Consider the following 72,089-nt stretch of genomic DNA (forward strand, 5'->3'; position numbering starts at 1 on the left):
AGAGGTCCACCCAGATCTGGAGGGAGGACACAAAGAACCTGCCTCTTAATGGAAAAGTGAGGGTTTGAATATATATTGGTGAGGTCATCTTTGAAAATTATATTCTGCAACATCTGGCCTGTCATAAATTTTCATAAAAATAAAAAATGAAATTCTTTCTAAGTTTTAAAAAAATTCTCTACTGGCTATTTGGAATATGATTATTCCATGAACATCAAATAAAATGGATTTGCCTATTCAGGAAATATCATTTGAAATATAAATATAAACATGTTTCTGATCTTAAATTTTAGAACTGGTGTCAAGGTAAAACAATGGCAAGAGATAAGAGGCAACAGGATTCCCTTTGGTTGTAGGGAGACTATAATTTATATCCTTAATATGAATGTTTATATCCTTAAGATAACTTATTTGTAGTGTGTCCCTGTTTTTCCCTACTGTCTGAAAAAAATAGTTCTTCTTGATAAGTAAAAGGAACACTAGTGAGAGCTAATAAATCTCAAGTAAATGACTCTGAATAGGTACTCACTGTAGATTTATGCCCTGACACCTGGCCATTAGTACAGTTTCTACTTATGGGGTGAATTTCATTAAGGAATTTCTATCCCCAGCAGTCAGAGGAATATGCCTAATTCTAGCAAGCCTGTAGTTACTTAACACAGTGTGTGTGCATGTACAGCTTAAATTGCATCATTACTCTCCTTACCCAAATCATGATAGCTAGAGATCAATGGTCATTGCTTAAGTAAGAATGAAGTTTTCAGGAATTAAGATCTATATATGTTCTTTCAAATAGACAAACCCTTCATCAATTCAATTGCTTCACCTCTCTAAACCTTTGCCCTTAGTCTTACTTTTCTTTTAGGGCTATAGTTTAGACTACAGATACAGAATTGAATGCCCAGATAGGTAAAATAAAGTTAATCTAGCTAGTACGAAGAGTGGATGAATTGAGGTTCAATATAAAATCAAAGCTTTACTGGAACAAGAATTTTCAAGTACTGTTTCAAACAATTTTTTGTTTTATTTTCATGCCTTGCACTTTTTAGTTCTAGAATTTCCTTTTAATACATTTTGCGTTGATTCCTATTCCCCAGTTAAATCTGGAATCTTTTTATGAATTTCTTTCTCTTTCCCTCTGTTTTCTTAATTACATTTAATTAAAGTTCTTGAGTGCTGTCTCCATTTTCTGGACCATATGTAAGTCTCGTTCTGTTGTTTGTCTATCCCCCTTTGTGGTTCTGCTTCTTGGTATACCTACAATTTCATAATTACATATTAGATATGGTATATAAAAATTGTAGAGGCTATAGATTAAGTTTTACTCCACCAGAGTGTATTTCACTTTCCTCTACTAGACAGATAGAATAATGGATAAGCACGTTATTCCAGCCAGAGGGGGAACTGAATCAAGGCAGGACTGAGGTTTGAGTGAGGTGCAGTTTACCTCTGATTCTTTCCTGTCCCTAGGGAGCAGCCTTCCAGGACTATTGACTGGCAGTCTGTACACTTATCTAGGTTTTTCTGTGTTTCCTGAACTCCACTCTGGTTTTAGTGATTTCAGACTTACTTTTTGGACTTATGCCAAAAGTAATTTCAAAATTTGGAAAATGTCATAAGGTCAAAACCAGCTACTTGATTGAGGTGCCTCAAATCTTCAAATCATCTTTCTAGCCACATAGGATCATCAGATGCCCCAGTAAAGGCCATAAACCTGGACAAAGTCCAAATATACTCTCAAACTCTTACTTTGGCAAGATCAATAAATGCCCCAAGGGAAGGTGATTCCAGACATTAGTTCACCTGTCCTCTTTCTGGAATGTTAGCTCCATTCGTTCTTAGTTTCAGCAGCTCATTGATGAATTTAAACAGATAATTTATATATTTTATCTAGTTTCTTTTTTAATATCAGCAAGAGCATCAATGCACTGCAAACAATATTGTCCTTCTGAATCTATTTTTCTTATTAATTTTCCTGGATTGGAATATACTATATTAAATTGTGTTGGAACTCTCCTTTGACTATGCTGCAATAGCAGCCTGTGGTGAAAAACTGTGATCGAGACAAAGGGGGTCCTGGGAGGAGAAACTGGGGAGAGAATTAGCAATAATTTTTAATCACTTTGGGTCACGAATGTGGGAATGGCTTGTTTGGGACATTGAGACTTGAGGAACACTCATAATATTGCAGTGAGATGACAGCTGGGGCTGGGGTCATCTTAAAGGTGTTTTGACTCATAAGGTCTAGGAAACTCAGATAGAATTCCTCAGGGATCTCTATCTCTGTGGTCTTCCCATATGGACTTAGAAGTGTGTCAACTTCAGAATAGCTGGATTTCTTCTGTGGTGGCACATAACTCCAAAAGGCACATGAATCAGGAGGAGCCATATGAAGAAACAAAGACTTCCAGGAAAGGGAACTACATGGGTATATAAAAATGCAGTATTATTTGTTCTCTGCATAAAAGTTAACTCTATTTTTGTATCTTACAAGATCTAAAATACACCAGAAATAATTTCTGTTATTGAGCATGCAAAATATAAAGAGGTAATGTGTAAGTAGAAAAATACTAAGAGGAGGAACATAAAGGAATAGGAAAAGAGATTGTATATGCTATTGAAGTTAAGTTGGTATCAATTCAGACTAGATTGTTAAAGATTTAGGATGTTAACTATAAACCCAGTGGTAACCACTGAGGAAACTTCTAAAAGTATATATACAGAAGGAAATAAGATGGGATTCAAAATGGTTCATTAAAAAAGATCACCTGTAGACAAAAGGAGGCAGCAATGGAAGAAATGAGGGTCAAAAACTATGTAAGACATACAAGAGACAAATGACAAAGTGGCTGAAGTAATCCCACCATAACAGTAATTACATTGAATGAGTAGCTATGTCAATATCAGACAAAACAGACCTAATGTTATAAATTGTTACAAGTGACAAAGAGTCCTAGGGCTCCCAAAATGTATGTCTTGGTACATTTGTTGGTGTCTCACAGGTCTCAGCATATTTCATCTTTTCCTAGTTCTTTTTTCTTTATGCTCTTCAGCTTGACTCATTTCAATGCCTTGTCTTTTGGTTCAGTGATTCCCTCTTCTGTCAGCTCCAGTCTACTGTTGAAATCCTTCTAGGAATTTTTCATTTCAATAATTGTGGTCGTCACATCTAGTAGTTCTGTTGGGTTCCTTTTTGTAAATTTATTTCTCTTTTTTTGGGATTCTCATATTGTTCATTTGTTGTTTTCCGAATATTTTTTCTGTATTTTCCTTCATTTTGAGAATATTGAAAAATCTCTCTTTTGTAATCTTTGTCAAGAGTGTCCACAGCCTGGTCTTTTTCACTGATGTTTTCTTCATCTTTATCCGCTTCCTCTGGATGGGCCATTATTTCCTGTTTATGAGTCTTGTAATGTTTTGTTGTACATTCTATATTTTAATGTTGTAAAATGTTAACTCTGGAATTTATTTCCTGAGGTGTCTGATTCTTGAATCTGTACCTAATCAGGGATTTGTCAGAGATTTTGACTATCAGAGGCTAACAAATCCAATTAACAATTTACCTTAAGCCCCGAGATATATACATACAAACCTTTCACAGTCTTTGTAAATTGGCTTTGCATAGCCTGGTGCTCTTCTTCAGAGTTCAGCCCTCCTAGCAAAAATGTCATTCCAAGTTGACTGCAACGTGAGGTCTTTACTGTATGTTCTGCACCAGGTTGTTGCCCTGGACTTTATTCCCTGGTTGCCTTAGGAGTTGCCCTGGTTGTAAAAATCTGGATGCCCCCTCTACCCCTCAGGAAACAGAGCTCCTCCCTTTCCTGGATATTCTACTGCAGATAAGCCTATGCCCCAGGTCACCTAACTCCATTGTGTCTTACTCTATTTTCATACTCAAGCTGCTTTTGTCTGGAGGGAAATTCTGGGAAGGGGGCACTCCAGCGGGGATTTCCCAGATCAGTCTTTCTCGATGGAAAAAGGCCAGGGACCCAAAGGGGAGTACCAGTCAGCCCAAATTTCCCTAGGGAGAGAATACAAAAGAGGCCAGGACTGGCATCAGGAGCTATTCCCATGGCTGCCCAAAGGCGAACTTTATTGACTTGGCAACTGCCCAGAAAATGCAGCCCTTCAACTGTCCTCCACACCTCTGAGGAAGTATACATCTTTAAGTTTCCTCCACTGCCTTTTTCCAGGGCAAGTTGGCACAATGGCCATGCTCAGAACAGGCCCCCAGTGATCTGAAGTAGTAGCTCAACAAAAGCAGTGATGTATGATCTAACCATACACTTCAAGGATCTGAGTGGAACTAGGTCCTTATGTTTCACTTTGGCACCAGCAAGCAGTGACAGTAACTAAGGCAAGATTGAAGGATGTCTGGTAACCTCTGACCAACAGGTATATTTACTATGATTTACCAACCTCTTCCTCCTGCTCTTCCCTATGTAGCCAGATTTTTTTTTTTTTTTTTTTTTTTTTTGGTTCTTGACCATGCTGCAGAAATGAATTTCAAGAACACATCTGGTGAGTTAGGCTAGTAATTTGTTCAGGCAGGGAGGGAAAAGAAATGGGAGAAAATAACAAATCAGGGGTCCCAAATAGAGAGAAAGGGGCTATAAAGTGATAAAGAGGGCTGATTTACAGGCTACAATTTCCCATTATAGGTTATAAATCCCCAGGTTTACTTGCATGGTGATCTGACTGGAGGAGAAGGCAGCCAGAGTCGGGGTCCAGAGGCAAGAAAGAGAACTCAGGCCTGGCACCACTGTTTGAAATGTTAATTATCCCACCCCTTTGCTAATGGCAGGGGAGGAGTTCCAGCTGTTCACTGTTTTGATTGCTTATTTCTCCCATCAATCTCCCAGGAGGGCCCAATGATAAAGTCCTTGGGGAATATCTGGGGCTTCTCCTGGCTTCCGGAGGAAGTCTTCTTCCAAGTGGCAGAAACTTGGGAAGGGTCTTCCAGCAGCCATCTTGGGGTTATTGATGTCCACATGGACTTCTTGCCAGGTTCCAGATCCATTTATTGATTCCCTATCTTACTAGTCTGCTTCACCTGGATCCTACACAAGTTTCTATTGCATTCAAAGTCCCAATGTAGTTGATTCAGACAGTTCCTGCCTGTTTAATAGTAATTCTGATAAAGGAACTGACTCCTGGAGCTTCCCACTCATCCATTTTTGTATAATCCTCCCTCTATATTGATTAACGTATTTGATTTTTTAGGTAAAAGTCTCCCCACAAAGAAAACTTAAGCCCCAGATGTTTCCACTGGAAAATTCTATAAAATATTTGGGGAAGAAATAGTAAAAATTCCACACAAATTCTTCTGGAAAATTGAAGAGGGAGAATAATTCCTAACACATTCTTTAATGCCAACATTACTCTGAGAATAAAATCAGAAAAAGAATAAGAAAAGGAAACTATAGACTGATCTCTCTCTGGGGCATGGATGCAAAATTCTAAACAGAAGTTTAAGAACTGGATTGTATAGGACAAAAAATGACAACACTTCATGATGAAGTATGTTTATCCCATATTGTATCATTTTAACATTCAAGAATAGATGTAACTCACCATATGTACAAATATATCAATATCCTATCTATCATCTATCTATCATCTAAATATCTCAATCAATGCAGAAAAAAATATTTGACAAAATCCAACATGCATTCCTGATAAAAAATAACTATCGGCCATGTAGAAGTAGAAGAGAATTTCCTCGGTAAAGGACATCTACAAATAAACTACAGCTAATATCATACTTAATGGCAAAAGAGTGAATATTTTCCTCATAGGCTCAGGAACAGGGTAGGGATGTGTATTATCACCAATTCCATTCAACACTGTACTTGAGATCTTATCCAGTTCAAAAGGCAAGAAAAAGAACTCAATGTCATCCAGATTAGATTGTAAGAAATTTAACTGTATTTCTTCACAGACAACTTGATTATCTATATCAGAGATTGACAAACTAAGGCCCACAGGCCAAATCCAGTCTACTGCCTGTTTCTGTAATTACAATTTTATTGAAACACAGTCATACTAATTCATTTATATATTGTCTATGGCTGCTTTCACACTGCAATAGCAGAGTTGAGTAGTTGTGACAGAGACCTTAGCCTGTAAGGTCTAGCATAGTTCTGATCTGACCCTATCAAGAAAAAGGTTGCTGATTCTTTATTTATGTATATGCAAAGGCTCTTGAATAGCCAAAACAATGTGGAAAAAGAACAAAGTTGGATATTCTATTCACAAACTATTGTGATTAGTAATTGAAGAAAATGTAGCATTGGTGTAGAGAAAGTGGCCATGGTGGCTGTTGTGGGTAGGGAGTGGGAGGAAGAAATGAGATGTGGGGGCATTTTCAGGACTTGGAGTTGTCCTGGGTGGTGCTGCAGGGACAGTTACTGGACATTGTATGTCCTCCCATGGCCCACTGGGTGGAATGTTAGAGAGTGTGGGCTATGATGTGGACCATTGACCATGAGGTGCACGGTGCTCAGAGATGTATTCACCAAATGCAATGAATGTCTCATGATGATGGAGGAGATTGCTGTTATAGGGGGAGGAGTGGGGTGAGGGGGTTGGGGGGTAGATGGGGACCTCATATTTTTTGAATGTAATATTTAAAAAATAAAGATAAAAAAAAGAACAAAGTTGGAGATGACAGTGGTACTACCAACATTAGTTTGTTGTGAGAATTAAATTTGAAGGTATGTAGAGAAGACTTTGACACATGGTTGGCATTGTGTTATTACTACTAGTTTGTGAATTAGTACCTTAGGAAATAGAAATAAAATTAATGCCAACAACATTGAGCAATGGAAATGCATCAGCCAAGAAAAGTACTTGCTGGGAACTGTGCAAGCAGCACAAGCATTTAGCTGTGTTCTAGGATGAACTCATCATGACTAGCTCAAGAGGAAAAGCAGCACAAAATATCCATATATATGGGGAAAAGGAATTAAATTTTTGGACCCTGTATAAGGGTCTTTCCTATTTTGCTGTAAAACTTACTAGAAAATGAAATTCATGTGTCCTTTTGGTTCAGTGCTGAAATTGTTTTGAGTCTTTCAGGGCACCACTTCTGAATAGGGAAAGAAAGAAAAAAAGCATCCAACAAAATTACATAGAACAAAATATGAGTAAGAGTTATTCCAAAAAAAAAAAGGGAATAATTAATGTTGCTTAAAGTCAATCAGCTCAGGAAGAAGATGGGACTTGAAATAAACAGAGTTTTATATAAATTGAATAAATTAAGTGGAAAGATTGGATAAAATATGAAAATAAAATTGAAGAATATGAATTGTTCAGAGGAAAGTGATTTGAAAGAACATGTAGTCTATTAGTTTTTGAAAAAGCAGTCAGTTAAAGGTTAGAATAATTATTCTGTATTCCGCCTTATATAAAATGGAGTGTTTTTAATGCACATTTGAGTCCATGAAACAGACTCATAGAATAAGATGGAAAAATACCCAGTGCTTATTTAGGGGATTTGTTAATATCCTGGGACTATGTTCAACTTACAAACTTTACCCTTGAAATATTTGTTGCCTGTTTGCTTGTCTCCAGAGGGCATACCCTAACTTTGGCTGAATATTGACAGTGACAGTAGTAATACAAATAATAAAATATGTAGGTCATTTTTATGAGAGTTTTGCCTAGACTGAGAGTGGAGAACATTGCAGAATATTGATATGAAGAGCAAAGTCAAATATGTATCTTGAAAAAGCAATTCTGTAAAATTAGAACTGTCAGATTAAATGAATTGCTCAACAAATGAAAAAAAGTTGTGCCCAAAACATGCATGGCAAGTAAATTTCATGAATATCTTCTACAGTTTTAATAGAGCGATCTGTTTATATTTGTGACATAATGTTCTACAAAGTAAAACAGATATGACAATATATTTGATACACAATCTGAGAGAGAAAATTCTCCTTTCTATGTAATTCATTTCTCTGGATATAATATTTATTTTAGCACTGTGGAACATTCAGATACTTTATTCATTTGGGATTTCAGATATTTACCAGTGTATTTTTATTTGCAGGTAAGTGTTGTTAGTTAACATTTTGATTGTCCAGCCTCATTCACCTTTCCTTTGCAAAGTACATCTCTTTTTCAAGAACTTGTCAAGTGGGTATTTTGGGAGGATGATAAAATTGAGTCAAAGTTGATGTGTCAGAAGAATAACTTAAACATTTTAATATACAAAATTTAATTCCAATTTTAATTGTTTCAAACCTAGGAAAATTTATATATAACCCCAGATTTTCCTCTTATATATGTTTTACTTATCAATAATGCTTCTTCTTTACTAAACTTAAAACTAAGAATATTGTCACATTAATCAAATCCTGCTCTTAGGAAATACCTGACATCAATCATTCACTTGATGTATGTTTAATATAATGCATTACTTTTCCTAGTGATATTTACACTTTGGCTCTTATTAGAAATGTAAAATTCTCTGCTAAATGAGTCAGGAGACTTAATGAAGACAGGGAGGGTAATGCTGCAAGCTTTGATACTTTGTGAAGGCAAACAAACAATTTCATGTTTCCTTATACTTTCTAACCCCTAGTCCTAGTTTCCTTTGTTGGAGCCAGGTGTTAGTCAAGAAAATATCAAGTTATCCTCTGTACAAAAGCAAAAACAATTATAGTAAAATTGCCGTTTTCTGAGATAAATTAGCTAACCTATTTATTACATGCAAGAAAATAGCTACAGCCTAAAATTACAAAGAGACAAGGAAGCCAAATTTCGAGGTAGGGTGGGGGACAATTTTCTGTGCTTTCAATCTACTTTTGATCAATCTAATCTTTAACTTTCCCTTCATATATTTCTACTATGTTTTCTCTTTGCCTATAATAAAGACAGACAAACAGAGGGAAAATATTGATTTCTACTATTATCTTCTTGGCTCTAGTTATTCCTTCCTGACTTGTGACCAATCAAAGGGTACAGCTACATCCCCCAAAATATCCTCAAGTCCTGGACATTTATATGCTCCTAGTCAATAATAAACGCCTAAATCCCATCCTGCACAAAAACCCTGAAAACTGAGCCATTCAAAGAAACTAGAGAGTCGCTGGATTAGGTTATTGTGCTGTTTGGCACCTAATTAACAGATACCTGCCGGGATTAACTGTGAAAATGAAATATCTAATTTCAGCAAAACAGAAAGGAAAGGGAGTAAAAGCAAGTTATTAACGTGGAGTCATCCCTCTGGCTTAATTTTTGTTGTTATGGGTTTTCTTTTTGATCTAAAAGTAAAAATAAAAATTAAATCATTAAAGGAATTTAAATTTTTTTATTTTTATTTTTATTTTTTTTACTTTTTTTCTTCTTGACTGAGAATGTGAGCTATCCCACACAGCCTAAAGCAGACTGGGAATAAATCAGTCATCAGAGCATACACTTAATCTCTTGGCAGCCAAACAGGCTTTAAGGGAATGCAGTGTTTTCTTGCATAGAAATGTCTTCAAATGAGCAGCAGACCAAAGCAGTTCACACTGAATGAATATAAATTTTCTTCCCCATTAGCATATGAAGCTATTTTCCCCCACCACTTATACAAACCGCAAATCACAATCAAGTTTTCAAATTTGTTCATATGATATATTGTCCAGTTTCTTTTGCCATTTAGGCCTTTGTCTAAAAACATGTATAGTGGCCCTAATAGCTTTTTCCACTTACTGTGGATATAAATTTTAAGTTTGGATATAAAACACAAAAAGTTAGAGAACCAATATTTTTTGTTATTCTAGGTATATTTGTTTGCTATAGGTATACATTTATATGTTAACTTATCAGGTTAATCATCTTTCTTTGGCTCATCAGATCTCTGATAAACCCTAAGTACCCTGTGCACATAATGTGTTGGTAGGTGAATCCATTCCACGACATAACAGTTCATTTTTTAAGCCTAAGTGCAAAACTGTTTTTGCTTCCCAAAAAATATCTTTTTGCCATATTCAGCCATTTCTTATAGATTGGAATTTTTAAAATAAAGCATTGTCTAATAAAAATAAACGTTCAGAAAATAAAGTCAGACAAATCACCAAACACAGGAAAAGGACCAACTCAAAATGAGAACAGCTAATAATTGCATGTGGTAATTATAATATTTCTTAGCTTTAAAAAAGGATAAATATATCAACTCAAATACTAACTACAGTTTGAAATAGAAGGGGCAGAAGTACTATGTGTAAGGAAACAACAACCGAGTCCAACTCTGTCACACTGGGGAGCATAAATTCCAAATAAATTCCATAAATTCCAAATTAGGACCCAATGGCAGGGTGCCAAACTCCTGAGCGATATGCCCTGCCTCTAGTGTCTGAGTGTCTCCAGAGCCCTCAGGAGCCCCGCTATTTGAGGTAATATTCACTTTGGCAGTCAGTGAGATCCTGCTGAGATGTACATAAGCGTAACCTCTGGAAGGACCTCCAGACTCACTTTGAAATCTCTTAGTCATATAAACTCATTTGTCTTTACCCTTTCCCCCTTTTGGCCAAGGTCTTTTTCCAGTTGCATTGCTGGTTGGTGCAACTGCAAGCAAGACAGTCCCATCCATCTATCCCATGAGATCTAAGCCTCTTCTCAATTTGAGGCAGAGTCAGTATCACCACCCCAGAGTCCTCAGGATTGGGGAATGAATGATGAGCTAGAGGAGACTTACTGGTATTCTACTACAGATGAATTGTGATTCCAGCAATGGAAGAACTGTTAACAGTGATGGGAGATAGTGGCCCCTGGAGGTTCTGAGGGGAGGGAGAGGGAAAAACAGGAATAATATGGGGACATGTTTAGGACATGGAATTATCCTGAAAGACCTTGCAATGACAGATACAGGTCATTGTATATCTTGCCATAACTTAAAAAAATTATGTGGGACAGAGTGTAAATGATAATTTAACAATAATCCATGCTTCCTGGCAATGTTTCAAAATGTGTTTATCAATTGTAACAAAAATGAAGGATGTTGCTAATATGGGAAAACGTTTGAGGGGGAGGGAGTGGGGCATATGGGAATCCCCCATATTTTTTATGTAACATCTATGTAATCTAAGTATCTTTTTAAAAAATAAAAAAAAATATTATTTTTAAAAAAACGGAAAGAGAGAGAAGTCTCCTGGAGCAGCCAGAAGTCAGTGGGACTCTGAAGAAAAAGAATTTGCTGCCACATATTTTGCCATGTAACAGAAAAACCAAGGAATCCCAAAGATTGCCAGCCAGAGGCTGCTGATCCTGGGATGAAGCAAGATTTCTAGCCTCTGAAACAGGGAGCCAATGAATTACTGTTGTTAAACTAACCCATTGTATGGTATTCAAACTATTTTAGTCTCCAGACTGCTAAAACACATGGCATCTTATATTTTATGTCCTTTTTTTAATTCTACATATTTATAGATATGAATCATATATTGAAAAGATAATTTATTCTTTATTTTTTAATATGCTCTTTCCATAGAAAGCAAACACATAGCCACACATTTTATTCTTACACTTTTTTCTACTTTTATAATATGAACTATTATTACTTCCATACTAAGTTCCAAGTTATGTTTTAGGAAAAATCTATCTGAACCTAAGTGTTCAGATGTGATATGGGTATATTGTCCTTTATGTCCCACCATTTCACTCAATATCTTTGTCTTTGCACAGAGTTTCACTTTGCAGATAAGAATTAGTTGAAGCGATGGACAGTAGTGATTTTCTTGTATGCACCTACATTTTATTTGCATTTACTTGCAATTTCTATAGGAACTGCTCCTGAATTTCTAAAGTTATCATTTTTATTTCCCTACCTCCAATAAAAAATTATAGCATTAAAAAGGGGGGGGATAGATTATTCACTTAGTGAATGCAATAGTTGGCTGCTAATTGGAAAAGAAATATAGCAACAGTCCTAGCTCACACAATGCATGTGATGCATTTTAGAGAGATTAAATTATATGAACACGAAGAAAATTTAAAAGATTTTTATAATCTCATAGTAGAAAAGGCCTTTCTAATCAGAAAAGATCTTCCCTCCAAGGCCAGAAACCATGAAGTTGACAGATAAGACCCCTTATAAATTCACTGTAAAGACAAAATTAACACCAAACAATAAACAGGGGTATTTGCAACATAAAGAACTCATAAGATCAATTCATTTAATATACAAAAGTGCTTACAAATGACACAGTCCATTAAAAAAAAACGAGGGTCAATAGATATTATAAATATGTGGTATATAATAATATTGCTTACTATATTGCAAAGTGTATAAAGTCACAAATGGTAGAAGATATTTAATGTATAGTAAAGATACAACTTAAAATGTTTTTTTTTCCTTTTTTTTTTATTGACTTTGTAATAATATTACATCAAAAATATATATGTGAGGTCCCATTCAACCCCGCTCCCCCACCCCCCCCTCTCCCCCCCCAACAACACTCGTTCCCATCATCATGACACATCCATTGGATTTGGTAAGTACATCTTTGGGCACCTCTGCACCTCATAGTCAATGGTCCACATCATGGCCCATAATTAAAATGTTTTAATCTATCAAATTCACAAGGTTGTATTTAATTGCTAATTCTTAACTGACAATTGATAGTATTTAACAAGGTTTATGGAAAAAGACACTCATATGTTCTGAAACATAATATGACATCACAGTAATTAGTAAAATTATCAGGATTTTAATAGTGAATGCCAGAAAAAAAAAAACGTAAAAACTCTCAAAAAGGCGTTAGTGACATAAATATCCATAAACTATAGTGATAAGGGGAGTGGATGTGGCTCAAAAAGTTGAGTGCTGGCTTTCCATATGGATGGTTCAGGGTTCGGTCCCTGGTGCCTCCTAAAAACGAAAACAAAAACAACAAGCAAGCAAGCAAACAAATGAAAGGAAAAAAACAACAACTCTGGGGAGCCAGTGTGGCTCAGGGGTTGAGCTCCGTCTTCCTGTATGAGAGGTCCCAGTTGTGGTACCTCAAAAAAAAAAAAGTGCAGTGATAAACAGCAATTGAATTATAATATAATTATATATAGGTTTAAGATGGGTTTGCATGTATTATATATACTAATGTATGGAATTAATTAGACTTTGAAGGGAGACATTATAAAATGACTATTTTTCTACAAAATTATTGCACTTAGAAAGTAGCTGATTCCATAATTTTTCTGGTCGCTTCTAGAAATTAATAGATATTGGAAATTGAGCACAGCACAATATCACAGCTTCATTCTAGCCTGCATCGTTACAACCTTTCTCCTCTCGGCTTGGCTTCAGAAGCCCACAGATTCCAGGCTGCTGTGACAAATACCACACAAAGGAGTGGCTTAAACAAAGCGAATTTACTGGCTTAAAGATTTCGAGCTAGAAGTCCAAAATCAAGGTGATGCTTTCTCCCCAAGCCTATGGCATTCTTGCGCTGGCTGCCATCAGTCCTCGGCCTGCTTTTCTGCCTGGCATCACACCGTGATATCCTGTCCTTTCTCTCCAGGGTTCTGTTGAATTCAGCTTTCAGCTTCCAGCTTCCAATGTGGCCTTCTCCGAAGTCCTGCAGTATAGGTGTACCTCGTTTTATTAAGCTTCGCTTTACTGCACTTTGCAAAGTTGTTTTTTTCCAAATTGAAAGTTTGTGGCAATGCTGCGCCAAGTTAATTCCACTAGCACCATTTTTTCAACAGCGTGTATTCACTTTGCGTCTCTGTGTCACATTTTAATTAAGGTATGTACATTGTTATTTTAGGCATAATGCTACTGCGCACTTAATAGACTACCATATATTGGCAGCAAACTCTTATATGTACTGGAAAAGTAAAAAACTCATGTATCTCGTTTTATTGCAATATCTGCTTTATTGCAGTGATCTGGAACTGAACCTGCGATCTCTCTCAGGTATGCTTGTGATAGAATTAGGATCCATCCTGATCTGGCTGGGCATGCCTCAACTAAAAATAACATCTTTAAAAGGTCGTATTTACAATGGGTTCACATTCACGGGAATGGGATTAAGATTAAGAACATGCTTTTTCTGGGGTACCTAAATCTACCTTCCCCTGAAGGCATGGAGCATATTGTGAAAACCGTAAAATGGCTTTTTTCGTGTTCAGATAAAATGCTGCCTTCCTCATGAAGCAATTTTAAGGAATCTTCAAAGTCCCTGTGCTGGAAGTCTTTCAGTTACTCTTCCTGATGCCAGAAATTCTTTTGGAGAGCTACTGAAGATTTTGCCCACCGTTGCTGTTTTCAGGTGTGCACCCCTTATACTCCTCCCCCCGCCCCCCCAAACACACCCACACACAGCATTTGGATCATGACCCACCTACAGAGAGTTATTTTCTTAGTGCTTTCCAGGATGTTCCAAGTTCAGCACCCTCTGAGGTGTCCACATGAATTTGCCTTGTGTTGGGTCAAAAAGCAATCTGCATTTCTGCCAGCCTTTATGTGCCACCTTTGTTCAGTTTCTCACTCCACCCTTCCTCAGACAGGAATTTGAAATCAGTTCTGTTTCTCTTCACCCCCAGTATCAGGTAACATAAGGCAGTTTGTTACTGGCTTGTTGACATTTCCCCCCAGGTGGCTTTGGAAATAATTGTCAACATTTCCCCTTTTACCTGGGGAGGGATGAAACCCATGTTATACCACCAATCTTCAAAGAAATTCTCATTGTGGTATCGCCTACAAAATCCTATCGTCTAGACTGAATGGAATATAATGGGGGAGGCAAGAAATTTATGATATGCCATATTACTTTCAAACATAGGGCTACTTGGACTATTTTCTTCTATATTTCAAAACCTTACTAAATATGTTTAAGAGAAATTCCTTATTGATATGACCTTAAATTTGTGTGTTTCTGCATGTGTGTGTAGTTTTGCTATATTGTGGATGAAAACACTTTCAGAACGATTTTACAAGAACATTCTTGGATTGTGAGAATTTAGGTATTTATTGTTTTTCACATATGTTAAGAGTGGTTTCCTCTATTACTTCAATTAAATAGTTATAAATTTATAAAAATGAATAATATAGTCCAATTATCTATTGCCATGTAGTAAAAAAGCTATCCTAAAAGAGTGACTGAAAACAATAATTATTTTGCTTGACTAGACTCAGCGAGGCAGTTCTCACTCATGAGGTTGAAGTCAGATGATGTTTGGGCTGGGGTCTTCTTGAAGGTTTCTTCACTCACTTTTCTAGTTCCTAGAATGGGAAGCCTCAAACAGCTGGGTGCTGAAGCCTCTGGGGCTCCATAGGTTTTTCTCTGCACCACCCCCTGTGCCTCTTACTCTACCTCCATGCTCTCTCTAAGAGTCTCTCCACATAGTACTCACCCCCCATGGTAGCCTTACAGTGGCTGAACTTTTCACATGGTGTCTGAATACTCCCAGAAAGAGTGTCCCAAGGGAGAGAGCCTGGGACAAGGTGTATAGACTTCCATAACCTAACCTTGGAAGTCTCACAGTGTCACTTCTACCACATTTGATTTGTTAAAAATAAGTCATTAACACTAACCCATATTAAGAAGGCAAGGATTAGACTCCACACCCTTGATAGTGAAATATCAGTGACTTTTTAAATGTTTTTAAAATAACACTAATACTTATTCTTTTTATAATAAACAAACAAAACAAATTGCCTTTTAGGGAAAACATGGAACTGTATAATACAACAATGAAAAATAATTTAGTTGAATATTTTAATTGTTCTTGGGAATGTGGGAGTAGGTTACTAAATAACTACATTAAGAGTCAAGGAACAGAATGATAGCCAAGATCATAGAATTATAACCAATTCTCTCAATAACTTTGATATGTCCCTTCTCATACAATTTTTAGCACATGCAGGCATGAATGAGAACCATACTCTGTTCAGTAAGGATTTTATGTTTTAACTTATGCATAAATGTAATTTATTATACAGTGATTTATCACAGAGCAAATATCAATATAAACACCACCCCAGTCAATCAATAGGACTTTGGCAGCACCCAGGCAGTTCCTGTCATGAATTTTCCATAGGTATTCACACATTTACCTCTAAATATAAATAAAAATTTTACTTTATGGTAATTATTTCCATACATTCTTTTATATTTTATCATCTATACGTGAATCCCTAAAAACTTGAGTTTAATTGTACAATTTATTTTGACATTTATATAAAAGGAATCTTGCAGTACCATATTGTTATGGTCTGGCTTCCTTTGCTCAAAATGTATTTATAAAGTTTAAACATGTTTTGTGCATATCTCTAATTCCTTCATTAATGTTGCAGTAAATTATCCCCCTGTGTGAACTACCACTAATTAAGTACCTATTCTACTCTACAATACAATGTATAGAATTGTATTTTGCATGTGCATGCACTCTGAATTACATCAATGGCATTGCTCTATAGATACTATTTTGTTTCTTTTATCACTCACACAATTTTCTATCTATACGTTATTCATTTAGTTCATTGCTCCTAAACAGCTAACATTTGCCCCCCATTTTATGAATACCTAGGGAATCTTTATCTATAATACCCTAGCAAAGAAGCACAAGAGTTTCCCCAACTCTTTCTTGCCTCAAATATTAGAATGTATCAAATGAGTCAAAGGTTTCAAATGTGGTAGCAAATAATTTTGTCTAGACTACTTTAAAATATTTTATATCTGTCTTTCCTGATAATTGGTATGGTTTGTAATTTTTTGTTGCTGTCTAGTCATCATTATATATTGATGGTTTGTTCAGTTGATTAGTTTCCCCGTCTAGACTCAGGGTTTATTTAGGTGCTTTTTTTGTGTGTGTGCGTATTAAGTCTTCTCTTTGACACTTTGTTCTTATTCTATTTCCTTGTTCTTGTCTAAGTTCCTTTGAAGGAAAATATTAGGGCCAGGGGAAGCAAAAGAGGTAAGAAAAGAAAAAGTGTAATAGTTGTATTGATAGTATTTGTTAGCAGAAAATTTATAAAAGTGTATAGTCTAACATGTAAACCATAATGTAAACCATAATGTAAACCCAAATGGAACCATGTTTGGTAGCTACGTTTCAATATCTGTACATCAGCTGCAGCAAATATAACATGAACATGTAAAAAGATCATTGCTGGGGAAGGGGGAAAAGGGTTTGATGTTGGATATATGGGAGTCCCCTATATTGTATATGTGATTTTACTGTGATCTAAAACTTTTTTGAAGACAAAATTAAAAATTAAAAAAAAAGGATATAGACACTGAGGAAGGAATGAAAGAAATTGCCTTGCCACTGTACATACAGAGCAAAACCTATTACGGTGATGAAAGGCAAACCATCAAAAACAAAGTTATATGGTATTTTTCATTTTTTAATACCCAAATTTATTTTTTTACATTATTTTAGTTTTTTAAAATTATGTATTCTATTTCTGATCTTTAAACCTATCATTACTATTTCATTTTCCTACTAATTGATTTTGGCAATATATTAGGTTTCATTTTTGAAGAAGTTTTGGACCACAGAGGGGTTCAAATATGGCAGGGGAGGAACACTGGTGTGGGGTGTTATTGATGGGGGACACATGGTTGGAAGGGAGTTCTCCAGGGCATGTATATAGGGTATATTAAATTTTTGGATATTCATTGGGTATTTTCATAGCAGTTAGAGTTACAAACTACTTGGAGTGCTGAGCTCCTAGCCAGGGAAGCTCTGTCACATTCCCCAATGGGACAACAACAATCCACCAAGTGTAAGGGTAAAGACCAGTGAAGAAGGATGGTCCAATGACAAGCCCTTGATACTGATGACTGTGCTTATGAGCCTATGTTCCTGAAATTTCAACGAGGCCTAGAGCTGCAGGATTCCTAAGAGTTACCTCCTGAGAGCCTCCATGTTGCTCAAATGTGGCCACTCTCTAAGCCAAACTCAGCTTCCCCCCAGCGTGGGACATGACTCCTGGGGATGAGCCTCCCTGGCACCTAGGGATTACTACCAATCACCAATTGGTCATGCAACTAGAAGACCTTGAATAAAAGAGGGAAATGGTAAAGACAAATGAGTTTATATGGATAAGAGACTTCAAAATGAGTTGGGAGGTCAGAGGGGTCACACTTACACATGTTTCAGCAAGATCCCAGAAATAGCCAAAGTAGATACAACTTCAAGTACTGGTGCTTCTGAGGGTTACAGAGACACACAGGTTCTATAGTCATAGCAGATGGCTCTGGGGTTCAGTGTCTTGCCAGTGGGCCCTACTTTGGAATTTGTGCTCCTTAGTGTGATGGAGTTTGGGACTCAGATGTAACCTTTCTACACATGCCTGTTCTGTCACTTTTACTGAACCTGTGGTTGGTGCTGGGGTTGGTGTATACTCAGGGGACTTGAATCTCTGGACTGGCCATGGGCCAGCTGGGCCCTGAGCCTCAGCAGACTTGCAACTTCTACTCTCTTGTTCATTGGACTTACCCAGGTCAGCTAACAGGGAAGTGAAGATGGTCAATCACCACACCAGGGAACCAAGAGTGGCTACAACTGCAAGCAGGAGAATCACATCCATCAGCTATGTGGTATTTAAGCCCCCTCTCAATTTAGAGGTAGAATGGACATCACCATCCCAGGGTCCACAGGATGGAGGAATAAAATATGGATTAGAGTGGATTTACTGGTATTCTACTGTAGAACTAGTCTGACTCTAGCAATGGAAGTAATTGTATATTGATGTGGAGACAGTGGCCACGGTAGTTGCTGAGGGCAGGGAGAGGGAAGAAGAGACATAATGTAGGGGCATTTTCTGGACTTGGAGTTGTCCTAAATGATATTGCAGGGTCAGATGCTGGACATTATATATCCTGCCATAACCCACTAAAATGGACTGGGGGAGAGTGTAAACTACAATGTAAACTATAACTAACCCATGTGGTGCAGCAGTGCTTCAAAATGTATTCCACCAAACACAATGCATGTGCCACTATGTTGAAAGAGGCTGTTGATGTGAGAGGAGTAGGTGGGGTGAGGTGTGGGGTATAGGGTAACCTAATATATTTTTTAATGTAACATTTTTTTGTGATCTATGTATCTTTTTTTAAAAAGACAAAAAATAAATGAATTTTTGTATCTACATTATATGAATTTCGGTCTACATTATATTAAATCTACTGTCTTTTGTTCTTCACCTGACTTGCTAGAACCTTCATAAATAAGAAATTTGGGCTTTAGTAGGCTTTATATTGTTGTTATGTTTCTTTACTGAAGTTATTCTGTGTAGGTGTTTTATTCATTATTGAGAGTATTGAATATTGAAGTCTCTATTAATGTAGAAATACCTATTTCTCCTAATTCTTTTGGTGTTTTCTTCGTATATTTGAGGACTTATTTCTGAGGTGTGTATATGTTTACAATTTGTTCTTCAATTACTTCATTATTCCCTTTTGTTTTTAATTGATTTTATGTAATGTATGTATGGTTTTGCTTTTCTCATTTCCTTTTTACAATTTTCAGTTATGTCCTTAGAGAAAGAACTAAACTCTGAGTATTACAAGTAACCTGTTAAACTTATAACAATATGCTTTGAGTTAATATAATCTCAGCTTTAATATTATAAAAATTCTACTCCTATACTAATCTGTCCTTTCTTATGCTGCCTTGGTCACATATCACATCTTTGTGCTTTGTGTGCCCTTTAGCATAGATTCATGATTAGAGCTTTACACATTGGCTCTAAAACATAAAATATCATACAGGAAAAAAAAAAGAGTAGTTACAAATAAGAAATACAATAATACTGTCTTTATATTTATCTCTTATTACCTTTACCAGTGTTCTTTATTTCACATTGGGCTCTGAGGTATGGTCTACCTCTTTTCATTTCCATCTCATAAACTTCCTTTAGCATTTCTTCTAGTTCATGTCTACTAGCAACTCATTCACTTAACTTTTGTTTGTGAATAGTTTCATTTCTCCTTTATTTTACGGCACAGTTCAGACATACAGAAGATTCTTTGTTGACAGTCTATTTTTTTTTAATCACTTTAAATATGTCATCCCCCTGCCTTCTAGTCTACATGGTTTCTGATGAAAAATTGGCTATAAATCTTTTTGAGGATCTCTTGAACATAGAGAGTTGCTTCTCTCTTGCTGCTTTCAAGATTCTTTGTCATTTCTTTCTACAGTTTGATTAGAATTTGTATTGGTGTCAAACCCTTTGAGTTTATTGAAGTTTATTGAAGCTTGGAGTTTGTTGAAGATTGTGGATCTGTAGATTCTCCATTTTTCCAAATGTGAAGCTTTCAGTCATTTTTTCAAAATTTTCTGCCCTATTCTCTCCCTCTCTTCTCTTCTTCTGCAACTCCCACTATACATATGTTGGTAAAGATGTAGCTATCTGATATGTCTCTTAGGCTCTGCTCATTTTTCTTTATTTACTTTTCTTTCTGCTCCTCACAATGGATAATTTCAAGTGTCCTATATTCAAGTTCATTTATTCCTTTCTTCTGCCTGCCCAAATTTTCTGTTGAAATCCTCTAGCAGAATTTTGTTTTAGATTATTGTTTTTATAGTTCCAGAATTTCTATTTAGATAGTTTTTATCATTTAATCACTACTTAAAAATTTTTATTTTTAAACAAGCTTAAAGTTACATATATATTACAAAAAATATAGGGGATTACCATATACCCTACCTCCTCCCCCTCCCCACACTTTACATTAACAATATCTTTCATTAGTGTGGTATATTTGTTAAAACTGATGAACACATATTGAAGCATTGTACTAATGAAGGACTATAGTTTACCTTGTAGTTTACACTTTGCCCTGCACAATTTTATAGGTTTTAACAAAATGAATATGACCTGTATTCATCATTGCAATGTCATACAGGACAATTCCAATGTCCCCAAAATGCCTCCATGTTGTACCTATTCTTCCCTCTCCACCCCCGACCCTCTGGTGACTACTGCTTTTATAACAACCTTTTTTTCTATATTGTTTTCTATATTATTTAGATGAGATACTTTTCCAATAAATAGAAATCAATAAGCTGTACTAACTGGTCTTAGTTTTGTGCTTAGTCTCAAGACATGAAGAAATATGCTCATTTGACTTTTACTGTTGACTGCTTATTTTTGTTCTATATATACAATAGTTCTTATATTTCTGTTTATTACATATTTCTGAGGTGTATATTCTGCTCATTAAAAATTACTGTTTTGAATTTTTTCTGAACTCTGTTCTTTTATTATAACTTGCTTGATTTATTTTTTCCTTTCTCTAATACTTGGATTTTTCAGATATTCCTGTTGTTACTTTCCTTAAATTTACATTCATCTAGGAATATATGTTGACTTGTGTGCCAGTTATTAATATATTGCCTCTCATCTCCAAATTCAATGTTTATTGCATGATTTATGAAAATGGATCTATATTCTTTAAATAATTTTCCTTGGCAAGATGACATCATGTTAAGCTTTGTCTGTATAGGGTACTGGAACCTATATAAAATATTAACCAGCCAAAATATAACAATATATTAAAAATAATATGTCACAAACAAGCTTAACACATAGAGAACCTATTGATGATATTACTAGATTGACAGATTGCATATTAAGATCTCAAAAGTTAAAAAAAATGCATTAAATAAAATTCAGCATTATTTATGGTAAAAATATTTAGTCCAATATGAATGGAAAGGGACTTCCTTATCTGATAAAACATTTTCTAACATTCTACTTAAAGGCAAGAATGAAGCAAAGATACCTGCAATCATGGCTACCATTCATCATTGTACTGAAGGTTCTAGATAATGCAAGGAGACTAGTAAAAGAAATAGATACAAGTATTGTAAAGAAGGACACTATTCATAGACAACATGACTTTTCTACTTAAAAATGCAAAACTATTTAGACAAACTATGAGGATTAATAAGTCCATCAAGTTTGACAGATATAAGACCATCATAAAAATAATATAAAAGCCAAAAAATATTTCTATTTACCCAGAATAATAACTGAGTTACTTAGCACCAATCTAATAAAGGAAAATTATAAAGATAATTCTTGAAAGGAAAGGTATAACATTACGTATATATGAATCTTATCCAATTAATTTTGAAAAATAAACCAAACGTGTAGTCAAAATCCCCAAAATATTTTTCCTATTAAATTCTACAAATATATTTTAAAATTAAAGAATAAACTAATAAAAGCCATCTAGGAATAGAACCATATATATACATGAACTTGATATATGACAGAGGTACAGAATACCTATATTATAAGTACTTGGAAAACACAGGGAAATTATTTTTTACAAACTTTTAAATAACAAATTGTGAATTGTGATGTAATAGTACGATCATTATATTCCTGTGTCAACTTGACAAGTTTATGGTGCCTGGGTGTTTGGTCAAGCAAGCACTGGTCTGGTTGTTACTGTGAGGCTATTTCATGGATTTAAGCTGTCAGCGGTTGATTACAGCTATCACTGATTACATCTACAATCAGCTGAGGAGATTGCCCTCAGCAATGAGAGAAATCTCAATCAGTTGAAGGCTTTAAAAGAGAAGTGATGATTTCAGCAGTCAGAAAAAGGAATTTCTATCTCTACTTCAGCAAGCCAGCTTCACTGGAGTTCCGGCTTGCAGCTTGCCCTTTGGAATTTGCACCTGCCCATCCCCACAGTCACACGAGACAATTTTATAAAAATTTCATCGTATGTACGGATATATCCTCTCAGTTCTGTTTTCTCTAGAGAACCTTGACTAATACACAAGGAATAAATTATCTTATTAAAACTGGACTAGCTACTTCACCTAATATTAAAAACTGATTAGGTGCAAAGAAGTAGAACTTATATAGCAAACATAAATACATATACATGTCCACACACACAAACCATGTAAAGAACGCTCTGGCAGCCCTCCTAAGAGTAACAATCTGGAAACCACGTCAACTGAATGCTCAGTTGCTATTATTCAGCAATAAGAATGAAACAATTTTAGGCAACAGCACGACTGAGTTTCCTAATCAAAATAATGATTGAAAGAAGCCAGAAGAGGAGTTCACTAACTTTAGAACGATTTGCCATTTCAAGAAAAGACAAATCTCTGTGCTGTTAAAAGTTAAGATAGCGATTAACCTTGGGTGGGAGGGCAGTAATTGGAAATGGGGATGAGGAGGATTTTGGTTATACGTTCATGTTGACTGTGTAAGGGTTCATGAAGCTGTTAAATTTTATTTCTTACAATTTTATCTTTCTCTATAATATATTTTAATAAAATATAGGAAATGATATAGACTCATGTTAAGAAAGAGCAAGGGTATGTAATGCGGACTGTTCTCCATTTGTACTGCAGCTTCCATCATCAACAGCCCCCCACATACCCACATCCCATTCCGGCTATGCCTGGCTCTGTGCCTGGAAGGTGGAGCAGCTTTGTCGTCTTCCACTTCCCAGCGGGAATCACTCGGAGGAGGAAAGTCCTGGCGGGTGATGTAAGACTGGATGAAAAGAAGTTCGAGGTGTTTATCGGTCATCCTTCCTCCATCTTTCTATGGTTCTGAAAGATCTGTGTTCTAGGATTCAGAGACGTGGCTTCTTACCGGCCGCACACTTTCTTGGTCCTCATAATGTCTCTTCACTGCTATGGGTTCACCAGTCTTCACTTTGGTAGTAGTTTTGGCGCTTCAATCCCATATCTTCTCCAGACCTTTATAAACGCCCCTGTGTTGAATTCTCCGCAGTTCCACTCTGAGTGTACTCTGTTTTCTGCAGGACCCTGCATTGTACGTGGAATAGTGATTTCTCAGCTTCTTCAGAGATTTCCCAGAAGTCATAAATCTTTTCAAGGGTGCACTAGTAACACTACAGGATTTCAATGAAGTTGACCAATAGTGATTTTTAAGTTTCCTTTGTGGGAATTCTGTCCAAATGAAATGAAGGGAGAGCTCAGGCTTAGACTTCTATTTTGAAAATATTTATTTAACAATCAGTACTTATTAATGACTATGAAGATATCTCGATGCATCTATATGCCACATGCAAGTATCAAGCTAAAAAATTAGTCAATTTGAATCTCACACTTATTTTTGGAAAGAAGGGGGAAAGGAACTGCAGGAATATTCATAAGTTTATTATGTATAATTTGAAATGCAAAACTTCCTCTTGCATAATACATAGCAATCCTTGAAAATTAAGGCATGACACATCAAACAGGAAGTTAAAACAAGGTTCCATTTTACAGTGTTCACTATTCTGGAAAGAGTGTTATGAATCTGAACAGGGCCATTTGCTGACAACGTTCACCTTTTTAAAAGCAATAATAGATATAGTTAGAACTTGGGTTCATTTCCTTTTCCATTGCTTGTCTAAATGAATCTCCTCCCTTATTTGCAGTGCAGCCAGTGCTCTATCTCACACACACGCACGTATATATACAGTTTCAGAGACAACTATTATGCTTTATGGAAAAACCACATGCTGTAAATGGTTTATAAAACAATCCTTAACCTTACTCTGAAATGTCCCATAAATATGGCACCAAAAAAAAAAAAAAAAACCTATTCAAAGAGGTTCTGAGGACACAGAAGCTTATTTGTGTCTCAAAGTTATACGATAATGATACAAGACAACTTTGATTGACTCTTACTAAATTCGAAACCCTGTACTAGATTTCTTTCTCCCTCCCAACTGCCCTCACTCTTCTCACTTTTAGACTTGGTTCTCAGAGTTAGATTAATCCTTATCTGTGGCTCCCGACCACTGTTATACTCATTAGCTGATTCATATCCCTCCCTTATTGCTTTTATTTTCCTCTGTCCCTTCATTACTCTTTCTTTCCATCCATCTTTCCTGCCTGCCTTCTTTCCTTTTTTCTACTCTATCTGCAGATTCATTTTTTAATATCAGGATCATAATTAAGCAACCACACAACCCAATAACTAATATGTTGTCAATCACTTACATTTATTTGATTATTTCTTCCCTATTATTACTTTGCTCCCTAAAGGTGACCACTGCAAGGAATTTCTAATATACTTGCCACTTTTATTATATAACGTGTGTGTATATATATATATATAAATATATAAATAAATACATATATTAGTTTTGCTTATTTTGACCTTTACAAAATGTGTATTACCCCATATGCATGATTTGGGAACATGTTTTATTCACTCTCTCAACATCTTGTTAGTAAGGGCATTTGTGTCTTTTCCTGTTTTGTTTTTCCCAGTATGAGTGATGATGCCAAACACATTCTCACATCTTTTAGCATACATGTACAAGAGTTTTTCTTGGGTACGTATTCAGGATTTTGGGCCATAGGGCATATATATGCTAGAAATAATATTTCCAACACTTAGAATTTTTTCATAAGTTTTGAGCTATATGTGTTTCCTTTCCTGTGAAATATTATTTACGTCTTTACCAATTTCTATTGCACTGTGTATTTATTTTGATTTGTGGGAATGTTTTCTATATTTTTGCCATTTTTATATTTTACAAATATCTGCCCCAAATCTCAACCTTTTTTTATTCACTATCTTTAAAGTGTCCTTGTGTGGGGAGCCACCCGCTGTGAAATCTATTTACAGCCTCCAACAACATGGCGAATCTCATAACTACTACAGCCCTACCCCGCCATTTCCTTCTTCTTCTTCCTCTTTGTTTCTTTGTTCTCCCCTTCCCGCCACAACTCTGGTGACCACAGCAAGCACGCATGCGCCAGGCGCGAAACTCTGCAGACCCGGCATGAACTTTCAACCAATCCCCTCCTTGGACGTCTGCCACCCGCAAAAGCAGCCTACCACCTATGGCTCCCTTCCCTCAGTATAAATTCCCATGTTCTACCCCCAATAAACAAGGCTTGATCAGAACCCTGTCTTGCCTCCATTCTTCTCTCGACTCCTGCCCCTACCCCTGCTTCTTCCCACAGGCCCCTAGACTCGCCCCCACCGGTTCCGGCATCCTTGAATCAAAAGAAATTCTTAATCTGAATGATGTCAACTTCATAAAAAACATTGTTTTATTATCAGTTATTGGTGTCTTACAATTGATTCCCTACTCCATAAGCAGAAAAATATTCACCTGAATTTCCTCCTAAATGTTTTAATATTTTCCAGTGGTGTGCTGGATTCAACTTTTATTGGCTTGCAAGAGTGGACTGTGCACATCACTTCCCAAATCTGCATTCAATGTCCTCACATTGGTAGCCTGAAATAGGTCATGGTAGAAGTGCTTATATCAGAGAAATTGACAAATACGCAAATTCTACAGGTACTTTTTTTTTTTCATTATTTTATTTTCAGAGAGCTGGTTTCTAAACATTTAGCAACACTATACTTGCTTTTGCCATTTAAATGCTTAATCTATTTGGAGAATCTACTTGTGCATCATGTAAGAAAAGGCTTCCATAGCCATTTTCCCATTTTGATAAACAATGTTTAAAGTTCCTCCATTTTAGTCCCTACATTTTCCCATTGATAAAGCATACCATGTATCAAAGTTAAGTATGTGCATGAGTCTGTCTCTGTGCTCTCTAGGATACTGGTCATTTTACTTATTAAGAAGTCAATACCTCCCCAACTTAATCACTAAAGCTTCCTATCCAGTATAGCATATGTACCCCAAGCGTAACTCCTCCAGCAGTGTCTTTGCTACTCCATATAAAGCTTAGAATCAAATTTCAAGACCCACAAAAATAATTCTTTGTGTGTATATATATATATAAATATATAAAATTGTATTGATATATAGATGAAGCTTATGAGTTGATTCATAAAATGTGAAATATCTATCCAATTATATCTTTTAAAAATCAATAAAATCTTATAAATTTCAATATAAAATTGGTATATATTTTAGTGAAAAGGCATTGAGTAATTTGGCTTAGTTATTGCTAGAGGAATCTCTTAAAATGCTATTTTCTTTTTATTACTGGTTTCATAGAAATTCATAGTACCTTTTTATATTGATCTTATATTTAGCTATCTGCTAAATTTTCCTAATACATTTAGCAATTGGTGTGTAGGTACTTTTTTGTCTTTATATGTAAGCAATATTATCTGTAAATAAAAGTTCAAGGTCCTTTTGAATCTTTATGAATTTAATTTGCTTTCCACTTATTATACAGGCTATGAACTCTAATACTATAATGAATGGAATCAATTAAAATGAATTTTCTTTTTCTTTTCCTAATTTTAGAGAAAGTAGCTCAACTATTTCCTTTTGCTTACTTTAGTAGATTCCCTTTATCAAATCTTTGCCTTTATTCCTTGTCTATTGAGTTTTTATTATAAATAGGTATTGAATCTTATCAAATGCCTTTCTGAATCTATTGAAATTATTTTTTTTCCTTTAAACTATAATTGTTATTTATAGATTTAGCTTTAAGAAACTATCCTTGAATTTCTTAAATAAACCCCTTTGGTCATGTTGTAGTATTTTTGTGTTCTGTTGAGCTCACTGTGCTGATTTTTATTTTATAAACATTAATACAATGACACTTGATTTTGTCTTTTTTTACTTGAAATAAAACTTATGCTAGCTTTATCAATAGAACTGCTAAATATTAACTATGAAAATGTTTTATGTTAAAATATTGGGATTATCTACTTCTTGAAAATTTGGCAGAACTCTTCTGTAAACAGTCTTGGCATAATGTTTACTTTCTGAAGTTCAATAACTATTTCAATTTATTATAGTTATAGGATTATTAAGACCTTCTAATTCATCTTGATTCACTTTAATCATATTTATTAACATAGATATAATTTTCCATTTTGTCTACATATTCACATATTTTGCCTAAGTTATACAAAAAATTCTTTTTATCATTTGAATATTTGTAATACATAGTTATATTTTTCTTCCACAGTTATCAGAGTTCAAATATTTTATTACCTTTAGTAGCTCATTTTACATTACAAAACCCAATTTCTTACTTTTTCTTCATCTTAAAAAGTAGGAAGTTTAGTCACAGAGTGGTTAGTTAGTCATCTATTAAGTGGCAAAGCTAGTGGCAGAGCTCAACAGCCTGCTTCAAGAACTCACCTACCCCTTTCTACTGCCGGACAATGTGGGGAGTTTAACTGTCATGTGCACTACAGAGTCACAGTATAGATAGGATTGACACAGATGAAAAGAAATGATTTCACTGTTCATCCAGAAATAAAAGAACCATGGGGACCATGTGCATTTCTAGGTATTTCAGCACTTTGTTTTCTCCATAAATATTTGTGTATTATTTCCTGAAGTAAATCTATGAAGCAGAACATAATTTAATAAAAGCAATAATAAAGTATTTGCATCAATTTGACAGCATCCATTAAGGCAAGGCTTACCCCATTTTATTTCTTCACACCGTTCTTTACCAATCCAATTACTTGTCTCATTTAAGTAACACCTGCTTCCTGAAGTATTTTCAATTACTTCAATCAGAATGTCTTCCTCTAAATTCCATTTGTAGTTAGCGTGAGGCAACTGAGCATTTAATCTCTCTGAAAGTCATTTATGTTTTTGAGGGTTGTATCTTCTCTTACGTCACAATTTTTTTTTTTTATAGCAGGGACATATGGTTTGTTCCCAGTTTTATATAGGTTATTTCCAAATAGGTACATGTTGAAAAATTTATAAGTCTTAATTTTGCCTATGACTTTTACCATAACTGTGAAAAATTATGAAGGTAAATTAAAATTTACTTCCTTGTAGGATGAGTTGTATTTTCAGTTCACACTAAAAGATTCTATAATACTGTCAGGTTTATATAATAATGATAATAAAGATAGACATTAAAACTAATATCACTTAAAATGTATACACACATACAAGAAGTTAACACAAGCATGTTATTTTATTTTTTTCAAATATTATGCTCTTATGTTATATCTATATCAATGTCCCCAAGACATTACATGGTTATTTTATTTGGAATTAACATTTGCTATCCATATTCTTTCTATCACTATCACCACAGGCCTCGGATGGCTTGAAGTCACAAAAGGCTACCATTTCAGATTCTTAATGATGGCATAACAAAGTAAAAATTTGTGCATTTCAATATGTCATATTGTAAAGTAGAATCAAAGAAGGGGGGTGGTGGATTAGGAGTAAAACAAGCAGCATGGCATGTGGATTTATGTCATTACTTGTATAAACGAGTGATTGGGGCATGGCTTTTTGAGAGTGTGAAAAGTCATTCCTATTCCTTTAAGAGCTACTTGGATTTGACAAAATGTGATAACTCTAGAATTATAAAGAGTTATATATGCTGGGAAAACTACGAGCAAAATCTAATATATTTATTCTTATAGCAAACATTTATATAACCTAATTCTAGCACATATTAGCCACTATTCACTATATCTTGTGAATTATTTTTAGCTTTTACATGATTTCTCTTCAGCCTTATTACCCATCATGATACAAATTAAGTCCTCCTGTTGTGATCCATTTTCTTTTCTTCCAAAATTCAACCCAACTCATAGACATTATTCATATTTACATTACTATTATCCTCCCTGTAATGATATCGAATAGAAACTTTGCCAGATTGGACACTTAATTTTATAACTACACTGTCATGGTTTATTTTATAGTTGCTTATTTTTTAAAAAGTCTATGGTCTATTTGAGGAATGGGCTTTATTATTTTAGCTGCTTCTAGCCTTAAGTATTTCAGACAAGTAGCATATTTACAATAAATTGTTGTCGGTTGCTTAATTGGTATCTCATCAAGAGCTGCAAGGTCTTACCCATTAATATTAAAGGGTATTTTAAAATTGATATTGATGATGGGAAAGTATAAACTAGTAATTTAATTATTTTGTCCTATAGGAACTATCCATAAACTTTGAAAATGAAAGATTCAATGATTCAAATTTGAAATTTTAAAAGATTTTAGAGAACTTGGAAATAGAAATATCTCCATGTTCATAACTAAAAGGGTCATTGCTAATACATAATGGGCTCAAACTGATGGATAATTTGGATGCTGTTGTCTAAGGATTTGACAAAAAATTCCCAATTTTATTTTGGTGCTTAATTTACTATTTGATTAAATTCTACTTCAGGGTACTATCAGAAGCAAATTGCTTCAGCATAAGCTCATTAAAGTAATGAAAATTCACATCCTCGCTAGCTAGCTCTACTTCTGTGACTGGGGAGGAGAGGTAATTGTCATCAATAAGTTTTGAAAAGGACTCGTGATCAGGTGGCCTCTCTCTCAGCAATAATTGGTAAATCACAATTCTGTTTTCAACTATATTTCTTCTCCTACTCTCTCAAGTTTATTTCTTTTCCTCATAGATAGCAGGCACAGCAGCAGAAAAATGCATTATAGCTGCACAATTCTGTTTGAAATAGAATAATTTTGTAACTATCACCTTGAGCTCTATTTCCCAGTGATGAAAAGTACTTTATTCCTGTGGAGATAAATACCACTCACGTACACTAAGGAAAAACAATCTGAAAATAAAAATGATTTACAAGAGTATGTGGCCCTTGGCTAATATAATTTCTTTACTGTACAATGCTTTATCAGTTCTGGTACATTTAAAAAATATAAAAATTGCCAAATATGATTTTGATCCAATCTAGAAACAGATATGTGTCTTTCGATTCTCCTTCATAAATCAAATTAATACTGAGAACCATGAAGGTCATTACAATGGTCTCTGTTTCTTTACCTCTCAATGTACACATATTGGGTTCCTCCAGGGAAAATTGATATCATAGTAAGATATCCCAAGAGAAAAAGGCTGAACATGGTTGAATTCTGTTCTTTTGTATGAATGATCAATTTAGTTCTAAATTTAGGTGCTGAGACAAAGTAAATATATCATAGTTGTAAAGAAATCTTCAACTGCTTCACCTTGTTTATAGGATTCATGTATAAAATTCTTTTCAGGATTGTTTGTCCCAATAATTACATTAAAGGATCCCAAGAGTACAAATTAAGACAAGTTTGATCGTATTCCTGAATAATCACATGTTAAAGATCAAAGGTTCTGGAGGCAGAAGACTCAGATTTAAATCACCCCAAATTTCCTGTAACCATAGATATGCTATATCACTCCTTGCTATTTCTTCTGCTGTACAATGGGTCTAGTACTATTATCTATCTCATCTTATAGGTTCTTGTAACAATTAAGCAAGATAATCCCTGTAAAACGCTTAACATGGTGTTTGATATTTACTCGGCACTAAATAAATATCAACTATTCTTTCTTCTTCAGAATGTGCTGCTATTTCAGTCATTCTTCAGATATTTACTGAACACCTACTACAGGTGATGGAGTTTTAGCAGAACAGAAGACAGGCAATAATCGTTGCCCTTGTGGAACTTCCACTTTCGGAGGGAAATAATAAACAAGATGTTATTAAATGCAGTAAGAGAGAGAGTGATTAGAATAAAACAGAAAAATAAAGCAAAGAAAAATAGAAAGTGTGGCAAAATGAAATTTTTGGTAAGGTAGGGGAAAAGTTCACATTGAGTAACAAAGAAGTGAAGGAGTGGGTTACACAGATACAGGCCAGCATTTACGCAGAGGGAAGAGTAAGAGTGGGGCCCTGGGGCCAGAGCGTGCTGGTATCTGAGGAAGTGATGGCCAGCTTGACTGGAGTAGAATACGAGAGGAGCGAAGTAGATGTTGAACTGGGGTCACTTTCAGTGAGACCATTCATGAAAGGCTTTGGTGGGCAAGAAGAATGAACTTGGGCTTGCTGGAGAGCCATTGGAGGGTAGTTTGGGGGAAATTATCAGGAGCTCTGTTCCAGACATAGGAATTTTGAGATGCTCATTATGCATCCAAGTAGATACCTGCAATGTACTTGAAATTTCAAAGACAAACCATCCAAATCATTTATCGTTTGACTAATACAATAACTTATTTTAGATTTTGGCATATTTTATTATTTACACCTAAATCTAAAACTATTTTGAAAATATATGGTTTCTTTTAATAATGTAAGAGGTGTGTGTGTCAACTATGCATATATGTTTTTATAAGTGATTGTGCACACACACAACACATATTTCTTTGTTCTGAGATTTAAGAGTTTAAGACTTATTTGCATCTGAAAAATATCTGATAGTAGTAAAGCCCAGTGGTTCATAATATTGCCTTTGAATACTACAAGAACTTGTTTGAAACCTAGACTCTTATACATACCAAGTACTTGGCTTTCCATGAGGTATCCTTTCTGAGTCCCAGCTTTATCACGTCTAAGTTGGGCAAACAGTTGGTTAAGGGTATTTTATTAGGATTATATAAGATACTTTAAGGAAAGTGCCTAGCACACAGCACTGGTGCATAGTAAATAAATGATAGCTATTATTGTATCATGATGGTTATCATTAACATTATTTTCATGTCAATTTGAACCTAATCACACCTTATACAATACTGCCTTTGTTTCTCTTCATAGCTTCATAACTGCATGCTTTTCTTGCTGACATGCTTCTATCGTCCCTCATATACACATAAGTTTCAAATGATGGAGTCAAAATTATATTTTCTATTTATTTCAAATGTGCGTCATAGTATCTGCATTGCTTTTCTGATTCAGTCTTCTCCCTTCTATTGACAAACTCTTCAGTGGAATCTTTCTTCTTTGCCTTTATTGCTGTTCTAGGCTCAGTTTTCTTATTATCCTCCATATTAGGAAATCTTCTACTACTCTTTTTTTATCTTTGGCTTTTCAGCAATTCCATTTGCAGAACCAGAGTTTAAAAGTCAGGGTTCACAAATAAACCACTTTTAAGTACAACGAGAAAACAAGAAGAATCCAAATGTAGGCTCTCTTTCTAACTGCCCTTTTGCTCTTCACCACTCACAGGCTAATTACAGAGACATGAACCATCATGTTGAACCCTTCTCAGAAACCTCTAGCATAATTCTTGGTAGAGTACATAGGAGAGATGAACTTCAAAAGTTTATGTTTCATACTGAATCACCAATTTTCTTCACGCCTGGGTTGCTAAAAGTGAAATAATGGGAAGTTTGAGGAGAATGGTAACATGTGTCATCAAACTTTAAAAGAATGACATCTGATGGTAGACTACATTACAGTTTTCAGTTCTTATATGTTGTTGTAATAAGGCCTTTCAGAAGGAACATGTGTGCCAAAAATTGTGTGTTTATAAAAGTGGCTCTTTATTTATTCTGTTATACTTTAAATGTGATAAATAAATGGAACCCTGGCCAAAATTGGAACAGTGGGTTCTCTTAAATTCTGATTTCTAGTTTTCCAGAAGTATCTCTTTCATGAGCTATTGAAAATTGCTTGCAAGGTCTACAATTTTTTTTAACCATGGAAACTGTGGAAACAAAGGCATGTTGTTTCCATAATAGCAAGTTACTTCCTGACCACTAGGTCATGCTATCCCTAGAGATACACATGCAGGTGTCTAATCTCTCAGGGAGATGTAACATTCCGGTGGAATCAGGACTTGATAGAACGGAACAACCTGGGCAACAAGATTTATGAGTATATTTGTTTCAATAACATAATAGAACATTGTGAGTTTTTGTTACTATCTTAACCATTGTGTTATTTAGAATGAGGTAATGGGGATAGTTAGCTAGAATAGTTGCTGGTTCTCACAATTGCTTGGGGTATATAAAGAAGCCCCTGAGATTAATAAACTTGTCTGATGAGCTTGAGGAATCAATGCTGTCAGATCCTCTGATCCCAATCTCTCTTTATCTTTCATTCCCGATACCCTTTGGGTCCGCAAATCCGACAGGAATCTAAGACTGATGAGAAAAATGATGTAACTATTTTGTTGATAATACAAAAAAATGCAACTATTTGGAAAAGCATAAATGAATAATAAACTGATTTAAATGGGTTTATTATTCAATAAGTGCTTCATCTTGGGGGATTTTATTCTATATGTACTTCATCTATCATGGACTAGAGTTCAGAAAGCACATCTTCCTTAACATAGTTTATTCTGCCATCCTGTTCATCGAAGAGCAATTTGCATTGTTCTCAATGCCCCCAACCACACTTGGGGGGATATTGAGCCCTAGAAAGAGGTATGTAGGTGGGCACAGAGCGCTGTTGCCACCAGTGATCTCTGCTTACAGAGTAAGCTGCAGCAGCATAGAATGAGAACATGAAAGGAGAAAGATATTACCGGAGGTTGAAGAGTAGGCAAATGTCTTTTACCCTCACTCATTCATTATTGAGACTGTTAGGTCTCACAAACGTGGGATTATATTTTATGTCATTCTGTTCTTGGCTAGGATGATACAAAGCTGCATAAACTTGGGTAGGGCATTGCCTTCCTTTCCCCAAATTCTTCGTGACCTTCCAGTCCCCCACAGAATCCTCAATCTATGGCACATTTCACAAAAATGATGAAGGGCACAAGGTTACAAATACACAACATTTCCTCAATCCTTCAGAGATCTCTGCATGAGAGGCACAGACCTGAACATTTGAGCTGGTCAGGAAATTCTTGGAAGCTGAAGAACCCTGAGCACCAAGGAAACCTTATCCTAGGTGAGGAATGCCAGAAGCCACCAGCTGGCTTCTTCCTGCCTCTGGAGTAATGTCTGCATGGTGATATCACCTGAGAATTGGTTTTCCATTGTTATTATGACAAATTACTACAAACTTAGGGAACTGAGACACCAAAATTTAACTAACTCACGGTTCTGTAGGTTAGAAGTCTGACACTGGTCTTGCTGGGCTAAAATCAAGAGGTCACCAGGGCTGAGTTCCCTTCCGGAGGCTCAGGGGGTACTTTCTTTCCTTGTCTTTCAGGCCTCTAGAGGAGGCCGCCCACATCCTTAGCTCCTGGGTCCCCTCCTGCATTTTCAAAGGCAGCAAGGGCAGTGGGAATCCTGCTGCTGCAACTCTCAGCTCCTTCTGCCTTTACCTTTCTCTCTAACCACAGCTGGGAAAGATTGTCAGCTTTTAAGATCCCGTGTGATAAGATTGGGCCCAGCTGGCTATTCCAGGATAATCTCCCCATTTCAAGATCCTTCATATTAATCACAAAAGTGACTTTTGTCAAGTAGGGAAATGTATCCCCAGGCTCCTAGAATAGGACATGAACATCTCTGGGGGTGTGGAGGGTGGGTGGCATTAGTCTGCGAGGTACAAACCTGGGAGTTTTGAAAATATGCTATTATTTGGGTTCCACACCAAGAATTTCATTTATTTGTTCAGAATGGGACCTGGTAATGCGATTTTATTCATTTTCTAGGTGATTTTAAAGGATAGCCAGAATCGTAAATCACTGTAGACCATTACTATCAGTGCTTCTCAAACTCTAACGTGCCTAAGAATTATCCCTGCGTCTTGTTAAAATGCAGATTTGAATTGCAGATATCTAGTGTGGACAAGCTTTGCTATACAAAGTGCGATCCGTGAACCGGCATCAGCTGGGAGCCTGTTAGAAATACAGAAATTCAGGCTCCCCCTCCGATGTGCTAAGTCAGGAACTGCTTTAACAAATTCCTCAGGAGATGTGTAAGAACGTTCCGATTTGGGAAGCACTCCGCTCCATGTGCGTGAGTTTCAAGTAATGCTGATAACAAGAAATATCAGAGCACAATCAACTTATGCATCATTAGATTTAAAGACACCTTATTTTTCTATTATAATGATTTATTAATTTTTAAGTAATGGTTTTTCAGAGAATATTAGAAAGTGGGTGTGATAGTTTGAAGCTGTATATACCCCAGACAAACATTTCTTAAATCTAATCCATTCCTGTGGCCGTGATCCCCTTGTAAGCAGGCCATTTTAATGAGGTTCATTTAGTTAGGGTTTGGTCCACCTTAATCGGGATAGGTCCTAAACCTATTACTGGAGTCTTTTGTAAGAGAATAAAATTCAGACAGAGAGAAAGCCATGGAAGCAAGGAGCTGAGATCAATGAAACCTGAAAGAGAAGGGTGAGACCAGGAGATGTCACCATGTGCCTTGCCATGTGCTAATGGAATCAAGGATCACTGGCAGCCAGCCTTTAGGAAGAAAACATCACCTCAATGATGCCTTGATTTGGGTATTTTTCTAGCCTCAAAATCATGAGTGAACAAATGTGGCCAGTCTCGAAGCCAAACTCAGCATGTAAATGCAATGCCTTCCCCCCAGCGTGGGACATGACACCCGGGGATGAGCCTCCCTGGCAACGAGGGACCACTATCAACTACCAACTGATGATGCAACTGGAAAATGACCTTATACGGAAGGTTCAATGCGGATCAGCAGAATATCCATGTCTACATAAAATACCATGACTTTAAAATGCTGTTTGACCTAAAGTAAGGGGGAAAGGGAAAGGAGAAATGAGTTTATATGGCTACGAGTTTCTAAAAAAGAGTCTGGAGGCTGGCAGAAGGTTTGCCCTCATGCACAACTGAGCAGAGTCAGAGAGACAGATAAAGCAGATACAACCCCCAGATATTGGTTCCTTTGAGGGCTAAAGAGACCCATGGGAGTTATGGTCATGGCCGATGGGGTTAACTACCAGGGCAGATGGCCCCTCTTTGGAAATGGTGTTTATGTGTGATGAATCTGGACTCAGATGGGATCTCCCTTCATAAGACTTTCATGCTAATGTGCTGGAGGTGCAGTTAATGTTGGGGTTTAAGATATATTTAGGGGATTTGAATCTCTGGACTGACAATGTGATAGCCAGATCCTGAGCCTCAACAGACTCCAGCACCTACAATCTGATTTATTGGACTTACCACACTCAGCTAAGATGGAGGTGAAGAAGGACAACCACCACACCATGGAGCCTAGAGTGATTACAACTGAAAATGGGAGGATTGCATCCAGCATCCAGGTGGAATCTGAGCCTCCTCTTGACATAAAGGTGCAATGGACACAACCAATCCAGTGTCCACATAGAAGAGATGGCATTGGATTGGGAAAAGTGGACATAATGGACAAAGGGTATGGGGAAAGGCAGGAAGAGATGAGAGGTGGAGGCGTCTTCGGGACATGGAGCTGCCCTGGATGGTGCTTCAGAGGTAATCACCGGACATTGTAAATCCTCACAGGGCCTACTTGATGGAATAGAGGAGAGTATGGGCCATGATGTGAACCAATGTATATGAGGTGCAGAGGTGCCCAAAGATGTACTTACCAAATCCAATGGATGTGTCATGATGATGGGAACGAGTGTTGTTGGGGGGGGGAGAGGGGGGGTGCGGGGGTGGGGTTGAATGGGACCTCACATATATATTTTTAATGTAATATTATTACAAAGTCAATAAAAAATAAAAAAATTTAAAAAAAAAAATCATGAGTGAATAAATACCCATTCCTTAAACCAAACCATTTCATGGCATTTGCTTTGAGCAACCTAGGAAGCTAAAACAGTGGGCAATCCAATATCTCTTTTTCCATTAGAAATAATCCTCACCTTTATGATGGAATTTATAAAGCATTCTGTTCTTTATAATTTGGAAAAGTAATGCCTTTCCAATCCACAAATGACCCCTAATACAAGTCTTGATGAGGAAGCCTATTTCCAGCCCAAGACATTTTTATTCTCAGATCTCTGGAAATTCCTGCATTGCCACTGAGCCCACTTCCAATTGTGACCTCCAGCCCTACCATCCTCTAGAGATAGACACAAAATGAAAATGCTTGTAATTGGTTTGGGAGAGCTTATAGTTAAGACCATAATTTTCTTCACTTCTCATTCCCTGGATGGCCTGTGTGTAATTTTGTTAAACTCTTGAGGTGGGAATCCTTGGCTAAACAATCATAAAATTTTCCAGCTATTTCCATAGGTTGATTTCCTTCCACCAGGAGAATGGATGTTCAATTACTTTTAAAGCAGAGGTTCTCAAGGGTTAGCAAGCATCAGAGAAAACTGGGGGGGGGGGGGGAGGAAGGAGGGAAGGGGCACTTGTCACTTGTTACAGCTCATATTGTACAGCAGCACCCCCCAAGCTTCTCATTCATTAGGTACAACTTTATCCTTTGGGGGATAATTTCTCTCTCTCCTTTCCACATATGTATTATTATCCAATCTTCATCTAAAGTGCTGACTCTATTATTTCCTACCACAATAATGTTATTGGTATAAAGGGAATGGGAGCATTTTAGGTTTTAGCAAGATCTCAATACTCTATATAATAAAAACTGCTGGGGAATTTTTATCAACCAGTACTGATACGATTATATGCGTATGTTGCTGTGAGACACTTTACAGTGAACATTGGTCAAATGGGATTTAAAAAACACATTATTGATCAAATCCCTCTATGTAACACCTCTGCCTGGTATTTACATCTTCTGTGACAGTGATATGGGTTCCTGCTGACACTTGCGGAGGCAGTGCTCACTTGGCCACCCTATGGCTGTATTGTCCATTACAAATATAATGAAAGCCACATATGCAATCCACATATGTGATTTCAATTATGTAGTTGTTACAGTAAATTAAGTAAAAAGAAATAGGTTAAATTAATTGTAATAATCTGATGTGACCTACATATCCAAAACCTTATCCTGTTTATATGAGATCAATAGAAAATCATTCAGATGATAATTTTTGTACTTTTTGTGATACAAACCTGGCATGCATTTTCCAGGTACAGCACTTCTCCATTTTGACAAACCCTTACAAGGAGCCACATGTAGCTCCTGGTTTCCATGTTGGACACTGTGGATCTATAAGATATTGTCAATTGTCACATGTTCTCAGTGTTCTTAAAAGGCCTTTAGAGAGCCCTAAGTAGCAAGTCAGTGAAAACCAGAATTTCATTCTTAACTAAATATTCATGGGAGGAAAAATGTCAACTGTTCCTCCTACTTCACATACTGATTCAAATTTATACTTCTTTGTGACTCTGGTACGTTGTACATTTATTAAGCCTTCTTTACACCCTGTGTATCATAAGGCCCCAGCCTGCCCCACCCCGATGATGGGAATATGAATATGGATGATCAATTAGAGTCCTTTTATTTAACTAGTTTATTTAGAAAATGATGACATCTGTCCTGTAAGTCTGCATATGAGAGGTATTGATCGTTCACATTGATATGAGCCTTTTCCACCACAAAAGATTGTGGGGCCCAAGGTCCTATTTGCCCTAAATTAAATCTTACTGATTTCCTCAATAAATGACTCCTTTTCAAGTCACTGTAGGCACTAGACCTATGACTACCTTTTTATTCTTGCTCTTTCCCTTTATTGGACCACTGGCTAGTAATTGTCTTATCAATAAAGTATTGCAATGGACAATTTATTTAACCCCCCAGGTTAAGTTTTGTCTTCTTAGACCTATGAGATTTTTATCTTAACCCAAATACAGAAATGGAGTATCTGTAATTCTGAATTCAAACATCTTTAGATGATCATATTCCATCTCAGTACATGGCAATAGAAAAATGACTCTGCAATTTAACAGAGTATCATTATTATGCAAATATGCATCAACAACAGCTTTGTGTATCAAAAGTCAATCAATATTGGGTCATTTCATTATCAGGATGTCAGGAAGACTGCTATTTCATTAGAGTAACACTTCATCTGGTCTTATGCAGCTATATATGTAAATATTGCATTAAAATGCAATTAGATTTCTTTCCCCCTCTAGTAGGAGACAAACAACAAATATGTCTGATTAAAATTAATGATGATATATTGAAAAAGTAAAGTTAATCTAATTATAACTCTAGCTTAAACAATGACTAAACTGCCTAATCAAATATTTTATACATCTTTCCTAAATGACAATTGCTCATCAATTGCTGCTTTACACACTCAGATATGATTCTGTCATTTAAAAGTTTGCTAACTGAGAGAATGAATGCTTTCATGGTGATGGAAAAAAAATGCAAGTTAAGTTCAACAGTCTGATCATTTAAACCATAAAATAGCTTACTGATTCATTTTAGCTCCATCATCCTCTCATTCCAGGTTTGGACAACAATTAAGCTGTAGTTTTATAAAATGAACTTCCTCACACAATCTTCCCCTATAGTGTAAGAATATGATTTGAGAGTACGAGGTGAAGGAGAGGTGTATAAGAAAGAAAATTTCACAGGCTTCTTTTATTCTCATTCCAAGCCTTCAAAGAATTGTAATTTTGATGAATAGAAGGAAGGCAACAGATTACTTGTGGAGGGCAGCAAAAGAATTTTGGAATGTTATCATAAACTGAGGATAGGTAAGATTGTACCCACTCACCCAAAATGGAAATTACTGGAGGACCAATTCGTACTGAATGGTTAACCAGAGTTTTATTTTATTTATTTACACTGAGAAGTACAGCTGCTGAGTGGGTTGTAATACTTGTGTTAGCTAGTCAGCATGTTCTCCACCTAATAGAAAAATCCATTTGGGAAGAGGAAATTCACATAAGATAAAAAAATAAATAAAAATAAAAAATAAATATAAAACTTGTGCTTGTGAATCATAATTTCATCTCCCTTCAACAGACATAATTAGAAAGGGCAATTAAATATAAACATCTTGTATGTTATTGATCAAAAAAGTTTTTGTGCTCACAATCTCCCTTCATTCTGCACATGTTAAAATAAAGATATTTACATTTTAAAATAATATGTGTCTGTCCTCCTATATACTAATCTAGTTTTAATTCCAATTAATTATCCTCAGCCACTTTTATGATTTACCAATTCAGTTTTGTTAATTCTTGGAAGTAATCTGCTAAGAGTTACCTTCATCCATTTTACACTTAGTTTGTTTCATTTCAGACAAGACTATCTGGTCTGTTAGACCTCCACGTTTTTAGGGAATTATTAATCTCAAAGCACCATTTCTCCTTATCCAGTATTATGGCTATGGAAAATTCAAAGACACCTTAACACGGAAAGGAAGAAAAAGCAATGTGTTTTTTTCAAAACTAAGTTGAGAATTATCTTCTAGATTTAGGTTGCTCTTTCAATCTAGGAAATATCAAAGAATAAATTTTTACTGAATTAAACTGCTTATCTGATATGAGCATCAGGTACTTCATAATTCTTCAAAAATATTCAATCAGGTTAAATTATATGTTTACCTAAATCTGCATAAGTAAATCCAGTAAACTATAGATAAGAAACTAGAACCAAGTCCCAGAGGGGTGTAAGAAGTTGGACAATTTAATGCAGCTAGCAGTGGAGGCACGATTATGATCTGTATATCCTGATTCTAAGGCAACTGCTTTTGAAATGTGGCTATTTTCTGATGACTTTTGGTTTATGTTTTAATACCTCTCATCATATAATTCAGGGTCTATGAGTAATTTGAATGGAACAACAAGAACTTTTATCAACTGGTCTATCTGCTATGAGTGAAATTCAGGCTTATTTTTGGCAAGATGACAAATAGTGGCTGACCCCCAGGTACTCCATCAGTAGGGGCACATAAAGCAGGTAGTGAAATTCTCATGTATCAAGTCCACGTGTTTCCTGATGTCTTTTGTACACATGGAAACCCATCGCATTCTTGGGCTCTGTAGGAAGTTTCTTGCAACTCAATAGAGCTTGACTTTGAAGGATTTCCTTAATTTCCAATATATGCTCCACCCAATTTTCCATACCTAATTCCTTGAGATTCCATTGCCTTCATATAACTGCATTTTGTTTTGTGATTTTGTTTCCTGTAATACACTACTTAATTAATGTTCATGTATAACTAGAAATGTACCATATAAGGTATATTAGTTTGAGTTCTTTTATAACAATAATTAATAAATATAGTGACCCTCGGGCTTTGACCAAAACAATAAAGGCCAATTGTCACGTTGCTTTTAAAGGCAAAGGGGGACTCTATTTACAATATATTTTACAAACAGTGGAGGCAGGCCTGTGGAGAGGAAAGAACAGAAGAGAACCTCCATTCCCTGATCTTATCACAGATGTCTTGTGGTATTTAAGTTTTAAATGTTTATGTTTTTCACAAAACCATAGGCTGTCAATTTTTCTTATTCTCAAGAATGTGATTCATGACAAGAACAAGAACCACGTGTCCTCATGTTTTTGCAATTAATAATTATAGATATTTATCAATACAGGCAAATCTGTGAAACATTTCCTCTCTGGAGATTTAAAGTTAAAAAGAACTCAGTGAAGGACACTAAGATTTTTGGAAAAGTTAAGTAATGCAGGAAATAATGAAATTTGAGAAGTGCTAATATTACATTTTACACTTTTTAGCAATATAACCCCTCTATGACATGGGGAATAGAATCAGGAAGTTAGAAATGCAAGGTTTTCTTTACTTCTTTAGTGGCAATAGATCAAAGATGTAATAATAGGACATCTCATCCATTTCTTATTTATTAGTATTAAGCCATAGGGATAGTTCAGCCTAATATTTACAGCACTAGAGGAGCTCAAGTAATTTATTCCATTATGAGTTCCAAGCAACGTGAAAGCTATTTAGGATATCCTAAAAATATCTCACCATCATATTCTTCTTAAATGGGTCAAATAAAGAAATGCACGATTAAGTGGAATGTAATTTGTGTGGTTCTTTATATATTACTAATTTTACTTTATTTTCATCTGTATTAGTCTGCTAAAGGGCTGCTGATGCAAAGTATTAGAAGTCTGTTGGCTTTTATAAAGGGGATTTTTTTTTTTCTTTTGGTAAAATCTTACAGTTCCAAGGCTATGAAAAGTCTAACTCAAAGCACCATAAAAGGCGCTTTCTCACCAAAGTCAGCTGTCACGTGTTGAAGTAAAATGGCGGGTGATCTCCTCTCCGCCTGGACTCTCCTTCATCTCCAGGCTTCCCCTCTCAGTTACGGTTGTTCTGCTTTTTTCTTGATTTCAGCTGCAAACTGACACAGGAGTTGTCTCTTAGGGCTTCCTAAATCAGTTTCAGCTGTTCTGCTTTCTTCCCAAATTCAGCTGTAAGCTATGAGGCAAATGGCTCATTTCTCCCCGGGGCATCAGCTGTTTGAACCTTCTCTTTTCTGTCACAGAACTTCCTATGACAGGATAAAAAATGACAGCACTCTCTCTTCTTGTGTCTGTTTGAGTGAGTGTCCATTTGTATCAGGCCCAGTAATGGGGCAGCAACCCAACCTGAGTCACCCCTCTGACATAGTCCTAAAGCAGTCTTATCAAATAATATAATCAAATGTCCCTCAACTGAATTTAATGCAATCAAAGGATATCACACCCAGAGGAACACATTAGTTTACAAAGGTAATCTTTCTCTTTTTTTGAGATTCATAAAGTAATTTCAAACTGCCACACTATTTATTCCACTTATTAAAATCAATTTCATTGTTTTCCCATTCCTTCTCTCCATTCTGATTACCCTTTTGAACAAAATAGACATGCAAAGCACCTGAAATATGAAAATGGTCCTTATTTTATTGCTACACATAATCTTCCAGGTAAATAGGTTGAGTCCATTCAATGCTAAACACATTTCTGTAAGTTGGGAAAAAGTAGTCCCCAGTTCAGATAATCAGTATAAATAATATGATGAATATTTTTTATAACATCTGATTTGTCAGTTCATAAATGGATGTTTATTGACATCAATATGCAACTCATAATGTTATAACAATCTTAATATTGTTAAGTGGATAAGAAATGGGTATGCTAAGTATGAAGAATATAAAGGAATACATAAGAAATCATTTTTTATATATTTTCTTTGAGGAAATATGAAAAGTTTTTGGGATTAGCTAACAAAAATATAATTTCATAAATAAGAAAACTAATGCCAAGAGTTTCAATGACTGATCTAAACTCTACCTAAACAGTTCTTACCTGGGCCACCAATGACCTCCATCTTGCCAAATCCATTGCCCAACTCTTGACTTTAACTTAGTCTTTTAGCAGCTTTTGATACTAAATGCAGTAAATGCAGTTAAATGTTCCTTCTTCCCTGAAACAGTTTATCCACATTCTCTCTGTCTGCTACTAAATCTTCATTTCTCTCTTTTCTCACTGGCTGTTCTTTGCAGCCTTCTCTATTGAATAATCTTCATTTTCCCCAACTTTTAATTGTTGTCACTGAGAAGTCAGCCCTCAGATCTTTCTATCTCTACTCATTTCCTGGGAGATGTGATAGTTCCCCCTAACAAAATACAATTTATACACAAGAAAGTCGAGTCTTTTATATTCTCTCAACTCTAGATGGGTATTATCCATATCTGTTTTGATGAGTAAAATATATTTACAAATCGAATGTGTCTGAAAACAAGCCTTTCGTTTTACCTCTCGTTTGTTCTCTACCTTCTCAGTAAACAGCAGCTCTATTTATTTAGTTGGTAAGACCAAAAAACTTAGAGTCATCCTAGGGTTTACTCTTTCTGTTAAATCCAATTTCAATTCATTGGTAAATTGAAATCTGTCCTAGCTTCATAATATATCCTGAATTCAATAATATCTCAAAACTTCTGATTTTACTCTGGCTCAAGCCAACATTATTCCCTATTTTAACTATTTAATAATTTTCTAATTAGTGCTCCACATCCACTATTGTTCCTCTAGACTCTGTTCTATGCAATTTGTGTTTTAAAACATCAATTACATCATAGAATCCTCAGATGGTTTCCGCTATCTCAAAGAATAAAGCCCAAAGTCTTCACCATCATCTCAGATGATCTATTGCCCTACTCCACTTCTTTGATCTCATTCCCTAAAATGTTGTATTCAGTCATTCTACTTCAGCTTCCTTGAAATCTTTGCTCTTCCTCCAACATGATGAGCAGATTCTCTCCACTCTCTCTGGACATTTCTACCTGCTGCTCTACTGTCTACTATAGTCTTCCTTCAGATAATTACATGGCTTGTTTTATTTAAGGCTCTGCAAGAATATCACTTTGTTTAAAATCTAAGATTGCTAATCTTCAACACTCTCTGATGCTTTCCCTGATAAATTTTGTTCACATTTTACACCACCTGATATTTGCATGGCAAAAGCCATAATTTATGCTAAGCTCAGGGGTACGACTCCTCCCTATGATGGTTGTGTATCTCAACAGGGCATTTCTGCAGAGCACTGAGACTGACCTGTGAAGTTTGTGCCTACCAGGTGGTCATTCATTTGAGGAATGGTAGGGTAGGTATCACCTGGGGTGCTGAGGCCCACTCAGTAAAACTCATTAGTACCCTACATCTTAAAGGCTTCTACTGCTGCTGCTCTTATCTATGGCTCTGTTGCCAAAAATATCCTGATCCTCAGAGTAATAAAGAAAAAAACCCATGGCACCCATGGCACAGACACTATGTCAAGTGGCTGAATGCTTTACTCTGGCCCCACTTAAAGGACCGAAGGACACCATCACACAGCCTTATTTGTTTCTGTGGCTCAAACTTAAATGATACAACCTTAAAACCTATTCTCTAAGAAAGTTATCACACATAAACTGAAGGACAATAAACTACCTTACCCATCAGAACAAATGCCTTGCTTCAATTCCCCATTGCCCTAAAGTATTTCATAGTGGGAATGAATGCTCTTGCCAATGATAAATACACTGGAAAAAACTTAAATCTTTGGCTCTTATAATCAGCTTGACACAATAGGATGCCATGGATCTCCCCTGCAACTAAAATAATTAATATGTCTAAATACAGATTAAAACAAGTCTTACAGAAATTAGGACCCATCATAAAAGCCCTGTGCATAATAAAAGAGCTACTACATGATAGGGCAATTGTACCTATATTTCTGTTTACTAGAACCAATTTGATCAATAATCAAACCTGATAAAAATTAATGGGCCCTAAAAATGGATGCCCACAACCTTAATGCCTTGGTTTTCCCAATTAAAACTCCTATTCCCAATATTATTGAAATTATTGACTCCATATAATTGTTGGTTGGAAAATATTTTTCTACTATTTTCTACTACTCTGTTCCAACAGCACATGTTTCAGTAGCCTCTCAGCCACAGTTTGCCTTTACCTTCAAAGGGAACCAATATGAATTTATCTGGCTCCCCAAAGGGTATCTCAACAACCCTACCATTTCAAATGATATTTGCAGGCAAGATCTTAATTGCATTCAATTATCTCAAGGGGCACAGGTGTGACATTACATTAATGACATCCTCCTCTGAGGGTATTCACTTGACACACTCATTCAAAGCTTACAAATACTTATAAACAAGTTCACAAAAAAGATATGCGCCATTATCCTCAACACAGTGCAAGGCCTGATTATCTCAGTTAAATTTCTGGGAATTATTTTGACAGTCAAGGGCTATTCTATCCCTTACCCTGTCCAGAAACAATTATTGGCCCTGTCAGAACTCACAACACTAATGCTGTCCAACATTTTTTAGGCCTTTTGGGTTCTGGAGATGACATTTTCCTTATTCAAAAATTTTATTTGTGTCCATTTATGCAGTTACTTTCAAATTGCTCTACATTGAATAGGGTGCCCTAAAACAAAGGCTTTAGAGTATGTCTGCACAGTAATACAACAGCCCTTCCCATTAGTACTTTCCAGAGACTTCACCACTTTAGAGGTTTTAGCAACCTCTTTTCCTGCTTCCTTGAGTCTCTGGATCACCCATATTGGGCTATACATTTGCCCTAAGATTTTGGTGCAAAAATGTATCTTCTGCAACCCCAGATACACTCCATCAGGACATCAACAGCAGGCTGTATGTTGAACCTTTTGGAGATTGAAGCTCACTGGTCTGAACAAGGACCCTTATGAACCTGTTTGCCCATTATAACTTGGGACATGGAGGCAGGACCCCACAGATTGAGCAGAGCCTCTGAGGCCTTCTTATTGAAATTTAGATGACACTTAAAAGATGGCATACCCACTCATAGGAACCTCTAGTATGTGCCTCCTACTGGAAGAAGTAACTTCCTCCATTTTCAGCCCCTTGATATATACAACAGTGCTAGAGTAGGTCATCTCTCTCCAGCATCAACTGGTTACCTTAGGAGCCCTTTGGGATCAGCTGAGTGGACAGAGAAAGGAGTGTCTATACTTTATTGATAGCATTTCCACCATGACCCATGCTGGAGCCTACAGGAGAGCTGCTGCTGTTCATCCTTAATCAGGACACCCATGGATGATACCCAAGGGTCAGTACAACTGGCCAAACTTCAGGCAGTCATCTTATCACTAGAAAATTTCTCAGCCAACAACTGGCACCATCTGCCCATTTTCAAAAGACTCTTGAGCCATTGCCAATGGTCCAGATGTATGGTCCAATTCATGGCAACAATCAAAAAAATCTTTACTGAAGGTTGCTCTCTTTCTGGTAAAGAACTCTGGGAATATCTTGATTTATAGAAACCCAAAATATAAATTGAGGCCAAGCATATGTTTGCATGTACTAAAGTCACAATACAAGGCCTCACCAGATACTTCTTATCCCTTTGAAATTTCTGGATATTACGGATGGTGATCAAGGCACTCATTTTACTCCTCAAAATATGCAAGGGGCAACATGGGCTCTTGAACAAGGCATTTAGTAGAACTTTCACCTGCCCTACTGCTCTCAGGCATAGGCTTCTTAAAGCATCAGAATGGCTACTTAAATGAATTCAAAAGCTATTAAATTGAACATCACACATTTCACTCAACACATGTCAGGGGTGAATTGTAATAAAGAGTCTGACTCCATTTTTGGATGTTTGACCCCATTCTTACCCTTTCTCCACTTGCTGCACACCTGAGACAGCCAATAAGAAAGCCCATATGCTCCCGCCTTGGAACTGGGGAAGTTCAAACTATGCAAAATTAGTTCCCTGTGGAGAACCCTCAGCCCATCCCCACCCTCTACCCACAATATATACCAGTCCCTTGTCCTTCGCTTAGCTCGGGCAATATTTTACCAGTGTAGGTGACTGCTTGATCTTCCCTGAAAGCTTTTTGTATCCTAGTGGTGTATGTGCTGTGTGTATGTGGAGTCATCAGTCTCAGCATTCAAACCAGTTTTGAGTTAGAGGGGTGTTAATCAGACTTCTGTGGGGAAGCACAAGACAACTTATTATTTGGCTTTCACTACTATAATATAAGCTCCAAAAGATTAGAGTTTTTGCATATTTTCTTTCACCCTGTATCTCTGGAACACAAAAATGTGCTGAATAATAGGCATTCGAAATTTTTTGTTGAATGAATGAATGAATTTCTACAAAAGCCTCCAGATACCTAGCCTAGTTACTCTTTCTTCTAAATCATAAAACCACCAGTGATTGAATGATGAACTATTACAGAAAATCAAGTAGGCTAGCAAGGATTATTTTATTCATCTCAAGAAAATATATTAGTTTCTTTTATTAATACCCATTCTTTCCAGTAACTTTAAAGGGACTGCTTTGAACTTGCAGGAAAAGATGGGAAAGAAAAGAAAGTACCAATTTATTTGGATGGTCTAAAATGTTTTCAGAGGATTTGCAATTCCTATAGGTTTTATGGTGGTTTGAAACTGCGTGTACCCCAGTAAAACATGTTCTTAGATCTAATCCACTTCTGGGGGGTAGAGGATCTTTTAATGAGGCTACTTCAGCTAAGGTATGACCCATCTCATTCAGGATTGGTCTTAATCCTATTACTGGAGTCCTTTATAAACTGAAGCAAGACAAAAAAGAGAAAGTTGCAGAACCTAGACACTGAAAGTGACAAACCTGGGAGAGAAGGGAGAGACCAGCAGACACAACCATGTGCCTTACCATGTGGCAGAGAGCCAACGATAGCCAGTAGCTGGTCTTTGGGAAGAAAGCATCACTTTTATGACATCTTGATTTGGACAATTTTCGGGGTCTCAAAAAGATAAGCTAATAAATTTCCATTATTTTAGCTAAACTATTTCATGGTATTTGCTTTAAGTAGTCTATAAAACTAAAACAGATTTTGCTACCTGGAGAATGAGATGCTGCTATGCAAATAGCAAAAATATGGAAATAGCTTTGTAATTAGTAGAGCTGGAAGAATTGTGAGTTGCTTCATAGAAAAAGCCTAGACTGTGTTGGAGAGCCTGTTGGTGGAAATGCTGAAGTTATTTCTGATGAGGTCCTAGGGAAAAAAATGATGATTGTGTTTTAAAGTGGCAGAGAACTTGGCAAAATTGAGTCTGATGTTGGATGGAAGGCAGAATTTGAAAGCAATGGACTTGGATATGTAGCTGAGGAGATTTCCAAGCTAAGTGTGGGACATGCAACCTGGTTTCTCCTTGCAGTTTATAGTAAAATGCAAAAGGAAAAGGGTAAGCTGAGACTTGAAGTCCTGGACAATGAAACCAGAAATTGATGGTTTGGAAAATACTGAGTATCTGGAGAGCGAGTCCACAGAAAATAGTGCTCCATGTGGGTTCAACTGAACATGGATCCAGTCAGGCATTTCTGTGCATATTAGGTTTGGAGGTACCGGTCTTTGGGAAGGATTTGTGGAAAGTTATTTTATCCTAGAGTTGGACCCCTGTGTACTACATGCAGCACCGAGAAGTTTTTTGCAACATCTCTATGAACAGAACCACTCCCAGCCTGGACTAAAAGGGACAGAAAAGGGACAGCTTGAAGGAAAAACCCTTTAAAGGCAGAACTATGGACACCGAGGTCTTGCCTGAAGACATCTTCTCTGGCTAAGAGAGTGCACCCACCCTAACGTGTGGAAAGGTGGAATCTGCCCCGGCACCTGAGGAGGGTGGGCCTTCCACTCTGTGGATAGGTGGTGTTACCACCCCAGTTTTCTCAGATGTCCTGGGGATTGCGGAGTGTCCGCCACCACCCCAGTGCTTGAAGAGGGTGCAACCTTCACTTCAGTGTTGGGGAGAGAATGGTCACTGGCGAGCACGTGGAAGGAGTGGGGATGCTGCACCATTAGGCCTGGAGGATGAAATGCAGATCCACAGAAGACTCTCAGATCTTGAAATCTAATGGAGCATGCCAGGGAGGGTTTCAGAATTGTTTGGGATCCTTAGCCCCTGTTTTCCTTCCAATTTCTCCCTATGAAATGGGACTGTTTATTCTGTACCAGTCCCTCCATTGTATATGGTAAGCAGATAACTTGTTCTCTAGGTTTCTCAGGTCCACAGATGGAAGGGAATTGTGCCCCTCAACCAACCACATCCCTAGCCGATTTTGAGGAGACTTTGTACTTAACATTGTTATAGAAATAACTTAAAGATTTGGGATGTTGTGATGGAATGAATGTATTTTGTATATGAAAAGAACATCTTTTGGGTCCAGAGGGTAGGGTGTGGTGATTTGGAGCTGCATGTGACCCAGAAAAACTTGTTCTTAAATCTAATCTAAATCTAAACCCACTGTAAGCAAGAATTTTTGATGAGGCTACTTCAGTTAAGGTATGACCCACCTCCTTCAGGATGGGTCTTAAATCCTTTTACTAGAGTTCTGTATAAACAGAAGAAAGACAATGAGGAGAAAGATGCAGAAGCAAGAAGCTGAGAATAATGAAACCTGGAAGAGAAGGGAGAGACCACTAGATGCCACTAAGTGCCTTGCCATGTGACAGGGCTGCTAAGGATTGTCCATAGCTGGTCTTTGGAAAGAAAGCATTGCCTTGATGATGTCTTGATTTGGACATTTTTTTGTCCTCAAAACTGTAAACTAATAAATTTCCATTCTTTAAGTGGACCCATTTCATGGTATTTGCTTTAAGAAGACTCAAAAACTAAAGCATGTATGCACATTTATTGCTTAATAAATCATGCAGAAATCTTACTTAAAGCCACCTAATCTCACAAGTCAAAATTCTAAGTTTGACTGAATAGTAAATACTGCCTGATTATGGTTGATTTAGTATAATCATATTTCTGAAATATGCAAAGTGATATAAGATGAAAACTCACTGTGGAAAGCTGTTTAAAGATGATTATTTTTAAAATCTCAACATTTCATAAACATATACAGTTACCATACCTATGCAAAATCAATTTGTACATTCAAATGATAATTCCAATTGGAAGCATGAAACAGAAATCAGTAAGAAACTGTGGTATGATTCTGCTAAGAAGAAATTTGTATGTGGATGGAATAGGGGGTTTAAATTACTTATTCACTTAGAGACATATAAAAGGCTCTTAGCTAAGGTTAAGTACTGAGAGCTAAATAGGATATGTGCTTCATGAATTTTCAGATTAATCTCCCTTACAATTTATTATATAACCCTGAAAATTCTCTGAGCTTATCAAGTTGTGTATGATTCAGACATTTTGTCATATGGCTACTTACACTGCATCATCATTTTTCCATTATGCTTCATGCTTTCAATCACTTTCCCATTATGAGACTTGAGAGGAAATGAGATGTATGTTCAGGCTATCCAGATAGGGCAAAGACTCTGAAAAAAGAAACCAAGTTAGAGAAATGTGGGTCATACCAGTTATCTATTGAGGTGTAACAAACCATGCCAAAATATAGTCCCTCATAGGCCCTTGATTCTGAGAATCAGCAATTTGGACTGGGCTTAGCTAGTCAGTTCTTCTGCATTTCTTTCATGTTCTCTCATCTTAAAGTTAAACTAGGTTTCTTTCAGTAGTTGTCCTAGAATAGTATTTTAAGAGCGCAAGACCATCACAGAAGGTTTGATCAAACTTTCACTGGTGTCACATTTGCTGATTCCCCATTTGTCCAAAGTCACATGACCATGTCCGAAGTCAGTGAAAAACAGATTATGTATGGGCATGGAAAACAAGAGGTGTGATTCAAGGGGGGCCATTAGAGTATCGGCCCCATGATCCTAGCTCTGGGCAAATAAGATAGAAGCAGAAACAAAATAAATATTAGATGTGTGATACAAAAGTGATCCAATTTGACGAAGGCATACTTCTTAAAACCTCTTCAAATCCTGATGAGTTCAATCTTATATCTTGCTTTAGGAAATATATTCTAAATTGAAGCAAAGAGATAAGTTTCTTTTGTTTGTTTATTTGCTAATAAGACAATTACAAACAAGACATACCACTACCACAGACATGGCCTAATGTGTACACTATATGTGTGTATATCAGGAATTACAACAAAAGACTAAGATAAATGTGAAAAGTTCTTCTAAAACTTGTAAAAACTGAACAAGTTGTCTAATACTTGTAGGAAATGAACACTGAGAAATGTGTTCTAGCATTCTTATCAACACTAAATGTATTTTCTTTACCCGCACATAATTCTACCTGAAAGTGAAATGTCATCAAACGATTCAGCTCATGGCATTCTTACCTTAGAGACCTTTGTAAGTAACAATATTAATTTTTGCATTCAGATGCAAAATAAGATAATTTGACAGATTTTAAAATTCTCATTTTCCTTTGCCTATTAAACTTTTAATTTATTTTATTGATTACTTCAATTCTATTGGCCTTAACCTCACTAGTATTAACTTTGGAAAAAAGTCATATTCACTTATAATTTTCTATCACTTATTCCTTTTTGAAGTGTTTTCCACTATAAGTTTTTATCCAATAGAAGGGAAAGCTAAGATATTGCTAATTATTATTATGCAAAGTTAAATTCATGCTCTCCTAAACTATGAATCAATAGGTTCTCATACATCTTAATAATTTTACCATGACAAGAATGAACAAAGATAAAAAATGCTAAGACTTAAATTTGGCTATTTTCATAATTTATTAATTGATTGGCTTTGTGGCCAATCACTGTTCCTCTTATACCTCAGTAGATCTCAAATTTAGACTGGGAAAATCCTTATGCTCTACCAGTAGAATTTTGTGGAAAATAATATAGAGTTGGAATAAGAATCCTTGTCCCTTGAGTTAAAGGTACTATCTCAATTCATGTTATCAATAAGGAGTTAGAATAAGTTTGAATTTCTTCCAAGAGCATAAGGAAAATTCACATGTATGTTAATCAGGGATCTCCAGGTTAACAGAATCAGTAAGACATACACAATATTTATATTTATATACTATATATAGATGTGATTTTATATTATGAGATTTACTATAGGAGTTGGTTCACATTGATTGTGGGGATGGGCAAGTCTAAATTCTGTAGGGCAGGCCACAAGATGGTAATGCCAAAGAAGGTTATCAATGAATTCCTCAGAAGAAGTTGGCTGGATGAAGTAGATTTGGAAATTCTTCATTTTCACTGCTGTAATCATCAGTTTTCCCTTTAAGGTCTTCAGTTGATTGGATGATACTTCTCTCGTTGTTGAAGACAAGTTCCTTAGTTAATTGTAGCAGTAATCTGCCATAGATACAATCAATTTAATGATGATTTAAATCCAGAAAATAACCTCACAGTAACAATCAGGCCAGTGCTTATTTGGTAAAACCACTGACACCATAACTTGCCCAAGTTGACACATGAACTTAGCCATCACAAAATTCACACACTCTGAGCCAGTTAGGTTTTATGAAAGATGAAGACTGAAGAAGAAAAGTCTCAATTAAACCACAAGACTGAATATATTATAGCACAAAGACCTAAATTAGGGCAAAAATAAGTGAGGATGGTACTCAGAAATATTCCAGTTCTTTATTCTTAATGGCAGGCTTATATTCATGGAGCAAAGGGCTATTTACTCTGCAAGCATGCATACACGCAACCACCATAGGAATCTCATGGCTCCTCTTGGTTATCAGCCAATTAACCCTCACTCACATGTTCACTGAATACTTGAACTGAAAATAATTGTACCAACTCTTCATCTGAGCATCAAAGAGGAGGTTCGGGCAGGCTCATGAAAGTCAGAGGAGTTGCAGCACAAATGAGGGGGTGATTTGAAATCAGAAGGGCATGCACCCATCAATTGATTTATATTAATTAGGAGTCTTCTAATGCTGATTCTTTCCACATGTTTAGCTAAATAGTTTGGTACTGTGAGTTTAAGTTTTCTAAGGAAAAAAATGTGTTTTAGAAAGTTTATTTTCAATCCAGGAAAAATTTATTTCCTTAAGTATTTGCCCTTACTATTATAGGGACTTCATCTTAATAATTCCCAAAATGGACTATCTGCCAGAGATTATTTTAGACAGGGATTTTAAAATAATTGTTATTTTTACTAGTTTATACCACATTCTGTTTGCTTTTCATAATAAATGATTGCATTATTCTATTTTATTTCCAGGAACTTTAAGATAAATACTGAAATTAATCTGATCTTGGTAGAATTTATTAGATTCTAGAGATATTTGGCTTATACACTCAATAAATTTTAAAAATGGTGTTATTTTAAATTTAAATTTTTTTATCCTTCCGATATATCATACTTCTAAATATAATTGTAACTGGAAAGTATTAAAATGCCTGAAATTGTAAAACTTTCAAAAGAACATGGCAAGTTTTCTAAGTACTCTATTGACAATATTCTAACAAATTCTTAAACTGATAAATGCTATTGCAGAGTAGTACATCTTATGTGACAAACAATCAATGACACCAAAGTCAATTATACAAGCCACAATCATTTCAGAATGTGGAATTACCCTTAAATTCAGTATTGAATGCCAACATAGTGAAACATTTAAAAAGCACAAACACTTCTATTGATTTATAGGGTTTCTCTGTAAAAGACATTTCCCAACTCTCAAACACTTAAAAATTTCTTATTGTGAAATTTGCCTATTTCATCTAAGTTTTAAAAAATTTCTTGGTATACAATTGTCAATAATATTCTTTCATAATCTGTTTTATTTCTATATGGTCAGTAGTAACGTGCCCTTTTAGTTTATGATTCTAGCAATTTGAGTCATCTCTTTTTTTCTTGGTCAATCTAGCTAAAATCTGTCAATTTTGTTATCTTTTCAAAGTACCAAATTTTGGTTTCATTGATTTTCACTATGGTTTTCCTATTCTCTATTTCATTAATTTCCAGTCTAATATTTTGTGTTTCCTCCACTCTGCTTATTTTAAGTATAATGTGCTCTTTTTCCAGTGTCTTAAGATGGAAGTTTAGATTATCAATTTCTAGTCTTTCTTTCTTTTTTTTTTTTTTGCTATAGACATTTAGAACTTAAATATCTCTCTAAACACTACTTTAGTTGCATCCCATAAGTTTTGATATTTTGGTTCTTCATTTCCATTTACCTCAATTTAAAAAATTTTTTCCTTGTCCCATGGTATAATTACAAGTATATTATTTAATTTGCACTTATTTGTGTATACCAACTTTCCCCTACTATTTCTTTTTTGTAAATTTTATTTTAAGTTGTTTTTTCTTTAATTTTAGAAGTTGTGAGTTTATAGAAAAATAATGCATAACATCCAGGTTTCCCATATACCACTCTATTATTAACACCTTGCATAGTTGTGGAACATTTCTTAAAATTGATGAAAGCACATTTTTATAATTGTACTATTTACTATATATAGTCCATGGTTTACTTAGGGTTCACTGTATAGTTTCATGGATTTTATTTTACATTTTTATTCTATTACCATTGCACTGTGCTTAGAGAGCATACTTTGAATGATTTCAATCTACTTAAATTTATTGATACTTGTTTTATGCCCTAGGACATAGCACATCATGGAGACTGTTCCATGTGCCCTTGAAAATAATGTGTATTCTGTTGTTGAGTGGACTGTTGTGTATATGCCTGTTAAGATTAGTTGGTTTACACTGTTTTTCAAAGCTTCTATTTCCTTGGCGATTTTCTCCCTAGTTTGTTCCCATCCATTTCAGAGTGTGAAGTATTGATTTCTTCAGTTATAAATGTTGAATTGTCTTTTTCTCACTTCAATTCTGTTGTTTTTTTTTCCCTTGGATTATAAAGTTATGCATTTACAATTGTTATACTGTTATATAATTCTTGATGAATTGAATCTCTTGTAATTTTAAAATGTCTTTTGTTGCCTGAAAGTCTGTTTTGTCTGGTATCAATATAGCCCCTTCAGCTTTTTGTAGTTATTGATTCCATGATGTAACTTTTTCCATTTTTTTTCTTTCAATCCGTGTGCATCTTTGAATATAAAGTGTGTTTCCAGTAGACAACATATAGTTGGATCATGTTTTTATATATTTTTATTCAAGTCTGACAATATCTGCCTCATGATTGGGTTATTTAATCCATTCATATTTAATGTTATTTTTGTTATGGTTGGACTAATGCCTACCATTTTCATTTTTGGTTTTCTATATATCTGATGACATTTTGTTCCTCTATTCCATCCTTACTGCTTTCTTTGGCATTGAGTAGGTATTTTTTTAAGTTCTTTAATAGTCTTTTTAACTATATTTTTAGACATTTTTATGGTAGCTCTCTAGTTTTTATCATATATAATTTAACATATCAGAATCAGCTTCTGATTTATACTAACTTAATTTCACAAATATGGAAACATTACTTCTATATAGCTCTACTCTCCCTCCTTTTTATGATATTTTTAATATATCTATTAATGTTAAAAACACAATGTGCATTGTTATAATTATTACTTTACCATCTGTAATCATTTCCTTATCCCAGTAGAATTTTGCTTCACCACCACCACCTTAACACCGTTATTGGAAAATATATTACACATTTGTTACCTGTTGGGGATTGAATCATGACCCTCACAAAAAGTGTATTCACTTACCAATCCCTGGTCCTATGAGTTGAAATGCATTTGTAAAAAAGACCTTCAAAGATACTATTAGTTAAGGTGGGCCCAAACTGAATGATGGTGGACCTTACTATATTATGGCTAAAGTCCTTCTAAGCAAAGGAAATTGGACAGAGGAAGAGAAGCCATGGGGAACAGCCAGAAGCTGGAAGTCAACAACACCCAGAAGAGAATGTAAAAGACTATACCATGTGAATTGCCGTGTGCTGGAAAAGCCAAGGACCACCAATTGCCTGAAGTCTTCAAGGAGAAAGCATTGCATTGCAGATGCCTGGTTTGGGGTTTCTCCTAGTCTCAGAATTGTGGGCCAATTAATTCCTGTAGTTTAAGCCAATCCCTTGTATGGTGTTTGTTTGAATAGCCGGAAAACTAATACAGGTTTTGGTAGAAGGAATGGGGTTTTTCTATGACAAATACTTAGAAATGTGGAAATGAATTTGAAACTGAGTAATGAGTAGAGGCTGGAAGAACTGGAGGTACTTGATAGAAAAACCTTAGATTGCTTTAAAGAGACAATTGGTAGAAATATGGATATTTAGGGTACTTCTGATGAGGTCTTAGAAGGAAACCTATGTTATTAGAAATTGGAAGAAAGGTGATCCTTATTATAAAGTGGCAGAAACTTGGTGAAAATATGTTCTGCTGTTCGAAAGGCAGAACTTGTGTGCAATCGACTTGGGATATTTAGCTGAGGAGATATCCAAGCTAAATGGAAGGTGCAGCGTGACTTTTCCTCATAACTTACAGAAAATATGAGAGGAAAGGGATAAACTGAGAACTAAATTCCTAAGTAAAAGGAAGTAGCAATTGAATGATTTTGAAAATTCTTATCCTATCCAGATAGTGTGACCTGAGATTGGGACCCAAAGTGGCTCTACCAGGAACTTCACTGAGCTTTGGGGAAGTAATAGTCCAGCGTTCAATGTGAGGGCTTAACTGAACAACCCTTTGCTAAAGAAAATGTGGCTGTATGTGGATCCAGTCAGCCATTCGGTGGAAGCCAAGACTGGAAATGCAGTTATCCAGGAAGGATACATGGAAAGTCCTGTTTATTGATGGTTTGGACTCATCTGTACTGTATACAAAGCTGACAAGACTTTGCAAAATTTCTATCAACAAACTGTCAAACTAGACTGAAAGGAATGAGTTTTGCAAGATGAGTGACTTCAAGGACACAACCATGAAGGCAAAGGTCTGGACCAAAATGTTCTCCTTGGGCCAAGAGAGGGAGCCCAGTCACATATGTGGAAAGAGCGGGTCCACCCCACACTTAGAGGGGGCAAGTGTGAAAACTTTCCTGCCTGAAAACTTCCAATGTTTTCCTCCTGCAATTTGAATTTTTATCCTACACATGAAAAGCAGCTAATTTGTTTCCTGGCTTTCATAGGCCCAACAGACCGAGAAATCTTGTCCCAGGATGGACCATACTCATAAGTCATTTTGATGAGACTTTGTACTTAGCATTTTTCTAAAACAGTTTAAGGCTTTTAGGATATTGTGTTGGAATGAATGTGCTTTGCATGTAGGAAGAACACAAAATTTTAGGGCCCAGGGTGGTCTGTTGGAGACTGAATCATGTCCTGCTCAAAAGATATATTCAAGTCCCAAGCCCTGGTCCTGTAGGTGTGAATCCATTTGTAAATAGGACTTATGGAGATGTGGTTAGTCAAGGAGTGCCCAAACTGAATGACAGTGAGCCTTAATACAATACGGCTGAAGTCCTTATAAACAAAGGAAATTAGACTTGGGAAGGAAAACCACTGGGAGCAGCAAGAAACTGGAGTCACTGGCCCCTGGAAGAGAAAGGAGAAGATACCACCTTGTGCATTGCCATGTGATGGAAATGCCAAAGGACCAAGAATTGCTGGTAGCCAGCCCAAGAATGATACAATCATTGGGGAGAAACCACTGCCTGCTGATGCTTGGATTTTGGCCTTCTCCTAGTCTCGATAGAGTGAGCCAATATATTTCTGTTGTTTAAACCAACCTACATATGGTATTTGTTTTAGCAGCTGGGAAACTAATCAATTACCTTTCCATATGTTATAGGCCCCAAAATACATTATACACATATTCTTTCATACATTGCTTTTAAATTATTTAAGTGAAGAAAAAGGAAAAACATGCTTTTCTATTGTCTTTTAAATTATATAATTACTACTACCAGTGATCTATGTTTTTTCTTGTAGGTTTCAATTATTAGAGTCACTTGTTTCAGTGTGAAGAACTTGCCTTAGTATTTATTGTAAGACTGATCTTCCAGCAAAAAATGCTATCAGTTTTGGATTATCTGGGAAAGTATTTTGACTTCATTTTTAAAATACAGCTTTGCTAGATATCTAGGTTGATGTTTTTTTTTTTTTTCTTGAACACTTCAAATGTTTTATCCCACCTCCTTCCAGCCTCCATTGTTTCACTGATGATTCAGCTGTTAATTTTATTGAGGTCCCTTGTAAATAATGAGCTGTTCTCTTCTTGTTGATTTCAATATTTTCCCCTAGCTGTAAACAATTAGCATTTTTACTAAGATGAGTTTGTTTGTGGATATCTTTGAATTTACTGTACTTGTGGTTCATTGAGTGCCCTGTATGTACAGCTTGTTGTTTTTCAGTAAATTTGTGAAGTTCTCAGCTATTTTGTCTTTGAGTATTTTTTTCTGTTTCTTTCACTCTTGTCTTGGTACTTCCTTATTTATTACATGTAGTTTGGTGTCCTTTATGGTATTCTGCATTTCTCTGGCACACTTTTCATTTTTCTTCAATCTTTTTATATCTCTTTCCTTCAGATTGCATGCTCTATTAATCTATTTTAAAGTTCACTTAGTATTTCTTTTGTATTTGTGGTGCTTAGGAGCTATGTAGCCCAGAAAAAAACATGTTTTTTCTTTCTTTATTTTATTAGGAAGTCCAAGGGATTGAACCCAGAACCTCGGCCATGGGAAGCAGGTGCTCAACCACTGGGCTACATCCACTCCCCCAAAACATGTTCTTAAACTTAATCCATTACTGTGGGTGTGAACCCATTTTATATAGGACCTTTTAATGGGATTACTTGAGTTAAGGCATGGCTCAATTTAATCAGGATGATTAAATTACCGGAGTCCTCTATAAGCAGAATGAAATTCAGAGAGAGAAGAAACCACAAGAAGCAAGAGCTAAAGGGGTCAGTGGAACCCAGAAGTGAAGAGAGAGCCAGGAGATGCCACCAAATGCATTGCCAATTGACAGAGCCATCCAGGATCGAGGATCTCTTGCAGCCAGCCACAAAACACCAGTCTTCAAGAAGAAATCGTCGCCCTGATGATGCCTTGAGTTGGACTTTACCCTAGTTTCAAAACTGTGAGCTAATAAATTCCCATAGTTGAAGCCACCATATTGCGTGGTATTTGTTTGAACAGCCATTGGAAACTAAAATAGTACATTTCAACTTCAGGATTTCTATTTTTTCTTTTCTATAATTTCTATTTATTGATATTCTCCATTATACAATATTGTCATCCTACCTTCCTGTATTTCTTTAATCATGGTTTCCTTTAATTCTGTTGATTTATTTAAAATGGCTATTTTTTTTTTAGCATTCTAGTTTTTTTTTTTAAGTCTTTTTTATTTTTAAATAAGCTGTAGATAACATAAATGTTACATCAAAAATGTAGGGGAAGGGAGCAGATGTAGCCCAAGCAGTTGAGTGTGAGTGCCTGCTTCCCACATACAAGGTCCAGGGTTCGATCTCCAGTACCTCCTAAAAACAAAAAAAAAATAACAAATGAAAAAACCAACTCAGGGGAGATGATGTAGCTCAGAGGTTGAATGCCAGCTTCCCACATATGAGGTCCTGGGTTCAGTCCCCAGCTTCAGTACCACAAAAAAATTTAAAATAACTGTATAGGGGATTCCCATATACCTCATCCCATCCCCTCCCACAATTTCCCCAATTAACAACACCTTTCATTAGTGTACATTTGTTATGATTGATGAGCACATATTGAAGTATTGCTATGAATCATGGTCTATAGTTTATAGACTATAAATTTGCAATGCACAATTTTATAGGTTTTGACAAAATGTATAATGGCCTGTATCTGTCATTACAGTGTCATACTGGACAATTCCAAAGTATCCAAAATGCCACATGTTACACATATTTTTTCCCTCTCTCCCTTCAGAACCTCTGGTTGCCACTGCCTTTATATCAAAGATACAAATTCTTCCATTCCTTGAATAATAGTAAGTCTATTTTAGTCCATAGTTGTATCTCCCTTATGTTTGTTCATTCCTCAATCTTAAGGATTTGGGGATGGTAATACCTACTCTGTTTCTGAGTGAGAGGGGGCTTCAATCTCATGGGGGCAGATGCCTGGAATTGTCTTGCTTGAAGTTGTAGATACTCTCTGTTTTTTTGAGATCCGTGTTGTCCATCATCTTTTGTTGTCCTGCATGAGTCCAAAGAACTGGAGACTATGTGTTGCTCCTCTGCTGAGATTCAAGGCTTAACCGACATATGAACAGACTTAAGATTTAAGCCTCTGGGACATATATTTACTAAATATAGTGCTAATTATAGGTTCAAATAAAAGGGGCAAAAGAGCCATATGTAGGGAAATTATAAAAGAGTCTAACTCTGTTACATTGGGGAGCATATATTCCAAAGTAAGGTCCATTGACTGGGTGCTGAATTCCTGAGCTTGTCTGCCCTGCCTCTAGTGTCTAAATGTCTCTAGAGTCCTCAGAAGCCCTGATGTCTGAGGCACTGTTTACTGTAGCAGTCAATGAGATTCTGCAGAGATGTGCATAAGTGTAACCTCTGGAATAACCTACCAACTCACTTTGAAATCTCTAAGCCTAAAAACTCATTTGGATTTAATATTTCCCACTTTTGGTCAAGGTCTTTTTCTAAATGCATCACTAGCTGTTGCTTGATAATAATCCCTTGGTCCAAGGAGGCTCCTTTCTGGAAGTCATGTCCCACACTGGGGGGAAGGTAGTGCATTTATATGCTAAGTTTGACTTAGAGAGATGCCACATTTGAGCAATGAGGCTTTCAGGAGGTAACTCTTGGGCAATTTATAATACTTGGCTAGATTTCAATTTCACAGCAAAAGGTTCTTAAGTACAACCAGCAGTATCAAGGGCCTGGCATAATGCTCCTCCTTCCTTAGGCACTGCCCTTGTACTTGGGGGAATCGTGCCATCCTATTGGAGAATGTAGCAGGACTTCCCAGAATGGGAATTCAATATTCTTTCCGTTATTACATGGGTCTCCACACACTGAGACAATGCCCCATGATGAGTGGAATGATTCATATGCAATAGAGGCATGCCCCAGTTGTACCCCTCCCCACACATCCCCCCAACACTGATACCCCCACCAGTGATCCATCATTGCCACAGTTGTGACACTTCTGTGATTCAAAAACCTCCCCCAAAACAAAGCTGAAGAAATCCCAAATAAAATAAATAATAATAAAATAAAATACAAAAATAAAAATAAATGGAAAATGAAAAAATAAAAATAAAACATAAAAAAATTTTTAAAACTTTTTCATGTGTCTTTCATCACTGTAAGATATGTTATCTCTTATGTACAGTGACAATTCCTCCATATGTTCCCCAAGTGTCTTATTTTTTTTCACTTTATCATCAAAGAAAACTTAGATTACAGAGAAGTCACAAAAAAATATATAGGGGATTCCCAGATACCCAGCCCCCTCCCCCCTCCTACTCTCCTATTTGTGTATGAAATATTTGTTACAGTTGATGTACAAATATTGAAGCATTGCTACTAACCATGATCAGTGGTTTACATTTTGCACCATACACTTTTATAGGTTGTGACAAAATTTAAAATAACCTGTGTCCATCATAGAAGATCATGCAGAATAATTCCAATGCCCTAAAAATGCCCCATGTTCCATCTATTACAATGGCTACTTTAAAGTATTTTCTGATAAATCCCACATCCGGCCTCTCTCACCTGTGGTCTCTTCCACTTGCCTTTTTCCACAGTAGGTAGAAACTTTCCTGTTTCTTTGTATGTCTCAGTTTTTTTGATGGAAACTGGACATTTTAGATGCTTTATAACAAGAATTTTCGTTTTGATACTACTCTCTTTCTTTCTTTCCTTTACCATACCCAACGGTTAAACTCCACTATTTGCCAGCTGATTGCTCTGTTTTCAACAATGTCCCGGTGCATAAATTACTTTTTAAACTATTCCAATCAATGTCAGGCTCTTTTGAATGAATAGTTTCTGAAATCAATGTACAGTGATTCTTGTGACCCCGGGAAGGCTTCTCCAAGCTGTTTTAGGTCCAGCTTCTCTCCTGCAAGCTAGTTTATCCTGTATCTTGAATCTCCTCCTAATTGTCATTCATTACAATCTCCACTATTCTTGAGGGCACAACTTCCTCCCTAATCTTGGAGGGGACAGGGAGGAACTGTCTTGGTTCAGATATTGGACTCTTGCCTTTTTACCTAAGTTTTAGTTGTTCTTGAATAGGTGTTTCTTCATTTGCTGTTCTCCCTTAGAACAATTTCCATAGGGGAGATATATATATATATATGTATATATGTATATTAGCAGTTTCACTGGAAGCAGGTCTGTGGAGCCCCTCCTGATGTTGTATCATAAGTTGAGTATATATCACTTCTTCCTCCCCGCCCCCTGCCACCCCCAAAATGGCACTCTTGCTTGTCTGCTCGTTGCCTGCCCATTGCGTCTGCTTGTCTTCTTTAGGAGGCACTGGGAACTGAACCCAGTGGGTGCCCAACTGCTTAGAATACATCTGCTCCCCCAGGATATCATTTATATAGTAATCCATGTGTTTTACTAACTCTATGGTATGTTTGGGAAATAGAAATTTTCAATGTTTATTAAAATTCATCCTTTATGTCTTTTATGTTTGGTACATGCTTAGAATATCCTCATCTACTAGAACATTATCTGCATAGTCATCTATATTTTCTTATATTAATTACTATGGATAGGGGTTGGCATATATCTATATACACACATGTACATATGCATACAGGTACACAGCAAGTATTAATTTAGATCTATGGTCTATTCTACTGCTACCAGGACCTATCTCTTACAAAGTTATAGGATGTAAACGCCTGGGGTAAATTAAAAGAACAAGGGAGCAGGCAGAGTTTTTTTGCCTGGAAAATCTGAAGGTATTTTATTGACCACATTGTATTTCTCCACAGAACTAGATTTAAGAACTGATTCTTCCAAAACAGACACAGAGAAAATATTTTACTAACATCTAGACATCACAAATATCATGGAAATTTCCTGTTGTTTTCTTATCAAAGTCCCTTTCTGTCACTGTAGAAAGCCACTCTACAATAATGACCAAAATATGAGATTTTTTATTCTATTTTCTTTATCCTTTGATGGTCTTAAGAGGTCTTAAAGCGATTTGTCAGAGTCCCATGTCATGTATTTTAAATCCTAAGAAAACAATAACACTATTATAATAGTTAGCTAGGACTGTACCATAACCTGAGTGGCTTATAGCAGTATCACAGTTCTGGAGACCAGAAGTCTGGACTCAGTGTGTTAGTAGGGCCATGCTTCCTCTGAAGCCTATGGGGTTTTGGTGGTGGCTTGTTGGCAGTCTAGTCTTGGCACCACTCAATCTTTGCCTCTGACACATGCCCTTCTTTTCTCTGTGACCCCTTTGTCCATTCTTATAAGGAAACCTGTTGTATTAGTCAGCCAAAGGGGTGCCAATGCAAAGTACTAGAAATCTGTTGACTTTTATAAAGGGTATATATTTGGGATAAAAACTTACATTCCCAAGGCCCTAAAGAGTCCTACTCAAGGTTGCTTTCTCATCAAAGTCAGTAGCCATGGTTGAAGCAAGATGGTGGGTGTATTAGCTAAAGGGGTGCTGATGCAAAATACCAGAAATCTGTTGGCTTTTATAGAGGGAATTTATTTGGGGGTAGAAGATTACAGTTACCAAGCCATAAAGCTTAAGTTACTTCCCTCACCAAAGACTGTTGCCACGAGTTAGAGCAAGATGGCTGCTGACGTCTATCAGGGTTCAGGCTTCCTGGGTTCCTCTCTTCCTGAGGCTTCTCTCCAGGCTCAGTGTACTTTGCATTGGCACCCCTTTGGCTGACTAATACAACAGGTTTCCTTATAAGAATGGACAAAGGGGTCACAGAGAAAAGATTTCTCCACAAGGCCAGCTGTAGACTATCAGGTGAACGGTTCTGTCTCTCTCTCCCCAGGGCTTCTGCCGTGTGTAAGAAGCCTTTTCTATTCCTCTGTGTTTATCCCCTGTGTGTTTACTTCCCAGGCTCCAATATCAAAACTCCAACCTGCTTTCTCTGCAATGTGGTTTCTTTGTGAGTCCCTGCCCACCAAGGAGTAGGGACACTACTGACGTTGCCCAATCAAAGCCTTAATCATTATTTAATCAAGTAAAAGTGAAACCTCTGAATCCAGTATGCTCTAATATGCCTGGAGGGACAGACCAGTTTATAAACATAATCCATTGTCTATTTTTGGAATTCATAAACAATATCAAACTGCCACCGAGGGCAATCTCTGCCTGGTCTCTCCTTCCTTCTTCTTAAGGTGCCATGGTCCCAGCCTCTTCTGATCTCAGGATTAGGCTGGCATGGGGCTCATTTCTTTCCAGGTTTTCTCAGCTGCTCAGCTGCTCTGTTCTCTTCAGCTGTAAACCATCAGGCAAATAGTTCATCTCTCCCAGGGGCTTTAGTTGTTTGAGCCTTCTCCTTTCTGTCACATGGCAGGATCAAAATGACAAAGTTCTCTCACCTGTATGTCTTCTCAAATGTGTTTTCATTTTATATCAGTCTCACCAAAGGGGTGGGGACTCCAGCTTAGTCATGCCCTACTGATGTGGTCAAGTCGAAGAAAGTCCTCAAAGTAATCTTAACAGGTAATGTAATTAAGGGCCCTTCCACTGAATCCAATATCATCAAAGGGTATCACACCCAGAGGAATAGATTAGTTTACAAACATAATCTTACTCTTTTTGGGATTCATAAATGATCACAAATGGTCATATAGGATTAGGGCTCACTCTAATCCAGTTTGGCCTCATTCTAAGTAATAACATTTTAAAAGATCCTATTTCCAAATAGAATATTCACAGGACCTGGTTCAAGTCATGGCTTGAGCATATCTTTCTGGCAGCTAAAATTAAATCCATAACTCTGTATATGAGTTAGTTTTATCATGTAGATTCAAGTCTTAAACTAACTCCAATCAATAAGGCCTCCACATTTCATGCAGTTAGGAAAATAGGAAGAAATAAAGAATAAACGAGTGGATCACTAGAAAGACCACTAGGAAAACACCTGGCCATTCAATGTCACAAAACCACATTTTGTTTTAGGAGACAATGTCCCGCATAGAAGGGAATTTTGGAAAATGTTAAACCCTCTGAATGCATATTTAAGTCTATTATAATATTATAACTGCATATCAGGTTTCTGTGACATTAATAATTATACCTTCATAAAATGAAATGGCCTCTAACTCCAATCAGTTTTTCTACACATGTTCCCAAAGTTCATCATTTCCCTGCTGATTCAAAACATTTCCGATTTATCATATCAAATTCTTACATGTAATTGACTCTGTTATGGAATAGTATTAAGAACTATCTTTGACATGGTCTGGATCCCTTTGAAATATTTACAGACAATTCAAAGGAGGAAGAATTTGTAGGTACGTAACTATGTATGCATATCTGGGTATATGTAGGAGAGTGGGGATGGCTGGAGCTGATTCTGGTGGCAGTCATGGCAGATACAAAGCTTCTCTGGCAAAGAATTTCATTTCTCTATTTGTTTTGTCTGGAAAGACCTGGCTGAAGTTATGTTACTCCCACATAGCTGCCCTTTTTAATAGCCAGCTGTAGCAGTGTCCCTCTTTTGCTTGGCTCTTCTATCTGTCATTAGTCAATTGTGAGTAAGTGCCACCACATGGTCTCTGCCCAATATGCCTGCTGTATTCCTCACAGATGGAGCATTGTAAGATATGCTCACCCTTTTATCTACTCCGGAAAAATGTCATTTGGTTCATCCTAGTCACAAATATAGCCATTTTGGAGTCTTGTCTTATCATTAGTTTCTAGATAAACTGTCCTTCCTCTACAGGGAATTATAAACTATGGAGAGTTTTCTCCCTTCCCAAAAAAATCCACCTGCATTTTGTCTTGCAAAAGAGCTATGATAAAAAGAAATCCCCTCAAATATCATTTTTTTCTAAAAGTAATATCTAAAATGAAATATGAAAAATAATTTGCAAAAAAAAATTGCATTTATAAAGATGGAGGTAGTTGAGTTCCAAATATATAGAGTTTTTATTTTGATAAATGGACATGATATTTCTGTATTAAATTTTTAAAGAGATGTTATCCCTCTGACATTAATATGTTGTTCATTTACCTGGATATTTTTAGTATTTATTACTTTTCCTAAGAATGAGTCTGATTTTCTTATTTTCTATTTCAATATAAAGAGATATGCCTACAAATCAGATGATTGCCAACATAATATCATCAGCTTTACTGTGTTTACTCTCCCTTTCATAGGGTTTTGGAGAATTTTAGAGAAATACAGAAATTTTGTCTCATAAACCTATATCCAAGATTTTTGTAGTTCCCAGTGCAAACCAAAAGTAAACAAAGAACACAAATGTACAATCCATTTTGGCTGCTTTAATAGCTTTATATCACAATCAAAGCATAAATACAATTGCTTATTTAAAAACTGAATCCCTGGAGACGCAAATGTTGGCCTCCAACAGAATCACATTCTTAGTTGTATGTCTATAGAGCAATCCATTTTGTGCCCATTTCCCACTAATTCATTCAAGGGTGGTTTCCCCACTTTAAGATGTACCTGTCTTCAAATACTAGTTCATACACATTAGTGGACCAGTGGAGCCCCGGAAAATATAATCTCTCCAGTGAAACTATTACCAGTACTTTTCCTGTCTATGAGTGTTTTAGTTTCCTTAGCCTCTTAAGCAAACTATGAAGTGGGTACTGGTTAAACAATGGGAATTTATTTGCCCCTAGTTTTGAAATTAGTAAAAAATCCAAATGCAGGCATGGTCAAGGCAATGCTTTCTCCCCAAAGTCTGTGGTGTTCTGGGGCTGGTTGCTGGTGATCCTTGGTCCTTAGCTTGTCACATGGCCAGACACGTGGCAGCCTCTCCTGATCTCTCCCTTCTCTTCAGCGTTCCTGTGATGCTCAGCTTCTAGCTGCTCCCGCTGGAGGTCTCACCTTCTGTCTGAATTTTATTCTGCTAATGAAGGACTCCAGTAGTAGGATTAAGACCCATCCTGATCGAGGGGGGCCACACTTTAACTGAAGTAGTCTCATCAGAAGTCCTACTTACAGTGTGTTCACCCCCTCAGGAATGGCTTAGGCTTAAGAACATATTTTTCAGGAGTACAAACAGCTTTGAACCACCACAGTGACTACTACAGTAATACACCTTTTGTAATAAAAATGCATGTTGTCATATGTCACAGACTGTTCTGCTACTTATTTCCCTATTCACGTATGATCTTTACTTACCCTGAACTTCAGTATAATTGAAGGACTATGCTCAACGGGATTCTATTTTGACCATCTCTTCTAAAGCAAACCACACAGTGTAAAAGTTAGCTGCGCTTTTTCTTGTTGTACAGATGCTTGGTTGGTGACCACGTCTGAATCATTGTGGGAGAGAGATGATTTCAACGATATCTAGGTCAGTCACTTTGCTCTGTATTAAGCAGCAGTAAAGGATTTGTTACCATCACCTGCCACCTGTGATGCTTTCATAAAATCCATAGTTTATTAGTTCAACTCTATGGCTCTTAACTGGGAATTCCTCTTAGACTGTGACAATCATTTGACAATAAGTTCTATTTTTTCTGTATTACTGTTTCTTATAAACTATTTTTACATAGTTTCCCTTGGTGTTTAGTTAAAACCATGGTCTCACTGTAGTTTCTATTCTTGAATTCCATATCAAAATGCTACACACACTGTAAAGATGCAGTATTTGTTAAATAAATGACAACAGAAGAGGTTAAAGCCTGGTATTCTAATTAAAGAGGATTTTAAAATAAACATATTTATTTGTAATTTTGAAATATAAAACAAGACACTTAACAGTGATTTAAAAATGAGGAAATGAAATACAATACTATTGTTATTAAAATCATAGTGATAAATGGATCAAGATATTAAAGACTTTATGAGAAAACTTCCATTTCCTATAATAATGTGTATGGAAAAACAAGAAAATCCCAGAAAAAAGTAGAATTCAGAATTTTTCTATTGGATTCTCAAAAAGTAATGGACACAAGGAAGTCTTGATGAGTTAAATTGTGGACAAACCTAAGCTACTACAAGACAGCAGAAAGATGGAGGGGAGTGCCTTGTCAGAGTATGGGCAGACAGGAGTGAGATAGCTACTGTTAAGAGAGACATGGAGAAATCAGCCACTTGTTAGACAATGCTGTGGCTGGTGGGAAGATTGGAAATGGAGAAATCCCAAATGCAAGAGTAGTTTAATCAGTCAAAAAATTCTCCCTGATTGCTTGTGGGCCAGGATGGCTGTAACAAATACCACAGACAAGCTGGATTAAAGAACAGGAAATGTCTCACAGTTTTAGAAGCCCTAAATCCAATCTCAAGGAGTCAGCAGGTCGTGTTTACTCTAATGTCTCCAGAGTTCTGGTGGTACTTTGCTGGAAATCCCTAACTCAGCCTCTGCCTCTGTCACAGGACTGTCTCTCCCCATCTGTTGCCTCCTGTCTCGTACTCCTAACTGGTCCATATTTTCTGTGCTTATAATGAGCCCAGTTATATTGGATTAAGGCCCACCCTGACTCAGTTTGGCCTCACCTTAACAATAACATTATCAAAGATCCTATTTACACAAGCATCATGAATTCATATCCATAGGATTCAGGGTTTGGACTTGATCATGTCTTTATGGGCAATGTCTTAGTTTGCGAATGGCTGCTGATGTAAAGTACCAGAAATGGGTTGGCTTTTACAATGGGACTTTTATTTTGGGTAAAACCCTACAGTTGCAAGGCTGTGAAATGTCCAAATTCAGGTACCACCTGAGATGCTTCCTTACAAAGGTCATCTGCCATTTGGTAAAGCAAGATGGTGAGCAATCCCTGCCTACGTCTCTGCCTTCCCTTCCAGGCTCAATGTCTCTCATAGCCCAGCTCCTGGAGCTCACCTCTCTCTTTCTGGCCTTCTTTCTCAGTCTTGTTGACTTCACTTTCTTCTTGAATTCAGCTGTAAGTTATTAGGCATATGGGTCTTCTCTCCCTAGGCCTCATCTTTTTGAGCCTCTCAGGTCTTCTCTCCTTAAACTTGGCTATGGACAAACCTAGAGTCCTTTCTCTCACAAGCAGGATCAAATATGGAGGCTTCCCTTTCCTCCTGTGTCTCCATTTATATCACACCAAGCAAGGAAACAGACTCTTGCTCTGATTGATGTAGCCCAATCAAAAGTGTCTCATACTCACAGGAATAGATTAGTTTAAGAACATCATCTTTTTTTTGGTAGTGGTGGGGTGTTCAACAAAATTCAAACTGTCACAGGGAATATTCAAAGCATATTACTGTGTTTACTAAGAAAGAGGCAGTGATTAAGGGGCTAAAAGCAGAGTGACAAAGAAAAGTTTGCACAATCTCAGAATGCATTGGTTTGAGAACTCTGCTGGAATTGAATCCAGAGGTGAATTAATGTATCTAAAACAGCAATCCAACACCCTCATTGCTCAAATACTGACAAGATAAAGAAAGTAGTAAAGACACAATAGAATGAGAGTTGGGGATACTTACACAAATTTAATCTAATTAAATATTTTCTCTAGACCAGCCCAACTCTAATAATAATTAACATGATTACCATCTCTTAATCATATAATCACACAATAAAAAATAGTTTTCATACTTTAGAAAATAAAACATATGTGCCTATGCATATATATGTATTTATTGTTCTTTTACAGAAACCACATGGAATAGAATAAAATAAAAATTTATATAATGGTGACCCATAATAAAAAGGGTATATAGAAGTAGACCCACCAATGACTTATTTAATGGGATTAGCAGTCAAGGATTTTAAAAAGAAGCTAATATATGTATATTAAAGAATATACAAAATTTACAAGAAATGTGGATGCAATGGTTTGAGATACAATATTTCAGAAAAATAGCAATACACAGAAAAAGCAGAAATTCTAAAACTGAAAAATTCAGTAATGAGAAACAAAACTTTTTTGGGTGAACTGAAGAGTACTTAGCAGAGGAAAGGAACATTGAACTCAGGGCAGCACAATGAAAATTATCCTAACTGAAGCAAGGAGAAAAAATATTTTTTAAAAATGAGTTGAATATCAGTGTCATTTAGGTTAATATTAAATATTTTAATGTGTGGATAAATCAAGTCCTAGAAGAAGAGGAGAGTGGGGCAGAGAAAAATTTGAAGAAATAATACTGCTAAAACTTTTCCATTTTTTTTTGAAAACCACCAAACCAAAGATGCCCTACAGAGGAGATGATATGGCTCAGTGGTTGAGCACTGCCTTCCCACATATGAGATTCTGGGTTCACCTATAATTCAAACCAGAATAAATAAATAAATCAAATTTAAACAAATCATGATTGAACTGTAGAAACAAACACAGGAAAAGAAAAGAAAATCTGTTCTTTGAAAAAGAAATAAAATTCAAAAGCCTATATCTATAATGATAAAGGGAAAAAGAGATAAAGTAAGAATTAGCAGTACCAGGAATGAAAGAGTTTACAGGATATCAATTAAAATGAAAATAAGAAAATACTATGAATAATTTTACACATAAAAAAATTTTTTTAAAAGATACTTAGATTACATAAATGATACATAAAAAACGTAGGGGGATTCCCATATGCCCTACTTCCTACCCCTCCCACACTTTCCTGCATTAACAACATCCTTCATTAGCATGGTACATTTGTTACAATCGATGAACACATATTGGAGCATTGCCACTAAGTATGGATTATAGTTTAAAACTCCCACACTATTTTGTAAGTTATGACAAGATATATAATGGCTTGTATCTGTCATTGCAACGTCATTTAGGACAATTCCAATGTTCCAAAAATGCCCCCATATTACACCTCTTTTTCCCCTTTCTCTGCCCTCAGAACCTCTGGTGGCCACTGCCTGCACATCAATGAGATAAGTTCTTCCATTGCTAGAAACAGTAAGTCTATAGTAGAATAACAGTAAGTCAACTCTAGTCCATTGTTCATTCCCCAATCCTGAGGATTCTGGGATGGTCATGTCCACTCCACCTCTAACTAAGAGGGGCTAAGATCCCATGGGACAGATGGATGGGACTATCTTGCTTGCATTTGTAGACTCTCTCGGTTCCTTGGGATGGTCATTGTTCATCATAATTTCCTTGGTGAATCCATGTAAATAAATCTGAAAGGGAAAAATACTTCATAACACACAATTTACCAATTTGTTAAAACCAACACAAGGAAATATAGAAACAGACTATATCTTTTAAAAAAATTGAAGTTGCAATCCAAAACCTTCAACAAAGATGACTCTGGGAACTGATGCTCTAATCATGAATTCTGTCATCATTTAAA

The sequence above is a fragment of the Dasypus novemcinctus genome, chromosome 13 (genome assembly GCF_030445035.2).
Source record: "Dasypus novemcinctus isolate mDasNov1 chromosome 13, mDasNov1.1.hap2, whole genome shotgun sequence".
Lineage (NCBI taxonomy): Eukaryota > Metazoa > Chordata > Mammalia > Cingulata > Dasypodidae > Dasypus > Dasypus novemcinctus.